General features: G+C 33.8%; 2 protein-coding genes and 1 long non-coding RNA gene across 3 annotated transcripts; all 3 read left to right on the top strand.

Moving 5' to 3' along the window:
- The first annotated feature begins 35,459 nt into the window (after positions 1 to 35,459).
- Positions 35,460 to 36,518, top strand: LOC139900041 (uncharacterized). The gene is made up of 3 exons (XM_071882852.1): positions 35,460 to 35,470; positions 35,564 to 35,658; positions 35,743 to 36,518. The coding sequence occupies exons 1-3, from the start codon at positions 35,460 to 35,462 to the stop codon at positions 36,516 to 36,518; spliced, it is 882 nt and encodes a 293-aa protein (XP_071738953.1).
- Positions 36,519 to 37,559: 1,041 nt separating this feature from the next.
- Positions 37,560 to 42,308, top strand: LOC139896229 (uncharacterized). The gene is made up of 15 exons (XM_071878821.1): positions 37,560 to 37,837; positions 38,555 to 38,649; positions 38,756 to 38,869; positions 38,954 to 39,058; positions 39,143 to 39,214; positions 39,315 to 39,427; positions 39,999 to 40,133; positions 40,285 to 40,353; positions 40,451 to 40,541; positions 40,629 to 40,700; positions 40,988 to 41,088; positions 41,228 to 41,345; positions 41,426 to 41,485; positions 41,702 to 41,812; positions 41,917 to 42,308. The coding sequence occupies exons 1-15, from the start codon at positions 37,732 to 37,734 to the stop codon at positions 42,025 to 42,027; spliced, it is 1,473 nt and encodes a 490-aa protein (XP_071734922.1). The 5' UTR covers positions 37,560 to 37,731; the 3' UTR covers positions 42,028 to 42,308.
- Positions 42,309 to 43,253: 945 nt separating this feature from the next.
- LOC139896228 (uncharacterized) lies at positions 43,254 to 47,031 on the top strand. The gene is made up of 5 exons (XR_011776166.1): positions 43,254 to 43,457; positions 45,318 to 45,980; positions 46,075 to 46,153; positions 46,285 to 46,443; positions 46,598 to 47,031. It is a non-coding gene; the product is annotated as an uncharacterized lncRNA (long non-coding RNA).
- Positions 47,032 to 72,089: the final 25,058 nt, after the last annotated feature.

The following is a 72,089-nucleotide window of genomic DNA, read 5'->3' as shown; positions in this document are numbered from 1 at the left end:
ATCATAACTTAAGTTCCGGGAATCGAAATAACAGGAATCCAGAGTCTAAAATCAATGTCTTGATGAGAGGAACTCATCTAAACACATTAATTTAACAAAAACATCAGTTTAGTGTACTGAAATGGTCAATTAGTCTGCTGTCCACAATCAATCAAACCGAAAACATGTAATAACGAGTAATTCTATGCATACAATCATTAATCCAACAATCCACAAGTACTATAATATCATAATAATCATCAAAAATAGAAAAATTAAATAAAGTCAAAAATCTAGGGTTAGGGTTTATACCCTAATCAATAATCAAGTGATATGAACGCGTAGAGGAGAACGAGAGCAATCCGATTATGTGTAAAGCCCTATGATCCAAGCAAGAATTTTAATTGATAATGATGTTGGTGGTAAGTGAAGGCTCAAAAAAAAGAAAAAGGGAGGATGAGAGAAAAGAAGACTTATTTGATTTAGGTTTAGAGTAGAATGGGAAATAAAATGAAAAGAAAAATTGAAAAAAAATGAATATGGGACAAGGGGGTGGTTTTGGCCGAATTTTTGAGAGTTGTGGGCCCCTCATGGCCCACTTTGTCAAATGGAAGAATACTTGTGGCCCGATCGCCCGAACAAAGCCCGAAACGTGAAAACGCTACTACGCGATTAATTATTCGGAAAGATAACATATATGCGACAAATAAAATATATAAACACTATATATAATCATATGACATCATAATATCATATTTAAAATAAATTGGATTTAAAAATCCCAAAAGTCTGACCGTTGGTTTGAAAACCGAAAAGATTCGCCGGATAGAAATCCGCGACACGTAGAAACGTATAACTTAAAATATGAATACAATTATTCATTTAGCACATAATATTTAATATATTATTACAAAATTAATAATATAGGTCATAGAAATGACGTGGCATGAATAACAGTTAACGGTCATTAAATAATTAACGGTAAAAGATAACGGAAAAAGTAGGGTCGTTACAACATCGGAGCAAGATATTCTCCAAAGATTTTATCGGATATAGAATTATCTGCATTCTTGGAATACAGGGTTTGGTCCTTGTATTTGTCCTTGGTCTCCTTCATGGTTAGCTCAATCTATTTTTCAATACCAAATTTTCTATCGAGCGTTCCCAACATTCCATTCTTTATTGTCAAACTTTTGACCATTTAGACCATCTACAATTTTGCTGTTTCCTCTATATTTAATGCTACCATATCTGAATCATCGGTTATCAATTCGAGAGGTTTCAAGAAAATTGTTATTTTAGATGATTAAACGCTGATTGTAATTGTCAAGATACAAAGGATGTTTAAGATGAAATCAAGTGGCAAACTTGAGGAATTATTTAATTGTAGCAGGTGTAACTTATTAACGATATTTTAAGTCAAAATGTTATAATTAACATTTCCTACCCTTTTAACACTTTTTAGTTGTCCAAGATTAATAGTCCAATGTTAGTAGTCCAAGATTAGTATAGGTTTAAAGTTTTACGTAGTTAATTAATTGGTTACTAATCTGTTTTATTTTGTCCATTATTTTCTTCATTATGCCACTTGTCAAATCTTGAATTGGATTCTGATCGGTCAAAATCTGAATATGAAATTGAATTTGAATGAAAATGGTTATTCTACGGTGAACGGATACGTATATCTGTGGTTGTATCTAGAATAGTAAATGACTGTTGAATCAGAATTGAAGAATGTACAGGGTAACATGTTAATGTGATTTCTAAATATTTCTAGGGTGTTACCTACCCGTTAAAATATTCTCATCATTAATAATTTGTACAGAAGAATTTTTAATTACGATCTTTATGAAAATATACTTACATATATATCTTCTTCAGATGTAATCATGGATTTAATGACTCAATAAAATATTAATCTTATTTGATTTACCGTTAGAACGAGAATATATAATCTTTAAGACTTTAGAGATTACATAATAGCCATGCAGAACGAAGATAATCGATGTAGGTTGATATGTAGAATAAGGATAAAGTAGAGAGATCGATAGGTAGAACAAAGATTATGCTCGCGGTACAGATGGTGATGTCGAGGTTGGCGATGTGGATGTTGCTGAAGCTGGTAAGTTTCGCACCATATTTTCAAAAGCAACAACTCGAGCGTGAAGCTCGTTGATTTCTGCTATTACTCCGGGATAATTGTCGGTAGGAACGAGCGAGTGAATAAGGTTTTGAATTTGAGATAGTATATAATCATGGCGAGATATTCGGGAAATGAGGGTGAAAATGGTGTTTCGGGCTGGTTCGCCGGTAAGTGCTTCAGGTTCTTCGCCAAGAGGTGAATTAGGTTGGTGGAAAGGATCACCTTCTTCACGTCTCCATTGATTAAGTCAACTACGAACTCAGCCCCAATTCATCCAGAATTAATGATGGCTGATTGGTTGATTCATTCTGGTGACGCTGCTTCCGGAGTTTAGGTGAACATCCATGTTGGAGTAGCTGTCGAAATCCGAGGAATTCGAACTGGTTGAGGGATTCATCTCGTACGATCAGATGAAGAATTTTCGATAAGAAATAGATTATAGGATGTAGATTAGTACCCTGCAATACATAATTTACATATGCATATATAATACTAAAATCTCATAAGTTACGGAGGAATCTACGGAAGCTGTCAGGCAAAGGTAACAATAACAGATACGCTAATATATGAATTTATCTATACACTGTCTATGCAACAGAGGCAGTAAGACGTATCTAGACTTTAAGGATGATAAGCAAATAATTTTCGACACTAAATGATAAGCAAAACTTTTGACATGCAGATACGGTCGTAGTCCAGACCCACTAATGCATCTAAACAACTATCAGTCAGACACACTAATGCAAGACCTGGTTCGCTAAGACCACCGCTCTGATACCAACTGAAAGGACCCGTTCATATAGATTATAAACGATTCTCAATAGTTGATTACATCGCGAGGTACTTGACCTCTATATGATACATTTTACAAGCATTGCATTCGTTTTTAAAAGACAAACTTTCATTACATCGAAAGTTGACGGCATGCATACCATTTCATAATATATCCAACTATAATTGACTTAATAATAATCTTGATGAACTCAACGACTCGAATGCAATGTCTTTTGAAATATGTGTAATGACCCGTCCTAATCCACCTGGACGAAGTCATCAACATTTGATCCCATTGCGATGATCGACTCCAATTAATGTCCTTAAAACGAGCAAATGCACAGCGGAAGACTTAATTCGTACCTGAGAATAAACATGCTTTAAAGTGTCAACCAAAAGGTTGGTGAGTTCATAGGTTTATCATAACAATCTTTTTAATATATTAATAGCCCACAAGATTTCATAATCATAAACATAATACACTCGCAAGTGTATGTAAAGCATTCTAAGTGGTTGAGCACTTGGTAACCATACTTAACTATTAATCAACGTCACATATTCCCTTTATTATGAAATTTCACTACACCGTACCAAGTGTAGTCACCGAAACGAAGTACTGTGCAACCGTTGAATACTGGTCGTCCAGTCCGGTTGGGGTTGTCAGGCCCGATAGATCTATCAACAGGATTCGCGTTTACAATACCCATGTAAATAGTAGTTACCAAGCTACAGGGAAATATGCCAGTGGTACAACTCAACGTAGAATATATTTTTAAGTACTTGTGTCTATTTTGTAAACATTTATAAAAGCAGCGCATGTATTCTCAGCCCAAAAATATATATTGCAAAAGCAATTAAAAAGGGAGCAAATGAAACTCACCTAATGTATTTTGTAGTAAAAATACATAGAACGACATTGAACAAGTATAGGGTTGGCCTTAGATTCACGAACCTATATCAGTTATTTATCAAGTAGTATTAACACATATAATAACAATTAAACAAGTTTTATATATTAATATTAATATACTTTATAATTTGTATGTTATATTAATAAATAGTTTTAATTATACTTACTTTATTTATTATATATAATTATATATTATATATATGATTATATTAAAGGTATTTATCTATTATATATAACTTAGTTAATATTTTATAGTAATAACACTTTATTTAATCAATATGTAATATTAATATAGTTAGGATATATGTAAAAATATCTTCTTTTTTTTATAAATACCATTTGTTTATTATAATATTACTAAAACAATGATAATAATAATAATAATAATAATAATAATAATAATAATAATAATAATAATAATAATAATAATAATAATAATAATAATAATGATGATGATAAAATAATGATAATTCTAATAAAAATGATAAACTTAATAAAATGATAATTTTAATAATAATACTAGCTTTAATAATAATAAAAATGATAATTTTAAATATCAATGTTACTTTTAATAAAAATAATAATTTTTCTAATAATGATATACCTAATAATAATAATAATAATAATAATAATAATAATAATAATAATAATAATAATTATAATGATAATCGAAAAGAGAATAAAAGTGTATACCCTTCTAAATTGTTTTTCTAAAAAGAAATGCTCCAAACGGGACTTGAACCCGCGACCTCTCGCTTAACAACCACACCTCTAAACCATTGCTCTATCGATTACTTTTTGTTATAATTCACGAATTAAAACTTTATAACCAATTTATCGTATCCTAATAACCATCATCATAATTCTCGTTCATAAACAATATCATCATCAAAATCATTATCATAACCTAACCATAATCCTATTCATATAATCATACAATCATCACAGTACCCATAATCATCATCATTCTTCTTTGTGATCATCTTCGTGATTCTATGTTCCATCATCATTTTCTTTGTTTCTTCATCAACTTATAACCGTAATCATATCATTATCATCATGCAACAATTATGATCATCATCGAAACATAATTATCCTCCTTCATTATCGAATCTATCATCTACCATACACGTTACCACATCAATATCTAACTCGTCTCTATTTCTATAATCCGGCCCAAATAATATATCCCAACCCACTAAATAATATAAGCCCAACAGAGGAAAAGAAAAACTCGGTCCATTTAACATAGATAAGAAAAAAAATCTCGATCAGATGATATACAGCTGGTTTCCATCGAGTAGCTGTCATTATCATAACATCACTTTTGTTTCTTCACGTTCTAAATTCTTCAAAACTTTCTTGTGGCTGCGTGAATGAAACCCAATTGGATTTACTGTACTCCATTTCTTTCTCATATCTACTCTCATGTTCATCGTAACAGTAGCAATTAAAGGAGCAGCAGCTGCAGTTTTGTAAGTTTTATAAAATTGATGGTTGTGGTGAGGTGGTGGCGACGGTTGAATATAAACAAAAAGTGCAGCTGTAGCAATCGATTAGTAAACAGAAACAGAAACGACAGAAGAGTGCAGCTGTTGTAATGGGTTGTGTGGTGATGGTTTCGAAAACAGAAAGAAAACCAAAAGTAGGAATAGCACTTGCAGGTCCATCGTGAACAATCTGCAATAGTAGCATAAACAAGATGGTGGCGTTGTTGTGGCTGTTTCGAACCAAGATCAAAAAGAGGTCGAAAGCTGAGTGTTCTAGGGATGAGTCAAAATAAAAATATATAGTATGCAACACAGTAACAAGTTTGTTGATCGAAGAAGACACAGAAATAGATGGTTTGTGAGGTTTTCGAAAAATAAAGTGACAAGAAAAAGGTAGGTGGTGGTTTATGGTTGTTGATTTTGGTGTGGTTGTTGTGAGTCGAAGTCAGAAACATTGATCGATGGTATTATGTGGGTCGGTCACAAGTTGTTGATGATGAATTGATAGTGGTTTTTCGAAGGTGTTTGTAGGGTGATCATGGATTTGGTCTTGGGTTTACGAAAAGAAAAGAAAATAAGAAAGAAGGAAGAGAGATAGATGGTGGCCGAAAGGTGTTGTAGGGTGTTAAGGTGGTGGCTTGGAGGCGATTGTCGATCAAGAGTGGTTTGAGTGGTGGTCTTGGTTAAGAGGTGGTGATGGTAACGACAACAAAGGCTCGAAAGTAATGGCGGTTGTGATCATGTATGTGTGTGTATGGTTTTGAATTTAGTTGAAACAGAAACATTAGTCTAACAGTTTAGGATGATGATTGTAGATGTGGTTTTGTGTGTTCATGGTGATCCGGTATTGTTTAGATTAATAGAGTCAGAATATTATGAAACTGAAAGATAAAGAATGTTGTGTGTTAATTTGTGTTGGTGGGTTGAATAAACAAGAATGGCAACAGAAAGATGGGGGTGGTCATATATCTCATTCGTAGTTGTAAATTATATAAGCAAAATTAAAGTAATATTATAATTATAAATAATATAATATATAATTCATGAAGATTGAAAGATTGAAAACGTGCAGTGGAAACAGGATAGCAGCCGGTGTTTTAATTTATCCTACCGACACTTTTCCCCCGAAGTATTATATCGTGCTCTATTGCTAAACAGTTAACGTATAAAAGTACTCCTAAAAATCCCAAATTTTTAGATTAAATATATTTAATTATTTCACTCATTAACTGTTTGAAACCTGATCAAAAAGGTTCGTTAATTATTTATTTTATGTTCCAGACTTTATGTATGGAGTACTAAAATTTAAACTAAAAAGACAAAAATATTTTTAACAAATATAGAATCTTCGTAATCAATTTACACTCCAATTTTTATTTTAATCTTTCATAAACATGTATTATATCTATATTAAAACTATCGAAACGTCAATCGAGTGTCACTGACGTTTACTAATTAGGCTCGAAATCATTTATTTTCCATATACCATATGTATATATAAATACATTTTAATATCAGGTTTTATTATATAACTGAATATATATATATTTTCAAATAAATATATTTACAATTAACATTCATGTATATACACATATGTATCTATTTACAAATAGTTGTTCGTGAATCGTCGAGAACAGTCGAAGGTCAATGAATACATGAACACAGTTCACAGTTTTTGAGACTCAACCTTACAGACTTTTCTTATCGCATCAAAAATATAATATCGTATCGAGAGTTTGGTTCAAAATTAGTCGGAATTTTCCGGGTCGTGACAGTACCTACCCGTTAAAGAAATTTCGTCCCGAAATTTGAGTGTGGTCGTCATGGCTAACAATAAAATTGTTTTTATGACGAATATGAGTTGATAAAAAGAGTTTTATCAACATTGAGTAATATTGATTAAATAATTCAATTACTCGAAAAGTATGAGTGAAGCTATCGTAAAAGAGTGAAATGAAGTGATTAGAGGTTTGTCTTAACTTCTGACATAGTCAAGGTTGATTTTCAGAATTCAAGGAATTTAAAGAAATCTTCTAATCAGAAAGAAAATGTAATCGCACGATTTATTAGTAGATTGTTGGAGTTACGGAAGAACAAAAATATCAAGGAAATATTTTCTGGATATGTTTAGAGGTTAAATAGAATGAAAGAGTTGTGTAACATGGCACATAATGATGGTACTGTGAATCATCACATTCCATTAGAAACTCTGCATGACTTACTGTAATATAATCACGTTGATCAAGTGTCATTATATTATACTACCTCATGCATCAGTTCCCAACATTACTTCAATAACATTCATATTTTAAGCTCGAAAGTTTACAGAATATAGAATCTAACAGTTTCTATATAATGTAACACCGATAGCACGAAGAGATTAATGAGTTCAAATAAGAATAGTTATGAAAATATTTTCAGAAATATGGAGGATATTTATAATGAAAGATACGATGATATCTTGGAATTTCTAATATTGAAGGATGGTGAAGAAAATTTGTCCTCAAGAGTTTGGAGTCAGAAGCAAGGTATTCACTAAAGACTTCATCAGGCTTTGAATTATTTGGATTCTTTGAAGTCAAACTTATTCTTTGTGATTTGTCCACGGCTTCCTTCATAGTTTCGCATAATCCGCTTTTCGATACTAAATTTTCTATTGAGTGTTTCTAACTTTCCGTTCTTTATCATCAAACTCTTGGCCATCAAGACCATCTAAAACATGCTACTTCGTTAGCATTTTCAAAGTTAATGGATCTGGTTCATCGGTTATCAATTCGAGGTGTTTTCAGGTGTATTGTGTTTTGAGATGATTAAACACTGATGGTAGTATGGTGGAATATAAAAGGGTTCTCTGGTAATAAATGAGCACGCAGATATATCAAGATTTTGATAAGGTTGTTTCGAACGAAAAGTCAAAGTTGACTTGCTGGAGCTGTGACAAATTGGCTACTTTGAAAAGGGATCGCAAAGTTATTTTTGCTAATAAATGCCAAAGGATCTGACGCGGCTACGTGTTAAACTTTTACTCAGTTGCCAAGAGTTTCTCAGATGCATAACTATATGCATAAATCTTTCCTTTTGTAGATGAAGTGCGGTTGATTCATCCTCTCGATTGAGGTGTTTTCAAGCATCATGAAAGGTTTTGAACGCAGATTGTAATCGTCAAGATACAAATGAGGTTTAAGATAAAATCAAGTGGCAAACTTGAAGAATTGTTTAGTTTCATATGTTATAATCAATATTTTAATTCATTTTAATTGTCCAATGTTTGTAATCCACAATTGATAGTCCACAGTTAGCAGTTCAATAATTCATATATAGTTTAATATATAATATTCGAATTAATTAATACGTATCGTGACCCGTGTACCGGTCTCAGTATTGATCACAACTCAAACTATATATATATTTTGGAATCAACCTCAACCCTGTATAGCTAACTCCGTCATTTGCATATAGAGTGTCTACGGTTGTTCCAAGATAAATATATAGATGGGTCAATATGATATGTCGAAACCTTGTATACGTGTCCCGTTATTTAAAGTGAAAAATAAATACAGAAATTAAATGACGATAAATAAAATTGCGAGAATGTAAATTGCGATAATTAAATTGCGGTAAATAAAATGTAAACAGTTAGCTAGGAACAGTTAGCGTGGATTCTTAACAATATTTCAATTAGTTAATTCGTTTGTTTCTAACAAATTTTATTTTTGTCCAATGTTTTCTTCATTATGCCACTTGTTGAATTTTGATAGGTCAAAATCCGAATATGAAATTGAATGAAAATGGTTATTCTGTGGTGAACGGATCTGTATATCGATGAATGTAAGTAGGATAGTAAATGACTGTTGAATCAGATTCGAAGAATGTACAGTGTAACTTATTAATGTGAAACTCCAATATTCTTCGGGTATTACCTACCCGTTAAAATATTTTCATCATTAACAGTTGGTACAAAAGAATTTTAATTACAATCTTTATGAAAATATACTTACATATATATTTTATTCAGATGTAATCATGGATTTAATGAGTCAATAAGATATTAAACTCATTTGATTTATAGTTAATACTAGATTACATAATCTCTAAAACATTAGAAATTACATAATCGCCATGTCGAGCGAAGATAATCGATGTAGAATGATATGTAGAACGAAGATAAAGTAGATAGAACGATACGTATAACGATGATTAGGCTCGAGGTACAGAATGAGATGTTGAGGCATGTGATGTTGAAACTTGGGTTGTTGGTGGTACTGTTGGTACCGGTAATGTTGCTGAAGCTGGTACGTTTTGCACCATATTTTTTTCAAGACTACAATTCGGGTGCGAAGCTCGTTGACATATTACTCCGGGATGATTGTCGGTAGGAACGAGCGAGTGAATAAGGTTTTGAATTTAAGACAGTATATAATCATGGCGAGATATTCGAGAAATGAGGGTGAAAATGGTGTTTCGGACTGGTTCGCCGGTATGTGCTTCAGGTTCTTTACCAAGAGGTGAATTCGGTTGGTGGAAGGGATCGCCTTCTTCGCGTCTCCATTGGTTAAGTCGACTACGAACCCATCAGATGAATTGGGGATGGCTGATTGATTGATTCATTCTGGTGACGCTGCTTCTGGAGCTGGAGTGAGACTCCATATCGGAATCCGAGGGGCTTGAACTAGTGATGAGTTCCATTTTGCACGGTTAGATAAAGAGTTTTTGGTATGAAATGAATTTCGGATATCGGATGATATCCTAATTACATAGAATATCTATATATATAGTACAGAAGATCCCGTAGATTACGAAGGGATTTAAAGAAACGTGTCAGATAAAGTCTACGGTAACATATACACTAAGATATGAATTAGCAGATACGCTAAGATATGAATTTATCTGTACACTATCTATCAAATAAGTGCAGGAAGTCGTGTCTAGACTTAGGAATGATAAGCAGGTAACTTTCCACTAGGAATGATAAACAATTCTTATAATATGCAGCTAAGGTCAAAGTCCAGACTCACTAATGCATCCTAACAACTATCAGTTAGACACACTAATGCAAGACCTGGTTCGCTAGGACCAACGCTCTGATACCACCTGTAACGACCCGTCCTAATCCACCTGAACGAAGTCATCAACATTTGGTCCCATTGCGATGATCGACTCTAATTAATGTCCTTAAAACGAGCAAATGCACAGCGGAAGACTTAATTCGTACCTGAGAATAAACATGCTTAAAAGTGTCAACCAAAAGGTTGGTGAGTTCATAGGTTTATCATAACAATCTTTTTAATATATTAATAGACCACAAGATTTCATAATCATAAACATAATACACTCGCAAGTGTATGTAAAGCATTCTAAGTGGTTGAGCACTTGGTAACCATACTTAACTATTAATCAACGTCGCATATTCCCTTTATTATGAAATTTCACTACACCGTACCAAGTGTAGTCACCGAAACGAAGTACTGTGTAACCGTTGAATACTGGTCGTCCAGTCCGGTTGGGGTTGTCAGGCCCGATAGATCTATCAACAGGATTCGCGTTTACAATACCCATGTAAATAGTAGTTACCAAGCTACAGGGAAATATGTCAGTGGTACAACTCAACGTAGAATATATTTTTAAGTACTTGTGTCTATTTTGTAAACATTTATAAAAGCAGCGCATGTATTCTCAGCCCAAAAATATATATTGCAAAAGCAATTAAAAAGGGAGCAAATGAAACTCACCTAATGTATTTTGTAGTAAAAATACATAGAACGACATTGAACAAGTATAGGGTTGGCCTTAGATTCACGAACCTATATCAGTTATTTATCAAGTAGTATTAACACATATAATAACAATTAAACAAGTTTTATATATTAATATTAATATACTTTATAATTTGTATGTTATATTAATAAATAGTTTTAATTATACTTATTTTATTTATTATATATAATTATATATATGATTATATTAAAGGTATTTATCTATTATATATAACTTAGTTAATATTTTATAGTAATAACACTTTATTTAATCAATATGTAATATTAATATAGTTAGGATATATGTAAAAATATCTTTCTTTTTTTTATAAATACCATTTGTTTATTATAATATTACTAAAACAATGATAATAATAATAATAATAATAATAATAATAATAATAATAATAATAATAATAATAATAATAATAATAATAATAATAATAATAATAATAATAATAATAAAAATAATAATAATAATAATAATAATGATAAAATAATGATAATTCTAATAAAAATGATAAACTTAATAAAATGATAATTTTAATAATAATGCTAGCTTTAATAATAATAAAAATGATAATTTTAAATATCAATGTTACTTTTAATATAAATAATAATTTTTCTAATAATGATATACCTAATAATAATAATAATAATAATACTAATAATAATAATTATAATGATAATCGAAAAGAGAATAAAAGTGTATACCCTTCTAAATTGTTTTTCTAAAAAGAAATGCTCCAAACGGGTCTTGAACCCGCGACCTCTCGCTTAACAACCACGCCTCTAAACCATTGCTCTATCGATTACTTTTTGTTATAATTCACGAATTAAAACTTTATAACCAATTTATCGTATCCTAATAACCATCATCATAATTCTCGTTCATAAACAATATCATCATCAAAATCATTATCATAACCTAACCATAATCCTATTCATATAATCATACAATCATCACAGTACCCATAATCATCATCATCATTCTTCTTTGTGATCATCTTCGTGATTCTATGTTCCATCATCATTTTCTTTATTTCTTCATCAACTTATAACCGTAATCATATCATTATCATCATGCAACAATTATGATCATCATCGAAACATAATTATCCTCCTTCATTATCGAATCTATCATCTACCATTCACGTTACCACATCAATATCTAACTCGTCTCTATTTCTATAATCCAGCCCAAATCATATATCCTAACCCACTAAATAATATAAGCCCAACAGAGGAAAAGAAAAACTCGGTCCATTTAACATAGATAAGAAAAAAAATCTCGATCAGATGATATACAGCTGGTTTCCATCGAGTAGCTGTCATTATCATAACATCACTTTTGTTTCTTCACGTTCTAAATTCTTCAAAACTTTCTTGTGGCTGCGTGAATGAAACCCAATTGGATTTACTGTACTCCGTTTCTTTCTCATATCTACTCTCATGTTCATCGTAACAGTAGCAATTAAAGGAGCAGCAGCTGCAGTTTTGTAAGTTTTATAAAATTGATGGTTGTGGTGAGGTGGTGGCGACGGTTGAATATAAACAAAAAGTGCAGTTGTAGCAATCGATTAGTAAACAGAAACAGAAACGACAGAAGAGTGCAGCTGTTGTAATGGGTTGTGTGGTGATGGTTTCGAAAACAGAAAGAAAACCAAAAGTAGGAATAGCACTTGCAGGTCCATCGTGAACAATCTGCAATAGTAGCATAAACAAGATGGTGGCGTTGTTGTGGCTGTTTCGAACCAAGATCAAAAAGAGGTCGAAAGCTGAGTGTTCTAAGGATGAGTCAAAATAAAATATAGAGTATGCAACACAGTAACAAGTTTGTTGATCGAAGAAGACACAGAAATAGATGGTTTGTTTGGTTTTCGAAAAATAAAGTGACAAGAAAAAGGTGGGTGGTGGTTTATGGTTGTTGATTTTGGTATTGTGGTTGTTGTAAGTCGAAGTCAGAAACATTGATCGATGGTATTATGTGGGTCGGTCACAAGTTGTTGATGATGAATTGATAGTGGTTTTTCGAAGGTGTTTGTAGGGTGATCATGGATTTGGTCTTGGGTTTACGAAAAGAAAAGAAAATAAGAAAGAAGGAAGAGAGATAGATGGTGGCCGAAAGGTGTTGTAGGGTGTTAAGGTGGTGGCTTGGAGGCGATTGTCGATCAAGAGTGGTTTGAGTGGTGGTCTTGGTTAAGAGGTGGTGATGGTAACGACAACAAAGGCTCGAAAGTAATGGCGGTTGTGATCATGTATGTGTGTGTATGGTTTTGAATTTAGTTGAAACAGAAACATTAGTCTAACAGTTTAGGATGATGATTGTAGATGTGGTTTTGTGTGTTCATGGTGATCCGGTATTGTTTAGATTAATAGAGTCAGAATATTATGAAACTGAAAGATAAAGAATGTTGTGTGTTAATTTGTGTTGGTGGGTTGAATAAACAAGAATGGCAACAGAAAGATGGGGGTGGTCATATATCTCATTCGTAGTTGTAAATTATATAAGCAAAATTAAAGTAATATTATAATTATAAATAATATAATATATAATTCATGAAGATTGAAAGATTGAAAACGTGCAGTGGAAACAGGATAGCAGCCGGTGTTTTAATTTATCCTACCGACACTTTTCCCCCGAAGTATTATATCGTGCTCTATTGCTAAACAGTTAACGTATAAAAGTGCTTCTAAAAATCCTAAATTTTTAGATTAAATATATTTAATTATTTCACTCATTAACTGTTTGAAACCTGATCAAAAAGGTTCGTTAATTATTTATTTTATGTTCCAGACTTTATGTATGGAGTACTAAAATTTAAACTAAAAAGACAAAAATATTTTTAACAAATCTAGAATCTTCGTAATCAATTTACACTCCAATTTTTATTTTAATCTTTCATAAACATGTATTATATCTATATTAAAACTATCGAAACGTCAACCGAGTGTCACTGACGTTTACTAATTAGGCTCGAATTCATTTATTTTCCATATACCATATGTATATATAAATACATTTTAATATCAGGTTTTATTATATAACTGAATATATATATATATTTTCAAATAAATATATTTACAATTAACATTCATGTATATACACATATGTATCTATTTACAAATAGTTGTTCGTGAATCGTCGAGAACAGTCGAAGGTCAATGAATACATGAACACAGTTCACAGTTTTTGAGACTCAACCTTACAGACTTTTCTCGCATCAAAATTATAATATCGTATCGAGAGTTTGGTTCAAAATTAGTCGGAATTTTCCGGGTCGTGACAATATGTCATGAAGGACTCCAAGTAATATCTCTAAAATGAGCAAATGCACAGCGGAAGATTTCTTTCATACCTGAGAATAAACATACTTTAAAGTGTCAACCAAAAGGTTGGTGAGTTCATTAGTTTATCATAAACATTCATTTTCATCATTTTAATAAACCACAAGAATTTCATTTCCAGTTCTCATAAATATACGTCCCATGCATAGAGACAAAAATCATTCATATGGTGAACACCTGGTAAGCGACCTTAACAAATTGCATATAGAATATCCTCATCATTCCGGGACAACTTCGGACATGATAAATTTGCCATCATTCCGGGAAAACTTCGGACATGATAAATTCTCCATCATTCTGGGAAAACTTCGGACATGATAAATTCTTCATCATTCCGGGAAAACTTCGGACATGATAAATTCGCCATCATTCCGGGAAAACATCGAACATGATAAATTCACCATCATTCAGGGAAAACATCAGACATGATAAATTCGCCATCATTCCGGGAAAACATCGGACATGATAAATTCGCCATCATTTCGGGAAAACATCGGACATGATAAAAAGGGCACATTCGATTTCGATAATTCAACCATAGAATGTAGTTTTGATTACTTGTGTCTATTTCGTAAAACAGTTGTAAAAGTATTTTATGTATTCGCAGTTCAAAATATATTTCAAAAGCATTTAACAAAACAGTTATAAAACAGTGCATGTATTCTCAGTCCCAAATATGTAAAGAGTAAAAGGGAATCAAATGAACTCACCATACTGTATTTTGTAGGAAAAATACATATGATGACATTGAACAATGCAGGGTTGGCCTCAGATTCACGAACCTATATCATTTATATATTTATTAAAACATATTACAGAAATCTCATAATTTTATTTATTAATTATATAAATTCTTATATATTTGTAGTTATATAGAATTTTATACTAAATTCTATTTAAATATATACTTTATTTATATATATTATATCTTATGTTATATCTGTATATTTTGTATATATATTTAATTTGATTATTATCCATACATGTAGTTATATGTAAATATTTATATAAGAATATTAATAGGTTTGATATATCGTTATATGAAATATAATTATAGTATATATAATAAGTATAATTTTTGTACAAAATATTTATTTGGAAAAAAAATGATTGTTTTGATAATAATGATTTACTATAATAATAATAATAATTTTAATAATGATAATATTAATTATAATGATATTAATTTTAATAATTATACTAATACACTCCTTTAATAATAATAATAATAGTTATATGTTAGTATTGAAAATAATGATTTTTGTAACCTTAATGATAATGATAATGATAATAGTAATAATAACAATTAAGTAACTACCTCGCTACCCCAACACCCACTCTAACCGTCCCTCTATCCTTTCTTTTCTGTTTTAATACCATATACATATATATGTAACCCATATGTACATTCTGTTCCTTCATAAACATAACCCATTTAATTCACGTCTTCATCATCATCTTGTCATCGATCATTATCACAGCTCTTCATCATCATTTCATTAACTTCATCATCGTTATCATCATAACTATAATCATACATCATCATCCCAATATATCAGGATCACAAATATGATCATCGAATCCATCATCATATCTCATTATCATCGATATCACTATTATCACCATCACATTCTTATCTTCATTAAATTCTTGTTATCATAATCATCGTCCTAGTCACAATTTTAACCACATCTTCATCATCATTTCGGTTGCAGCTCGAGACAGGAAGAGAAACCGAAAAAAAATGTATTGCACCAGTAGTAGGGTTTGGGCCTCCATTAAACAGCAAACAATTAAAGTTTTGGGGACGGCCCAGCAACAAAACGAAAGCATCCCAACTGCAAATCCCATTAAAGTCTGATGGCCCGTCAACTAACTTGTTTAAGTTTAAACTTGCTGATAATTAGGTTGACATTTGGGTAATGTTTATTATATAAAAAGAAAGTGCAAGTGGTTGTATTTGTTTAATGTGTCTGACGGCCATCCAACAAAAGGGATTCCACGACCCAACCAAAAATTCATCATTTAATTTCAAAGTTTTCGTACGTAACCTGATTTGGAGGGTCATTATCTTGTTGTGACCCCATTTATCATTATTATTAATATACCAAAACTTAGTGGAAGAATAAAGAAATCCATCCGTGGTTACTTGGCCGAATAAGAGAGCAGAAACCAAGAAAACGTTAATTAGAAATCATTAATGATTTAATGGTGGAACGGTTTATGGACAAAAAATCAAAAAGGGAAAACAAGTGGGTAGTTTAAATATTAATCAGGTTCATGACAATAAATAAAGGTTAGGATTTGAATAAGGCATACTTTATCTTTTCTCATTCATAATATCATATCATGTTCTTCTCTTTGCATCTTTGTTATTTGTTTCAGTCGAGTAGTGAAGAAACGAGGCAAAGACAGCAGTTTTGTTTGGGTGTCGAGCAAGAATAAAAGAAAACAGAAAAATATATGATGGTGCAGTTGTAGTTTGAAGATGGTTACATGTGATGGTATTCGTGGGTTTGATCAAACAAAAGTTTTAGAGAGAGAGAGGTGGTAATCGTTGTGTTGGCTAGTTGGTGATATTAAGGTGACGAGGGTTGGAGGTTCACGATGGTGGTGGTTGTACAGTAGCAGAACAGGAAAACAGGAAGTAACATTAAGTGGTTGTTTGTGAAATTGATGAAGATGATATTGGTTGTAGTGATCAATTGAAGGTGATCAAATGAAGAAAGTGGTGAGGTGATACGAGTTTTAATATTTGTGTAAGTAATCTTATTATTTCTCTTTTTCCATTCTCAATTTCAGTAATGTATATAAATATAATGTGCTAATTAATTACTACATAGTTAAGATTCGATTGTAATTTATTTTATAGCTAAGATTGGGTCGACAGGTGATATTCGAGCCAGAAGGAAACAAACAAAGAAAAAGAAAAGGATTTGATAAAGCTGATGCGATTGCTAACAGAATTCAATTATCTGACTGTGTGATTATAGTGATAAATTTTGTTTGCATTGTGAAGGGATTTGGACGTGTAACAAGAATCAGACAGGAAGTACATGATTTATTTGATCAGAGAAAATAATATAAAGCTTGATCACGACGGTTAACAGATTGAAATCAAATGCAGTTGTTTCGTAGTGAATGTAGTGATCAACAGTTTCAATCAGTTTCAATCAGGAGCAGAGAAAACGAATCAAAGAAGAGAAGAAAGATAAAATCTGAGAAATCGATGGCTAACAAAATTTTGGATTTGTTCTTGTGATTAGACACTGATTTGTACTAAGTATGAGAAAGAAGAACAAATTATCTACAGTTTGAAAGTGGTTGAAAACATAATACGTTCCTTGCTGTAATTATATAAGTATATACGGTGTTCATATATTTATATATCTATATATGTAATTATATAGGAATATATCTGTAAATCATTTTATATGTATATCTGTTTATATATATATATATATATATATATATATATATATATATATATATATATATATATATATATATATATATATATATATATATATATATATATATATATATATATATATATATATATATATATATATATATATATATATAAACAGAAATTTCATGTATGTATTTGTATCTGATTATATTCTGTATTAATAATATATACATATTTAATAATAATATTACTACTAGTAATAATTGTAATAATAAAATTACTTATACTGATAATAATATCAATAATAATAATAATAATAATAAAAATATCAATAATAGTAATAATGATAAAAAAATGATAATTTTAATAACTTTAATAATAATCATAATAAGAATGATAACAATAATATTATTAATAATGATATTAATAACACTACTTAATATTGTTAATGTTAATAGTAATAATAACAATAATCAAATTTCATTTTATATAATAATACTAATAATACAAATTTTAATATTAATATTATCATTAATAATATTAATAATGAAAGTAATGATATTTATATTCAAACTTGTAACTAAATTTAATATATTACAATTTATTACTACTTACCATTTATATAATATATTGAATCTTTAATATTTATTATTAATGATATATATATATATATATATATATATATATATATATATATATATATATATATATATATATATATATATATATATATTACAGCATAATATTACAAATTATAATTCCAATTTCCATGTGTATATATATATATACACATATCTATTTACAATTAATGGTTCGTGAATCGTCGGGAACAGTCGTTGGTCAATTGAATATATGAAACAGTTTAAAAATTTTGAGATTCTACATTACAGACTTTGCTTGTCGTATCGAAATTTTATAAAGATCAAGTTTAAATTTGGTCAAAAATTTTCGGGTCGTCACACTAGTGACCATTGACTTAGGTTGACGACCTTTCGGACCGACTTACTACCTACATACGTTTCATATTGTGACAACCCGGAAATTTCCGACCAAATTTAAACTTAATCTTTATATGTTTCCGACACGATAAGCAAAGTCTGTAATATTGATTCTCAAACTTTTTGAACTAATATTATATATTCAGTTAACCTTTGACTATTGACCAACGATTCACGAACATCTATTTTTCGAGCGGGAAAGAGCTAAGAAAATTATGAGTTATAGCTAAGGAGGTGATGGGTATTATTTGAGCGTATTGCTCGTGAGTCAAACTAGTGTTTATCATCTTCGTTGCGTCTACGTACTTTCCTACAATATTGAATCACATTATTGATACGTGAGCATTTATATCTTATCTTTTATATATTAATAGTGTATCCATGTCTAGTGCATGAGTATATATGTTTATGCATGCTTGTATGCTTTAATTTTGTCGTTAGATAGTTTATGATGAATCACGAATTTGATACATATGCTACTAATATAAAGTGAATGATATGCATGTTTTTGGAAAGCTGGCGAAAAATTATTAACTTTTCAGTTAGAAATCGCGTGATTTTGATGAACGGATTAAAAGATATGGTCAACTGAATTATGTTTGACGTTAATTGAAATTGTGTTTGAAACTGTAAATTAATATTTAAACAACTTGTCTATGAGATTGATAAATTGGATTTTTAGATATTACTAATCGAGTAAATGAATTTCTATATAAGGCACGTCTCGTTTTGTTGATCACAATTGTCAAAGTTGACTGTCTTATCATGTTTTAAAGCTTTATAAACACTATAATCTGATTTTACAAGTATTGGAAATCTATATGAAATAATAATATATTTTCGATTGCCATAATAATTCAAATATAATATAGTTCCTGAAATAAATAATATTTTGAGTTTGATAAATTATAAATTCGTTCAATTATCAAGACTTATACTATGATAATAAACATGTATAGATTTAAAGATCATATTGGATCAGGTTGACTTTTGAGATGACTTTTGTTAACTTTTGCATGTCGGTCTCGAGCATTAGGATTGTGATACACTATGACCCGACCTAGCTTGTTAGACATGTATTGACCAACATATGTTCTCTAGGTTGAGATCTACGATTATGTTGCATTTCGAGTTTCGGTCACATTTCGATGAATGACCTTATGTGCTGCTAAGGTGAGTTTCATTTGCTCCCTTTTTAATTGCTTTTGCAATCTATATATTTGGGCTGAGAATACATGCACTTTATTTTAAACGCAATGGATACAAGTACATACTAAATTCTACACCGAGTTTGAACCGAAAATTCCTTAGCTTTGGTAACTAGTAACTACCGGTTATAAGAACTGGTAGGTGCGAGTAGTTATATATGGATCCATAGGGCTTGACATCCCTGTCTGTTCCAGGTATAGAAACCCTAGCCTGAACTATAAAACAGACGTATGCTATTTGAGGTTAGTACACGTTGGATTGTGTGTATTGTACATGTTGGTTGCATGTATGTTAAAACAGGGGTACTTATTATAACGTTAAAGCTTAGTTACCAGGGTGCTCAATCTTGTAGAATGTTTTGATAAACGTTTCTGGATGAAACAACTGAAATCTTGTGATCCACCTTTATGTACAGATTATGCAAAACATTAAAACTATGAACTCACCAACCTTTGTGTTGACACTTGTTAGCATGTTTATTCTCAGGTTCCCTAGAAGTCTTCCGCTGTTTGCTTATATGTTATACAAGATATGTGCATGGAGTCATACATGCTTTATTCGAGAAAACGTTGCATTCACAAATTATCACCATCTATCTTATTTTGACTGCATTGTCAACGGAAGTACTATTGTAAACTATTATTTACGATGATTGTCTATATGTAGAAATCATCAAATGTCGAAAACCTTTGATTTAAATATTCATTTATGGTGTGCCTTTTCAAAAGAATGCAATGTTTATTATAACCAACATGTACAATACAGGGGTACTTATTATAACGTTAAAGCTTAGTTACCAGGGTGCTCAATCTTGTAGAATATTTTGATAAACGTTTCTGGATGAAACAGCTGAAATCTTGTGATCCACCTTTATATACGGATTGTGCGCAACATTAAAACTATGAACTCACCAACCTTTGTGTTGACACTTGAAAGCATGTTTATTCTCAGGTTCCTAGAAGTCTTCTGCTGTTTGCTTATCTGTTATACAAGCTATGTGCATGGAGTCATACATGCTTTATTCGAGAAAACGTTGCATTCACAAAATTATCACCATGTATCTTATTTTGACTGCATTATCAATGGATGTAGTACTGTAAACTATTAATTAAAGTGATTGTCTATATGTAGAAATCATCAAACATCAAAAACCTTGGAATTTGATATTCAATTATGGTGTGCCTTTTTCAAAAGAATGCAATGTTTACAAAACGTATCATGTAGAGGTCAGTACCTCACTGTAAAATCGATGAATGATATGTTCGTCCAAAGGGATTTGGATGGATCATCACACATATCGACTTTTACTGCTTATTCACTGTGATTTATTGTAACGACCCGACTTTTTTGACTCGCTTTTGTGCCTTGTGTTTTAGCGAAACTGCGTATTTGTGCGTACTATGCTACTTTATACTCTGAAACCTTTTTATACATGGTTTACTTTCATTTATATGTTAAAACGTGCCTTAGAGTACGTAGGATACTTAACTTGATCATCGGATGCTTTATGACCGTTAGTGTCGCTTAACGTTTCGAATTAAACCGCGAACTGCGCGCACGTTTAACTTTTGTTGTAATCGGAATATTATGACTATGGAATATTAATTATTATTTTATAATAATAATTACTTGGGTTTATGGATGCTTAATTATGCATAGTAATTTAATTATGCTTACTAGTTAGTCTTGTTGGACTTTCTACCTTGTTGGACTTAAGCCCACCCTACTCTAGCTAGTAGCCCATTTATTTAGCCCACTTATTAATTACTAGTGACCCAATAATATGTAAGACAAATTCCCATTTATTAGAGGGAACATGCTAGCATTTATGTCAAGTATTATCCCTAATGTTGCATGGGATTCCAACATAAGTACCTACTTTAGACAACCATTAACCAAAAAGTAAATCTTTTCTCCCCCTTCCCCCTACCAAAACCCACGGCCACAAGGCCTCCCCCCACCCTCATTTCACTATAAATACAAGCCTCATTCATCCCATTTAACACTTGCTTTCATTTCTATTTCACACACACTTATTCTCCTATCTTCTCTCTAGTCTTTCTCACTCTAAAACTTGTAAGTTTTTTATTTTTCTTCTTCTTCTTCTCCTTTCTTTTTCGTATACATCATCATCAATGGAGGGTCTAGCTTTTTAGTTTTGATCTTGATTACATCTTGTAGATTCAAACTTAGATTTGAATCCTTCAAGAACATGGAAGATTCAAGCTTTCTAGCTTTGAATCTTCACCAACTTTGTAGATCTAAAACTTTTTAACTTTAATCTTGTTATTTTGTATTAAAGATTCAAACTTGTGTTTGTAATCTTAATGTAACTTAAAGATCCAAGCTTTATGCTTCAAGATCTTCAAGAACAATCAAGATGCAAGCTTTCTAGCTTGGATCTTCATATCTTTTGTTGGATCTAAGTTTTCTAACTTATGATCTCATTAATCTGTTATAAAGATCAAAACTTGTGTTTATGGTCTTCATGTAACTTAAAGATCTAAGCTTTATGCTTCAAGATCTTCAAGAACACTAAAGGTTCAAGCTTTCTAGCTTTGTAACCTTGCAACTTGTGTGAAAAGGATCCAAGCTCTCTAGCTTAGGGTTCCATCACCTCATTTGACTTATATCATGTTCATACTTGTTTGATTGATGTAAAGTTTGTAACTTTGTTTGTAAATAGGACTTGTATTTGTGTTAAGACTAAGGATATGATGTAACCTTGGTTCATCATCCATCTAACCTCTTAAATGAGTTGTGTTATTACCTGGTCTTAACATATTGTGTATTGATGGTAGAATCTTGGTCAAAAGTGATGCTAAACCATCAACGAGTTGTACACTTGAAGCTACAAGCATCAAGGATGAGAACCGTGATGTGCATCAAGCACCAAGAACCCCACCGGAGCACTTGTTCACTGTTTTTCTGGATTTGATCAGTAACCTGGGCTACTAGAAAGTTTATTTTCAGTTATTTCGGTTCTAGTAGATGATTTTCTGTTTAGACCTCGTCTTAATCCGAGTTACGATTTAGGATTTATGGCCTTCTAAAAGTCGTTACACCCTATTAACGTTGTGCTGAAATTTCTGACCTACTCGCACTTAAACCGTTGCCACAGTCAAACTAAGACGAGTTTGGTTCTGAAAATTGGTTATAAACTAGGGGACTCACATACGGAGCTATAGCCACTAATTACGCGTCTTTTCAATTTATGTAGAGGTTGTAACAGCTGACCGAAGTCAGCCTATTGTTTTGATCTCTATTCTTGTCTAACTTACTTAGCTTTTATGATGATGAATGATGATGATGATGACACTTAAACTTATTTTATGCACTATTAGAACTTATAAAGACAACCTACTGACCTAGTAACCTTTGATTTAGGTTGACGACCTTTCGAACCAATTTACTACTTGCATACTTTCATTACCGACTTTATCGCTTTTATCACTGTGAGTTATAGTATCCCTTTTTACTTTAACTATTTTTGGGACAGAGAATACATGCGCTTTTTATGTTTTACTTACTTGACACGAGTACTTAAACTTTACATATGTGTGGGTTATACAACGGCATAAAGATTCCCCTTAGCACGGTAACGTTTAACTATTGGTTTTTGAACCGGTAGACGCGAATATTAGATATGGATCCATAGGGTTTGACATCCCCACTCGGGCTAGTCGCGCTAGCATTTAATGGGTGTTTAGTACTTCGAGGACATACGCACTCGCCAGGTGTACTTTTAGGGGGTGATATTTATATTTACGTTAAGTCTAGTTACCATGTGCCCACGGTTATACATATGCTTTTCATACTGTTTTGAAACATTGAAATCTCGTGGTCAATCTTATGTTACTATTACAATTTAAACTATAGCTCACCAACATTATTGTTGACGTTTTTAAGCATGTTTTCTCAGGTGCTTAGAGGTTTGTTGCTTTCGCTGTTAGACTTGTTGTCATGCTGTTTAGTCTTGCTATTAAGGACCTGCTGTGTTAGATATCCGCTGCATAACTTAGAGATGTCTCAATCATGAAACTTTTATTTTGCAACTTATGTTATTTGAATAATGGCTTTGTAATGACCTCTGTGTCACGTTATCTTTTATAAACACTATGTTTTTATGAATGCAAACTGGTTTTCAAACAGCATGTAGTATTCAACCGTGTAAAGATCCTGTTGTTGACAAATCGTACGCGATGGTTTTGTACGGGGCGTCACATTTGGTTTCAGAGCATTGGTTGTAGGGAATTATGTTGCATTAGTGAGTCTAGACCGGACCAAGTAGGAATCACTAATAGGACTAATCTACAACTTGCTAGTTTACTTGTTTCTGCGAAACTTACTGCATGCTACTGATTACTTTTACTGCTATGTGATATTACTGCATGCTATTGCTTATCTTTACTGCCATGCGAACTTGTTGTATGCTTATTTCCACTATTGCATGATTACTATCTGCTTTCACACGTTATTTCTATTTAGCGTTGTTATTATTGCCATGCTATATACTGTTTTAGACAACCTAGGATTGCTATAGTGCCTAATACGTGCTTGCTTTATGACTTGCTGACACGAAAAAAGTTATTTTTCCTTGTTCAGATGTCGGATATCCCGCCCGTTTTCATTTTGGAGAGCGACTCAGACTCACCCTCCACCTCGCCTGCCATTGTTGCCGATTCGCAGATCCCATCGTCGACACACTCCAGTAACTCTGGCGCTTCGTCCTCTGGAGCCAGTGGCCATGCACCCGACCCAGTGATCATCTCAGACGGACATGAGGATCCACCGGAGATTCCAGCTCCACTCATCCCAGTACCTCCGGAGCCACAGCCCCATCCCGGTGGTGCTATGATTCCCGAGGAATACGGGGACGTCCCGTTCCGTAATGAGCATAACCATTAGTGCCGACGCCTTCCTGATGGACGTGTCATACCGATCCCACCTTTCAGATACCGGATTATGACTACCGGCTGCCGAGCGCCGCCACCTCCAGCTGTTTACGACGACTCATTATCCGACGACTCATCCTCCGACGATTCCAGTGACGATGATTCCGACGAGGACCCTGAAGAGGCACCCGTGCAGCCACCCTCTACCCCGACGAAGAAGCGGTATCGTTTCGATGGTACCGTTATTCCAGGGGTTAACGGAGGTCGACCATTTGTTAGCGCACATGGACTGAGGACTAGGGTCACCGCCCGTAAGCGGGTTGTGCCTTACCCTGCTGATCCATTTGTGCGTAAGTCTTACCGCTATGCAATATCTACTTCTGGCGCTGGACCATCTGCACCACCTGCACCACCTGTACCGACTGCACCGCCTGCCCCACCATCTCCCTTCGTCGAGGAACTGATGAGGGAAGTGGAGATCCTCCATGCTCGGGTAACTGAGCTCGAGGACCAGATGTCCCACGTAATGGACATCCTTTACCCACCGTCACCATAAGGCATTGTAGTAGATTTCATTATGTAATCTCGTTGTAGTTTCATGTTTTACTCATGTATTGTACGAACTTATGCGGATGTATGCAACTTATTATTAATGAATGGAACTTAGTGTTGTTTACTTTTGTACGGTGTTCTATATTACGTTACTGTATGTTGTTTCTGTTGTATCTACATCTGGTTGCATTGCTGTAACACCCTAGGCAAATCCCACATCGCTCACGAACATGAGTGATCATGGGATTATAAGGTAATACTCACTCTTAAATGACACAACGCGTTTTGGGATCACAGGCTGAGTAAAAGTGCGAGTACGTTGTGGTTAAGCGTGCTCGGGCGAGAGCACTACCAGGATGGGTGACCTCCTGGGAAAGTGCTTCTCGTGTGTGGTTGCCAAGAAAAAGCCGTGCGCCTGCGGGCAAAGCGGACAATATTGTGGTCATGTTAAGCTGGGGTGTTACAGAATGGTATCAGAGCCACTCATGTGCCGTTGGGGGTGGTGGGGCAAACCTCATCGAGGACGATGAGTCCCTAAGGGGGGGGTGAATGTAACACCCTAGGCAAATTCCACATCGCCCACGAACATGAGTGATCATGGGATTATAAGGTAATACTCACGCTTAAATGACACAACGCGTTTTGGGATCACAGGCTGAGTAGAAGTGCGAGTACATTGTGGTTAAGCGTGCTCAGGCGAGAGCACTACCAGGATGGGTGACCTCCTGGGAAAGTGCTTCTCGTGTGTGGTTGCCAAGAAAAAGCCGTGCGCCTGCGGGCAAAGCGGACAATATTGTGGTCATGTTAAGCTGGGGTGTTACAATTGCTTAGTTAACATGTGTTGCGTTGGTTCCATGTTGGTTGCTATATACTATATTACTATTTATTAAATGCTGGATTTTGACTTAAGTCAAAATTTCTGTTTAGAAGAGCAATGGCAAACGGACGAGCAGCACCCACAGCAGCACAGATTGAGGAAATGATCGCTGATAGAGTAGCCGCAGCTATTGCGGAAATCAACCCACAAGCTCCACCAGTTAACCAGCCCATTCGTAACGGGTGCACATACAAAGAGTTTCAAAGCTGCAAGCCCCACAACTTTAGCAGTACTGAGGGGCCAGTTGGATTGACTAGGTGGTTTGAGAAATTAGAAGCTGTGTTCCATGTAAGCAACTGCTCAGAGGAGAACAAAACCAAGTATGCTTCGTGTACGCTGCCAGATGCGCCCTAACCTGGTGGAACACACTGGCTCAAGCTAAGGGTATTGACGAGGCTTATGCCACTCCGTGGGAAGAATTTAAAGGAGCCCTGATCGAAGAGTACTGCCCCAGAGCAGAGATACAGAAAATGGAGGCTGAGTTCTGGGAATTGAAGGTTGTGGGAAACGATCTTGATGGTTACAACCGTAGGTATCTGGAATTAGCGCTGATGTGTCCCACGATGGTTACCCCGGAATTTAAGAGAATGGAGCGATACTTGTGGGGACTTCCCAAGTCCATTCAAGGAAATGTCACCTCTTCTAATCCGCCCAACGTCTCGGCAGCTATGCGCATGGCACAAACCCTTATGAACCAAATTATCAGCAAGGAATCGGAAAAGGCAAAATCCGAATCGGGAGCCAGTGGTGATAAGCGTAAGTGGGACAACAACAAGGGGAGAGTCTATGATCAAACCCCCGCTAAGAGGCATAATGATGGAAGGAACCCCAACCCGACCCCTAGCTCGAACCCCAACTACAAGGGTACTCTACCGCAGTGCAAGAGGTGATACAAGCACCATACCGGGTACTGTAATGTGGTCTGTGAAAAGTGCAAAAGGACCGGGCATATTGGTAAGGACTGCAAGATTCCCATCCCAGCTGTGAGGACCAACCCCAATGGACCAAGAAAGTGTTATAAGTGTGCACAACAGGGCCACTTCAGGAATGAGTGTCCCAACAAGCGAAAGGACGGCGGACCCTCGCGTGGAAGAGCTTTCAATGTAAACGCAAGGGATGCCCGTGAGAACCCCGACTTGGTTACAGGTATATTCACTATCAACAATCTATTAGCTTCTGTCCTATTTGATACTGGTGCCGATAGGAGCTATGTTTGTAGACACTTTTTCTCTAAGATAGAATGGTCGTTAGTGCCTTTAGAGGAGAGTATGCTAGTTGAGGTAGCCAATGGGAAACTTGAGAAAGTTGACCAAATTGGCCGAGGAGCTATTATCAACATAGCTGGTGTGGATTTCGCAATTGACTTGATACCTATCAAATTGGGAAGCTTTGACGTAATTGTCGGCATGGACTGGTTGACCAAAGTGAGGGCCGACATTATCTGTAGAGATAAAGCTCTTCGTATACACCACGGAGATGGAGAGCCACTGATTATTTACGGAGAGAGATGTAGTTCGAAGCTGAACCTCATTAGTTGTATGAAAGTGCAGAAGATCATGAAGAAAGGACGTCTTGCTGTTTTAGCACACGTGAAGGCTTTAGAAACAGAAGAGAAGAGCGTGAATGATGTGCTAATCGTGAATGAATTCCCCGACGTTTTTTTGGAAGAACTGCCTGGATTACCGCCACCGAGAGTCGTGGAATTCCAGATCGATCTAGTGCCGGGAGCTGCACCCGTAGCTCGCCCACCTTATCGACTAGCACCTTCCAAACTGAAAGAGTTGCAGAGTCAACTGCAGGAATTGCTCGACCGAGGGTTTATCCAACCGAGCTCGTCGCCTTGGGGCACACCTGTTTTATTCGTGAAGAAGAAGGACGGATCCTTCCGCATGTGTATCGACTACCGAGAACTCAACAAATTGACGATCAAGAACCGGTATCCTCTTCCTCAAATTGACAATCTTTTTGATCAGCTGCAAGGATTAAGTGTTTACTCTAAGATCGATTTGCGATCCGGTTATCACCAGTTGAGGGTGAAGGAGAGTGATGTGATGAAGACTGCGTTCAGAACCCGCTATGGTCATTATGAATTTCTCGTGATGCCATTCGATTTAACCAACGCACCCGCTATATTCATGGACCTCATGAATCGTGTATGCAAGCCATACCTGGATAAGTTCGTTATCGTCTTCATAGATGATATCCTCATCTACTCCAAGAGCGAAGAATAACATGAGCAACTTCTCCGACTAGTACTTGAACTCTTGAGACAAGAGCAACTTTATGCCAAATTCTCCAAGTGTGAATTTTGGTTGAAGGAAGTCCAATTTCTGGGTCATATTGTGAGTGATCAAGGTATCAAAGTTGATCCCGCAAAGATCGAGGCTATCAGCAAGTGGGAGACACCCACTACTCCGACTCACATCCGCTAATTTCTAGGCCTTGCCGGTTATTACCAGAGGTTTATTGAAGGTTTTTCGTTGATTGCGCGTCCTTTGACCGCACTGAATCACAAAGGGAAGAAGTTCGTTTAGGAGAAAGAACACGAATCAGCATTTCAAGACTTGAAGTAGAGGTTAACCACCGCACCTATCTTGTCGCTTCCTGAAGGCAGTGACGACTTCGTTGTGTACTGCGATGCTTCGAAAAATGGTTTTAGTTGCGTATTGATGTAAAGAACGAAGGTCATTGCTTATGCTTCTCGTCAACTGAAGATACATGAGCAAAACTACACTACCCATGATCTCGAACTTGGAGCCGTTGTCTTCGTTTTGAAGTTGTGGATACACTATCTTTATGGGACAAAGAGTACCATATTTACCGATCACAAAAGCCTCCAGCACATCTTTGATCAGAAACAGCTGAATATGAGACAACATCAATGGATCGAGACACTGAACGACTATGATTATCAACTTCGTTACCATCCTGGAAAGGCAAATGTTGTAGCCGATGCCCTGAGCCGAAAGGAGAGGACGGTACCTCTTCGTGTTCAGGCTCTGAACATCATCATTCATTCAAATCTCAATAGCCAGATCCGAGTAGCTCAAGAAGAGGCTCTCAAAGAGGAGAATATTTCTCAAGAACACTTGAACATTCTCGTTTCACGATTCGAGGTTAAGGAGACTGGACTCCGATGCTTTGCCGGAAGGATTTGGGTACCTAGTTGTGGAGATCTACGGAGCCTTATACTTGATGAAGCCCACAAGTCGAGATATTTAATTCATCCAGGAGCCGGTAAAATGTACCACGATCTTCAGGAACAGTATTGGTGGCCAAATCTTAAGAAGGATGTTGCAACTTATGTTGGGAGGTGTTTGACTTGCTCGAAGGTTAAGGCTGAACATCAGAGGCCATCTGGATTACTTCAACAATCGGAAATCCCACAATGGAAATGGGAAGCAATTACGATGGACTTCATCATGAAGCTACCAAAGACGGTGGGTGGATACGATACAATTTGGGTTATCGTTGACCGTCTTACCAAATCTGCTCATTTCCTAGCGATGAAGGAAACAGATACAATGGAGAGACTTGCTCAAATGCACATCAAAGAAGTTGTGTCTCGTCATGGTATACCCCTATCAATTATCTCAGATCGCGATCCCCGTTTTGCTTCCAGATTCTGGCGTTCTTTGCAAGAAGCTTTGGGAACTCGTCTCGACATGAGCACTGCATATCACCCGCAGACCGACGGTCAGAGCGAACGAAAAATTTAGACTTTAGAGGACATGTTGCGTGCCTGTGTTATTGACTTCGGAAAGTCTTGGGAAAGGCACTTGCCGTTAGCCGAATTCTCTTACAACAACAGTTATCACTCGAGTATTAATGCCGCACCTTTTGAAGCGTTGTATGGTCGTAAGTTCCGTTCTCCTATTTGTTGGCCGAGTTAGGCGAAGTGCAAATCACCGAACCCGAGATAGTCTATGAAACGACAGAGAAAATTGCCCAGATTCAAGCGAGGCTTAAGACGGCCCGTAATCGCCAAAAGAGTTATGCTGATCTTAAATGTAAGGACTTCGAATTTAACGTGGGTGACCGTGTGATGTTGAAAGTCGCACCTTGGAAAGGTGTAATCCGCTTTGGAAAGCGTGGAAAGTTAAACCCGCGATACATTGGTCCGTTTGAAATCTTGGAGCGTGTTGGACCCATTGCTTACCGTCTGGATCTTCCAACTCAGTTGAGTGCTGTTCATCCTACCTTCCACGTATCAAATTTGAAGAAGTGTCTTGCTCCACTGGAACTTATCATACCCCTGGAGGAACTTACGATTGATGACAAACTCCACTTCGTGGAAGAGCCTGTCGAAATTATGGACCGTGAGGTCAAAACTTTGAAACGCAACAAGATTCCGATCGTCCGAGTTCGATGGAATGCCAAACGTGGACCTGAGTTTACTTGGGAACGAGAGGATCAAATGATGCAGAAGTATCCTCACCTTTTCCCGACTCCAACACCTGCCTCAGCTTAAATTTTGGGACGAAATTTCCATTAACAGGTGGGTAATGTAACGACCCGACTTTTTCGACTCGCTTTTGTGCCTTGTGTTTTAGCGAAACTGTGTATTTGTGCATACTGTGCTACTTTATACTCTGGAACCTTTTTATACATGGTTTACTTTCATTTATATGTTAAAACGTGCCTTAGAGTACGTAGGATACTTAACTTGATCATCGGATGCTTTATGACCGTTAGTGTCGCTTAACGTTTCGAATTAAACCGCGAACTGCGCGCACGTTTAACTTTTGTCATAATCAGAATATTATGACTACGGAATATTAATTATTATTTTATAATAATAATTACTTGGGTTTATGGATGCTTAATTATGCGTAGTAATTTAATTATGCTTACTAGTTAGTCTTGTTGGACTTTCTACCTTGTTGGACTTAAGCCCACCCTACTCTAGCTAGTAGCCCATTTATTTAGCCCACTTATTAATTACTAGTAACCCAATAATATGTAAGATAAATGCCCATTTATTAGAGGGAACATGCTAGCATTTATGTCAAGTATTATCCCTAATGTTGCATGGGATTCCAACATAAGTACCTACTTTAGACAACCATTAACCAAAAAGTAAATCTTGTCTCCCCCTCCCCCCTACCAAAACCCGCAGCCACAAGGCCTCCCCCACCCTCATTTCACTATAAATACAAGCCTCATTCATCCCATTTAACACTTGCTTTCATTTCTATTTCACACACACTTATTCTCCTATCTTCTCTCTAGTCTTTCTCACTCTAAAACTTGTAAGTTTTTTATTTTTCTTCTTCTTCTTCTCCTTTCTTTTTCTTGTACATCATCATCAATGGAGGGTCTAGCTTTTTAGCTTTGATCTTGATTACATCTTGTAGATTCAAACTTTGATTTGAATCCTTCAAGAACATGGAAGATTCAAGCTTTCTAGCTTTGAATCTTCACCAACTTTGTAGATCTAAAACTTTTTAACTTTAATCTTGTTATATTGTATTAAAGATTCAAACTTGTGTTTGTAATCTTCATGTAACTTATAGATCCAAGCTTTATGCTTCAAGATCTTCAAGAACAATCAAGATGCAAGCTTTCTAGCTTGGATCTTCATATCTTTTGTTGAATCTAAGTTTTCTAACTTATGATCTCATTAATCTGTTATAAAGATCAAAACTTGTGTTTATGGTCTTCATGTAACTTAAAGACCTAAGCTTTATGCTTCAAGATCTTCAAGAACACTAAAGGTTCAAGCTTTCTAGCTTTGTAACCTTGCAACTTGTGTGAAAAGGATCCAAGCTCTCTAGCTTAGGGTTCCATCACCTCATTTGACTTAGATCATGTTCATACTTGTTTGATTGATGTAAAGTTTGTAACTTTGTTTGTAAATAGGACTTGTATTTGTGTTAAGACCAAGGATATGATGTAACCTTGGTTCATCATCCATCTAACCTCTTAAATGAGTTGTGTTATTACCTGGTCTTAACATATTGTGTATTGATGGTAGAATTTTGGTCAAAAGTGATGCTAAACTATCAACGAGTTGTACACTTGAAGCTACAAGCATCAAGGATGAGAACCGTGATGTGCATCAAGCACCAAGAACCCACCGGAGCACTTGTTCACTGTTTTTCGGGATCTGATCAGTAACCTGGGCTACTGGAAAGTTGATTTTCAGTTATTTCGGTTCTAGTATATGATTTTCCGTTTAGACCTCGTCTTAATCCGAGTTACGGTTTAGGATTTATGGCCTTCCGAAAGTCGTTACACCCTATTAACGTTGTGCTGAAATTTCTGACCTACTCGCACTTAAACCGTCACCACGGTCAAACGAAGAAGAGTTTGGTTCTTAAAATTGGTCAGCAACTAGGGGACTCATATACGGAGCCATATCCACTGATTACGCATCTTTTCGATTTACGTAGAGGTTGTAACAGCTGACCGAAGTCAGCCTATTGTTTCGATCTCTATTCTTGTCTAACTTACTTAGCTTTTATGATGATAAATGATGATGATGATGACACTTAAACTTATTTTATGCACTATTAGAACTTATAAAGACAACCTACTGACCGAGTAACCTTTGATTTAGGTTGACGACCTTTCGGACCAACTTACTACTTGCATACTTTCATTACCGACTTTACCGCTTTTATCACTGTGAGTTATAGCATCCCTTTTTACTTTAACTATTTTTAGGACTGAGAATACATGCGCTTTTTATGTTTTACTTACTTGACACGAGTACTTAAACTTTACATATGTGTGGTTTATACAACGGCATAAAGATTCCCCTTAGCACGGTAACGTTTAACTATTGGTTTTTGAACCGGTAGACGCGAATATTAAATATGGATCCATAGGGTTTGACATCCCCACTCGGGCTAGTCGCGCTAGCATTTAACGGGTGTTTAGTACTTCGAGGACATACACACTCGCCAGGTGTACTTTTAGGGGGTGATATTTATATTTACGTTAGGTCTAGTTACCATGTGCCCACGGTTATACATATGTTTTTCATACTGTTTTGAAACATTGAAATCTTGTGGTCAATCTTATGTTACTATTACAATTTAAACTATAGCTCACCAACATTATTGTTGACGTTGTTAAGCATGTTTTCTCAGGTACTTAGAGGTTTGTTGCTTCCGCTGTTAGACTTGCTGTCATGCTGTTTAGTCTTGCTGTTAAGGACCTGCTGTGTTAGATATTCGCTGAATAACTTAGAGATGTCTCAATCATGAAACTTTTAATTTGCAACTTATGTTATTTGAATAATGGCTTTGTAATGACCTCTGTGTCACGTTATCTTTTGTAAACACTATGTTTTTATGAATGCAAACTGGTTTTCAAACAGCATGTAGTATTCAACCGTGTAAAGATCCTGTTGTTGACGAATCGTACACGATGGTTTTGTACGGGGCGTCACAGTTATAGCATCCCTTTACTACTTTTTACTATTTTTGGGACTGAGAATACATGCGCTTTTATGTTTTACTTACTTTACATGAGTACTTAAACTTTACATATGTGTGGGTTATATAACGGCATAAACTTTCCCCTTAGCATGGTAATGTTTATTCATTGGTTTTTGAACCGGTGAACGGATATTAGATATGGATCCATAGGGTTTGACATCCCCACTCGGGCTAGTCGTGCTAGCATTTAACGGGTGTTTGATACTTCGAGGACATACGCACTCGCCAAGTGTACTTTTATGGGGTATTAATATTACGTTAAGTTAGTTACCGGGTGCCCACGGATAAGCATATACTTTTCATACTGTTTTGAATACGATAACTCGTGGTCTACATTACTTTACTGATTACAAACTATAGCTCACCAACATTCGTGTTGACTTTTAAGCGTGTATTTCTCAGGTGCTTAGACGATGTTGCTTCTGCTGTTAGACTTGCTATCTTGGTGTTATAGACTTGCTGTTATGGGCCTGCTGTGTTAGATTTCCGCTGCATTACTTAGAGATGTCTCAATCATGGAACTTTTATCTTGCATTCGTAACTTATGTTATTTTCAAATAATGACTTTGTAACGACCTTTGTGTCACGTTATCTTTTGTAAACGCTATCTTTTTATGAATGCAAAACTGGTTTTCAAACAGCATGTAATAGTTGACCGTGTAAAGATCCTGTTGTTGACGAATCGTACACGATGGTTTTGTATGGGGCGTTACAAAACGTGACCCAAAAATGTGCGTCGAAAACGCTCCCTGAAAACGTGCGCCGAATAGCTTCCTGAAAACGTGTCTCGAAAATGAGCGCCAAAAAGGCGCTCTAGAGTCTCGACCCAAAAAATTCAATGTTGAAAGGAATTCAAATCCATCAACATCTTGAAGGAATGAACATTCCATAGATGAAGGAATCTCAAGATTCCAAAGAATATAATTCCTTCCAAATTATGTCAACCAAACGGAGCGGTCTAAGGAATTCAATTCAAATTCCATCAAATTTCTTTGGAATTCCGCGAGCCAAATGGGTGCTAAGATTTGATTTTATAACCAACAAAAAATAACACAAATTTTTGCACAATTTATTCCTTAACGATAACCTTTAAGGTTGTCATTAGATTTTTATAAAAGAATCCAGATGTCATTGTTATTATTAAAGTATGAGTGACTATTTTTCTTATTAAATGTACGTGGACTAATTTAAAAAACTTATATAACCGTTTTCGACGTTTTCATTAGTCCTACAAAATATGCAATCATTAAGTTAGAGATTTATTTAAAATAACTGGATACATATAAAACTTGTTTTTGGGTCCACGCGTTAATGCGGTTTTTGACAAACTTTTTCAATACTTCATTGATTAAAAAAGATAGTTTGGACACATTCTATTACATATGTATAGAGCTTAGTTATACAAATGGATGTTGTCACAACATAAATAAAACACGAATGATTATTGAGGAGTATTTATTGAAAAATAACAAGTGTTGACATACTCACCAAACTCATATTTGGCTCTTCTCTAAAACTTTCTTATACAACTTCATAACTACACATTTAGCTTTAAACTTAATCCACCAAAACCCTCAACTTTCGATGTAAGTTATTGAGTTTTGTTCATAAAATTATTTTGTTTTTAAGGTAATTTTTGTGACACCTAGTCTAAGGCCAACATGATGGAAAATGTTTTTTGGGTTAGTGAGAAAAATAGAAATGAATGGTGTGCACTTTTAGTCCTTAAAGTTTTTATTGTAGTTCTTAATGTTTTGAGTATTAATTGCTCTTAGCCCCCCTAAATTTTCTAGTATAGGCCTTGAAGTTTTTATTGCTAATTACTTTTTGGGTTTTGAATTGGATCCATTGACACATGTGAAGAAGTCTAGTTAGCTATTGACTTACATGATTTATAAAAATATATATATATAATATAATATAATATAGGAGTGACTGTTTGCTCTCGAAAAAGAAAAATTTGTAACAATCGCGAATAGGCTAAACAGCAGTGACGGCACAAATGTGGAACTTTGGAATTGGGGCAGACCGCCTCGTGGCAGGGCTGCTTCTGAACTCAACAATCTCGCAACGCTAATCTCACCTATTGTTCTAAAAGATAACCCTGATTCATGGAAATGGAACCTCGACACTAGCGGGTGTTTCAAGACTAAAACACTCGCCCTCCTGATCGATAAAGCTAAACACGCTCCCCCAACCCCACACATAAAAACTGAAACCAACTCAACCTTGCCCATGAATATCGCTATTTTTATTTGGAGAGCCAAACTCGGGAGACTACTGACTCGTACGGAACTTGAAAAGCACGACATCGACCTTGACTCGACTCTATGCCCGCTTTGCCAAACACACGAAGAATCTGCAGCCCACATTCTCATTTCTTGTCCACTAGTTGCACAGATTTGGCAACTTGTATTGGATTGGTGGAATAAAAGCTCACTTTCTATTGGTAGTCTGGATGATGCTTTCGCCGAATGCCAAACCTTCGCTAACTCCGCAACAGGCAAAATAATATGGAAAGCTACAAAATGGGCCTGCGGCTACACCATTTGGAAGTACCGAAACTTGAAAGTTTTCCATAATAAGACTTGGACACCGGCTCTAATCATCTCCGAAATTCAAGCTCAAAGCTTCAAGTGGATATCGAAAAGACAGAAAAAAGCACAACTATCTTGGCATCAATGGTTAATTAACCCGGAAAGCTTTGTTACTAGAACGGGAGTTGGTTAATTTTCACACTCCATCGCATACTCGTGGCTGCAACTTATGATCATATTTGGGTCTGATTCACAAGGCAATCGAGTTATCTGTAACGTTGCTTTGTCGCTGCCCGATCAGTACTGCTCGTTCCTCCTAACTCACCTTGATTTTCAAGTGAACCCCTTGTGTACAATTCTCAACTATGGTAGAACTGCGGTCAATAACTTCGCCTACCGTGTCTTTTACTTTGCACTACATTCATAAGGACATTGTATAGTCATGGTAGTGTAGCTTCTGTTTTTATATTTCAGTTGTCTTCATCCTTGTACACTCGATTATAAATATATATACATAACTTCTTGCTTTTCAAAAAAAAAAAAAAGAAAAAAAAAAAGAGTAAAATCCTATTTTATTTAGAGTAGATTTGTTAACAACATAGTTGAGCTACAAAATTGAGTAGGAATTCAAACCATAGAGATCACATATTCAACACAAACACGTTTACTATTTTTTTTCGTCATAAATATGAATAACTTTTATAATCAATGAAAGCTCATCAAATAGATGAAACCTCCTTAAACGTACAAACATACAAATCATCGAACTAAACTAACCAAGAAACCTTACCAAAGCTCACGACAATACAACATAATCAAGACCAACATCAAAAAAGAGTGAAAAAAACACAAGATCATGCATCCTTAATAAATTTCGAAAAGGAAGCAGCCTCTTAATTTTTTCTTTTAACTTTAGCCATAATCTTGTGAGGATCGTTTGAGTTAACAAAGAGTCCGAACCAATGGTCTTTTTTACCCGCCTCCTCAATCATTGGTTTTTTTTCCAGTGACATTTTCAAATTTATTTGCAACCGAAACGAAATCAACATTATTTTTTGGGTCACGAGTAAATGGTAGAAATAATTAATGTGAATATTTAAAGGAAGAAATCAAGGTAACATCTGGCCGTTAGTTTGACCACCATTGACTAATATTTTCGTTATTTCACCGTTTATCGGAATATAACTCCAAACACGTTGTCTTTCTCGCACATATTCTCAATTTCTCTGATCCTTTTAAAACCCCTTTCCTGTAGCAGATAGATATAATTGAGCTTCGCATACATGATTCACAATTCAACAACAATAACAGCAACTTAAATATTCGATTAATTTTTTGTGCTCGTGTTTCAATCTTCTTCGGTTTATCCTTATTTTTTTTTTTTTTAATTTTCATTATAAATTAAAATGGGGAGCGCTAGCAACACTAAGAAAGAAGTGATTCGATTGGAGCGTGAAGCAGTGATTCCAGTTTTGAAACCTAGACTCGTTATGGCTTTAGCAAATCTTATCGGTAAAGGCAACATATTTAACGTATTTACTTTGTATCTGTGAACAGTTAATTTTTAGTATTGTTACTTATTTTTAGTTATGATATTGCTGTTTTTGCTTCTATGTTGCTCAATTTGGCTGATTAGGGCATTAGTTATGAAAATTATGGCAAATATGTATGTAGTGTTAGGAGACCAGTGTATTAGGGCAATTTAGATTATTAAGAGTACCTATTTTGTAATCTGCCTCTGTATTTTTTTTATTTTTTAAAGCATTTAGGTTTTCAGTTCAGTACTTCCTAAGCTTAAGAAGTTTAATCTTGGCTCTTTGAATGTCCAATGCTGATCTGATTATGATATTATTATTTATGGCAATTTTTATATGCGGTTATACTTGTAGTCTACTTTAAGTAGAAGAGATGATTTTTGAAACTTAACGAAATATGAAAGGGATCGAGGTTATGTGTTATCGAGTGAAACTTTGAGAATGGATTATGGGCATTTTTATGTGTGATATTGTGCTCTGTATAGGGATCTATTGTTGTTTTTTTTTTTTTAATTCATTTTATATATTATTTGTCTCATTTTTTCATTTGAGAGTCTCCTAAAATCCTTGTTTACTGCGGCATAACTGTCCGCCTAAGTGTTTTGAAAGGTAGTAATTGCAAATTAATTTGAATGTTTATACTTATATACATTGTAAGGTTTCAATTTATCAAACAAGTTTTGGTATCACGCAGAACACAGTAATGACAGGGCAGAGTTCTTGAAGCTCTGCAAGAGAGTTGAGTACACCATTCGAGCATGGTATCTTCTTCAGTTCGAAGATCTCATGGTATTATATACTTCTATTAACTTATACTATAAACCAATTCCTGTAATTCAAATTTTCATAAGTATAATTTATCTTTGTTTCGATGTTTGCGCTTTCCTACTTGCAGCAATTGTATTCGCTCTTTGATCCTGTCTCCGGGACTAAGAAATTGGAACAGCAAAACTTATCTTCAAAAGAAATTGATGTTCTTGAACAGAATTTCCTTACATACATGTTCAAGGTATAAGCTTTTAGGGCAATATCTTCAAATTATGTCCTGATTAAAGTATTCAATAACTTAAAAGTACACTGGTTATTGCTGCAGGTAATGGAGAAGAGTAATTTCAAGATTTGTTCCAATGAGGAGATTGATGTTGCACATTCAGGGCAGTATCTTTTAAATCTTCCTATTTCAGTGGACGAATCAAAGGTTGTGTTCCATGACTATGTTAGGTTCTATTATTCCCGTTTTTTATGTTTACTAACAGTTTTTTTCTTTCCCTTTGACATATAGATTGATAAGAATCTTTTGAAAAAGTACTTTGAAGAACATCATTATGATGACCTTCCTGAATTTGCTGATAAGGTACTGCTTCAAATTTAGTTGATACATGAATGATATAGTTTCTGCATACTATTTTCAGTACTTCATATTATAGTCATACTGTTTACTGTATTTATTTCAGTATATAATCTTTCGACGAGGCATTGGACTTGATAAGACTACTGACTACTTCATAATGGAGAAAGTGGACATGATCATTTCACGTCTATGGGCGTGGATTATGAGAGTAACGAGGCAAGTTTTCTTGCAAATTTTGCTTATTAGCTTGAGATTCTTGACTTATGATGATGGAAATTGGCAAAGGCGATAAAATGGATGGGGCGGGTAAAAGGTCAAAAATCTAAACAACTTTGGGTTTAGATGAGCAAGTTTTCGAGGGTTCAATGTCAGTTGGGCTGGGTTGACCCAAATCACTTTTTGTTAAAAGATGTTTAGCTTCTTCCTTTTTCTTTTATCATTTTTTATACTAAGTGTGTTGGGTATAAATGCTACTCCGTATATCTTATAAGTTGTAATATATTTTTACATTTCTCTATATACTAAAAGTGTAACATGTTAATAGACCTTGTGCTTCAACAATATACTTGGTTACCTTGGTTACCTGACCCCTTCATGTTAAAGCAGCTCATAAAAATTTACTCATTTGACCTGTAAGGAATAAATATATACTAGTATAGACCTACTCAATCTTTCATAATAATATTGGTTCAAATTTGCCACATTTACGAATTCATGATGAATTTTTGTTGTTGTAGATGTTTATTCGAAGAGTTTGTTAATGTTCTATTACTAATTATGCTTGCAGGCTAGCAAAGCTGTTTTCAAAAAAGTCTGTTGCACGAGTCAAGAGTGATCCAAAGAAAAACGATGAAATTACAAATGAAGAATTTCCGGATGATTTATATGTCGAGCGGGTCCGGATTGAGAACTTGCAGCTCAGGTTGTTCACAAAGTCTAATTTATAATTATTGGTTACAGTTATTTCTTATTTCTTATGGATATAATTTTAATGCTATTTAATCAACAAAATAGTCATTTTATATGTGAATAGTGATTGCTAACTTACCACACTCTTATTTCCATTACACCAGTTTAAAGAATTTGACAAGCAAAATCACAATCCAAGAACCAACATTTGATAGGATAATTGTTGTCTACAGGTATGACTTTTTTTATTTTTTTATTTTTTAATTATACATGCATCAATATAAAATATAAAACCCATAAGCATGTGATGATTTATAATTTTATATCTAGGCGAGCAAGCACCAAGAAAGGAGAACAGGACCGGGGAATCCATGTGAAGCATTTCAAAAACATTCCAATGGCAGATATGGAATTAGTCCTAGTACGTGTTTATATTGTATATGCGTTTAACCTTTTTTATTGCCTAATGAATGTACTTTAATTTGTATATCTTATATCTTATTGACAGCCAGAGAAGAAAAATCCAAGTTTGACCCCCATGGACTGGGTGAAATTTCTTATTTCTGCTGTAGTTGGGCTGGTTAGTTGCAAATATTTCATGCTGTTTTATTATAGGTGGCAAGATGGGCGGGTTGGGTAAACACACACTTTTTGTCAGAAATCAGTTATTATTCCAACATAATATACTTAGTCATATAATCTACATTTTTGAATAAAATGGTGTACGAGGTTGTTTACATTACAACAAGATTTGGGTGGTTTTCAACTCGCTCGACACATTCCCATTTTACTTTATATTTTATCATTTGGCCTGTTTGAAAAAAATAATCCAAGTTGAGGTATTAATAAGTAAATGGTGGTTTTCAGGTAGCTGTTGTAGGCTCGATTGAGACGCCTCAAGCTGATTTTTGGGTCATGTTTGCCATTCTGTCTGCTGTTCTTGGTTACTGTGCTAAAATCTACTTCACGTGAGTTTAATTGTTACTGTTATGTGGTTATTTATTGGTTAATATTATTTCGACAGTTGTATGAACAATGTTATGTGCGCACTTGACACACATTGATGTATGAGGTTACATTAATGATATGTTTATATGATTGTTATAGGTTTCAGGCAAATATGGTTGCATATCAAAGCTTAATTACACAATCCATGTATGACAAACAATTGGATAGTGGAAAAGGCACTCTTCTTCATTTGTGTGATGATGTGATTCAACAAGAAGTAAGTACTGTTCAGATTTTTATTTTATTTTATATTTATGTTTTTATCAGAAAATGTTTTTAATTTGGTGACATTTTCAGGTAAAAGAGGTGATAATTTCTTTCTTTATATTGATGGAACAAGGCAAAGCAACTCTTGAGGTATTGCTATTATGTATACTTGGAACTTTCATTTGAGTGTGTTTGTATTTTATATGCTTTTCAGAAAGGTATACTGAGTTGTGGATTTGTTATTTATATATTATTATTAATATTAATTATTAATTATTAATTATTAATTATTAATTATTAATTATTAATTATTAATTATTAATTATTAATTATTAATTATTAATTATTAATTATTAATTATTATAGGATCTTGATCTACAATGCGAGGAACTCATTAAAGAGGAGTTTGGTGCAACCTGCAACTTTGATGTGGACGATGCAGTTCACAAGCTTGAAAAAATGGGCATCGTTGCTAGGGTAAGATGGCGTTTTCTTGTTATTTATAGAGTAAAATACAGTATTACTTTTGTAATCATACTACTAAAATATAATGCATTTATTCATTATTAAATTGAATGTAGGATTCAATCGGAAGGTATTATTGTGTTGGACTTAAACGTGCTAATGAGATCATTGGAACCACTACTGAAGAGCTTGTACTCAAGGCAAGCCAGGAACATGGTGGTTCATGATGTTGCGTGTTAAATTTTAAGACATTCTAGCCTGATGGCTAGATGGTAAATTCTACAAGGATGTGGTGTGCAATTTGTTATTGTTTAAAACCGTTTGGTTTGTACCAATTATATCTCTATTAGCATTTGATTACATATGAATTTTTCAAGTTATATTGATTTTCCTTTGTTTTTCTCTGCTGGTTGCGGTCGATTTCAATGGTTTTTTGTGTACATTGTAGTTTGATATGTACAATAAACAATTGAACAAAGAAGAGTGATTGTTTGAATACTTGTTTTAGTTGGGTATGATTTTGTTTAAACATCTTATTATATTATGTTTTTTCACTGCATTTTTTAGATAATTCCTTTTCATTATAAGTAACAAGCAATTCCAAATAAAATACATATAAGACCACATCATTTTTGACAACTACATAAGCGTCACTTTAGCACCAAGATTGAATGGTCGAACTCTTGAACCCGTCTGTCGTGACACAAACAAACATACACTTAGACACACATCACAAACACACGCATATACACAAAACACATAATGTCTTAATCAGGAAGGAAGGCACGAAGGAGTGCAAGATGGAAACGTGCATGGCGACAACAAGACGGACTTCATAAGAGTGTATGTGTCTATTTTTCGTTGTCCATTTCAAGGTCGAAAATGGACCTTGAAATTGATTAAAGTGGGGCGTGTCCTTGGTTCAAAGTTTTGATAAGAAAAAAAAAATGATGTGGACCAATAAGAAAATAGAATAATTGAAAATAAAATATAGTTAAAACCACCGTCGGTGGAGGGACGATGGACAACGCCGAGATAGACTAAGAGCGACGGTGGGGCGGTATCCATTTCAAGAGTTGCGTCGAATTGGACGCCGGATCCGACGACGGGCAACGAGAGCTCTAAGGTGTGTTCTCGAGGTTAACATCTACTGTCATACTCGGTAAGTTATCAGCCTAATCACTAACGTGACATTAATATATAGCTTTAAAATAAATGGTAGTGATATTTATGCTTATTGTATTTTGACAAATCCACTGTTATGCTTAAGATACTTATATTGTTATATGGAGTATATATTTAAGCATGCTAAAAGTGTATTTATCATAATCACACCGTGAAAATATCTTACCACCCATAGATAAACTACGGAGCAGTTAATTACAGTAAATAGTTCACACAAATTTGAAATACTTTCAATATTAGACACGTCTTCAAATCCCGCACACAGCAGTCCACACCAAACCCTAAATCAGACATAGTGAGTCGACCCCAAACCCTAAATCAGACATCGTGAATCATTCTCTCGCGCTCACTGATTTTTTTTTGCCAGCAATCCCTCTTTCTATATCGGGACTCATCATGCTTGATAACATATAGATATAGAAGCTTTATATATCGCGACGACGGTTTCTCATTTGCTATTTCGTTGTTAACGGTGAGTTCTGAGATCTACACTCTGTATTGTGTTTTTGTTATTTTATGGAGTATTATTATTTTTGTACATCTGTATCCATTTATATTATATATGCATATAGACATAGAAGCTTTACTTTAGCAGTTTTACTTAATTGCAAGTAAATAGCAGATTAATACCTGATCGACGTTTCATCAAAATCGATTTCTTTGTTACCTAGATATGATTTTATGCTTATTATTGACTATTATTTGCGTAATCACGATTTTTATGATTCATTTTTTGTGAAGTTTATCTGTTTATGTTAGTTTTATGTTAATTAATAATAAATTTCTTTAAGCTGCATTTTAACTAAGCTAAAATTTGATGAATGACTTTTCGTAATCATAAATGGTCCGTAAGTCGTGTGCTCACTTGTCTTCGTGTTGTAATGATATTGAATTACCTTTTATTTGAGTTGACGAAGTCATTTTACGCGAAGAAAGAGATATGTATTGGTATGCTTTCTCCCTGGTAAAACAACAAATTTCTACAGGCTCAAATTGGGTAAAATTATTACAACCATGCCTACTATTGCCATTGGTATGATTCGGTGCTGTCAACAAAACTACTGTAATCAATTACGTGTTGCTCTTTTTCTTTTTGCATTTTGCCATACCTAACATAGTGGTTACAGTAGTAAAATTATTTATGATAATTTGCAGAACCATAGATAAGAGCAGGTTTCCATGAGTTTTTCATGACTTCATTAGAGTGCTAACAAGGAAAATCTGATATTTAAAAGAAAAAAAGTTAAGAAGCTGATGTGTCAGCATAATATTGATCTAAATGAATAATCAACTCAGTTGTTTCATATGGTGTTTAAATGTGTGGTGAAATTCATGATTTCAACTTAAAACCATTGTTATTTGTTTGGATTTAGCTTATGTTGAATGTTGTCAGTTCATTTCTGGTGAAGTTAATCAGATACATAGATTGATTTAGTCCTGCAAGGGTGCTGCAAGAAACTGAATAATTAGATTCAAGCAACTGCTTTTCGGTAATCAGATTCTGATTCTTGGAGTTACTAGTAAAAACTCACTCGAAGACCCTGTTTCTGCACTTGTATAATTGCATAGTATAGTTTAAAAATATGATATGTAGTGGGTACGTTGTCAATTATGTAGCCTATAGTGCATATCATGGTATGAAATCTTGGATCCATCACTTTGTACAAGTAGATGTAGCAGCTTAATGTATTCAACGTTCTTTATCATTGCCGGAGTTATGAATGTAATGCATTTAACATGTATAGATCTTTAAGTTGAGTACTTCTTTACTCTGCTATAGTCTAGACATGTATATAATAGCTAATGTCACATTTACTGTTTTGCATATTGTATATGTGTACAAAGTAAAGGTTATAGGAGTAATATGAAACCATTTACTGTGTTGCATATTGTATGAGTGAAGATTTTGCTTACTGGAAATTTATCAAAGGCCGTATGATATCCACATTTTGTGAGGGTAATGAACAATTCTAATATATAAAATTTTACATAACTATACTTTTATTCCTAAAACATCAGTTCATCATGTTTAGTAAAGATGGCAAATGCAGTGTTTTAAAGGGTGAATGGATCTATATGGGTTATCATTCTTCAAAGACTTAACAGAATAAGTGTCTAAGGCAGAAAAAAATAGGATGTTTGCAACCATATAAGGATTTTTTTGTTCCCTTGATTCTTATGTGTATTTGTGTGTTAGTTACCCATATCATCAAGACTTCAAATCATTTAAGGTGTTTCTATATGTGTATTTGTTGATTATATACCAAGCAACAAAGGTGTTTCTATATGTGTATGAAATGAAACTCAGTTTATCTTGAAATGTTTTTTGCAGCATTATCTAATATTTTAATCACAAGATTGATTACATAATATGAAATCTTTGGACCGAATTAGTAACCTTCCTCCACACATAATAGACACCATCCTATCTCTTTTACCAATCAAGGATGCAATCGGGACAAGTATCCTTTCAAGCAAATGGAGGTACAATTGGACCAAAATTCCTGTACTCCGTTTTGACTTGTATAAGTTTGAGGGATCAGCGACTGGTAAGGATCAACTATCAATTCTGGAGCAAAGATTTGACTTTCCACGTCTAGCAGAATTGATGATCAACAAGTGTAAGTTTCTTAATGCTATAAAGGAAACTTTGTTATTACATGAGGGCCCACTACTCAAGTTCTCCCTTAGCGCAAGTGTAGACGAGATATGCGTTGAACTTGACATTATCATAAGGCACTTGTCACGGAGGAATTGTGTCAAAGTATTTAAACTCTACTTGTTTGCGGGCAATAAGTATAGGTTACCATCATCCATATTCTCATTGCATCATTTAACAAAGCTATGTCTTCGTACTTGTTCTATATACTGTCTACCACCCTTATTTAAAGGATTTAGAAGCTTGACAACCTTACATTTGCAAGATGTCAAAATATCTACAAAAGATCTTCTTCATCTTCTATCCACTTGTCCATTAATCAAGAGCTTCCTACTGGTAAGTAAATAAGTTGTTCAGATTATTAGTATTACTTATATGCATTATAATGAATTTTCGTGACATGTTTAATAAATTCTTCGAGTTGTTGCAGTATCAATTTGAAGATGATATTCTCGTTAATGACGAACCCCCCATCATTGAACTAATTGCGCACCTGCCTCTTATTGAATGTATGATTATTGATGATTGTATTTTTCATGTTAGTTAGTTTTATTCACATGACATACATATAGTTTATTTATGTACTTGTAAAATGAAGTCTGTCTAATTAATTATTCTTTGTTTTGGCATGTGGTTCAAGTGTTTTTCCGTAAACTCGCTTCCACGAGAGCTTCAAATCTCTTTAGTCCACCTTAAAGACTTACATCTAGAGTGCATGCCTTTTCTTCATTCTGGCGGGTTACCTACGTTTTTCCTTTTAATCCGATGCTCACCGAATTTGGAAAAACTCTTTGTACAAGTAACTTAAGTCCATCTTGTATCCTCATATGCTTTCAGATTCATGTCAAAATCTACTGACAAATCAAATACTTATATATATATATATATATATATATATATATATATATATATATATATATATATATATATATATATATATATATTTTTGGTAGGTGGATGATGAAGGTATTGAGGATGATCCAGAAGTTGTTGGGAATTTTAAAAAAGACCCGATCACACTTGAGAGTTATTCAAATATCTCGTTGAAGAACCTGAATGACGTAAGAATTGATGGAATCTTCGCCTTTAAGCTTCTTTTGGAGTTTGTGCAACTAATATTGGCCAAATCCCCCATGCTGAAGAAATTAACCATACTGTTTTCTCTTCATGTTACTCATGATGAAGAGTCAAATATATCAAGAATTCTGCTAAACTCCCCACGAGCATCAGCAACGGCTGAAATAATTTTTATGTCTTCTATCTAATTATCTTGCTTGTAATATCTTGATATATGTGTGTGAGAATTGGTTTTAGATTTTAGTCAAGGAATTTTAATGACATATCATATATGGCCTTGTACCACCCACGCACCCAGCTTTGTGTATTGTTACCCAATCTTTGATGAGATTTATGCTCTGTTCCCAAGTTAATATTCGTGTCATTTCTTTCCAATTCATTCCTTTTCTTCCCAAACTCCATGAATTTAATAAAAACTATAGTAAATTGAGATGATTACTTAAAAATTCAATTGCTCATGTTGTAATAGGCACAAACACTAAAACACCCCGTCTCGAGCCGTTGCGATGCCCGTTGCGACGGTTTGGTGACTAGTCCGTCCCGTCTCGAAGAAAACCGTGTAATATGACAGTCAATGGTCAAAATTTGGGTTAAAATTTAAAAAAAATCAGGTCAAAGCCTCAAAAAATTCGGAAAAGCCAAAAAGTCGGTAAAATCGGTCAATTTGTCATATTTTAGTTTGAATTTTCTGTATTATATCAACGGTGATAGCGACTATGGGTACAAATTAGTCAATTAAAGTTTTTGACTTTAAAATATGTACACATATATACATTTATATACATATTTAAAAGTCACTTTAGTTAACCTCCGTCTCGACCCCCGTCTCACGTCTTTTGCAACCTTGGGCACAAACTTGCTAGAATGATATGTTAAAAAATAGTTAGAAGCATACAATGATCTCAGTGTAACAATATCAATTACAACCATGATTGTCGTCAAGCTCGTTTCTTTGTCGAAAATTTGATGGAATTCAGTTGCCCATAACTCATCGCATATCTTCTTTCACTAAAAACCTCGACACATCCAATTATTAAGTGGATGTACAGGTACTCTTCCATACCTTCGGTTGTGAAGCTGTTACCAAGTTGTGGATCAATAATACTAGAAATAGTGCCGGCTTCTTGACATTTTTGCACATTCAGGACAAAAAAAACGAAATCAGATTTATATAAACCAAGGTTGAAAAAATTCGCTACTCGGGACTTTTCAGGGAGCAATCGGATGTTGACCAACTTTAACTTCGACTAATTTAGACCAATTTTCCGAGTAATCCCAAGTATTGGCCGACTAATCCCGAGTTTTGACCGAGTAATCCTGATTGAACGATTTTTTACCGAGTTTGAACCGAGTACTCTGCCCGAACTTCTAACCGGGTACTTGCTGACTAGTCGGCGAGTTTTTCCGAGTTCAGCAACAGTGATATTATATCAAAGATACAGGACTAGTAATGAATAAGCTAAATAAGATGAAAGTGGACATGATCATTTCAAGTCTTAGTATTTTATTTTGCCAGCTGGATGTATTTTAAATTTCTGTATCTTAATATCTTACTGACAGCCAGAAAAGAAAAATCCAAGTTTGACCCCCATGGACTGGGTGAAATTCCTCATTTCTGCTGTAGTTGGGCTGGTTAGTTTCAAATACTTATGCTGTTTTATTACAGGTGGCAAAATGGGCAGGTCGGGTAAACAAACACTTTTTGTCCTAAAACTTAAAACATTTGTATTACACTATTACTCATGCTCAGTTATGACTACAATACAATCTAGTTACAGTAATAATCTACATATTTTGAATAAAATGGTGTAGGAGGTTGTTTACATGACAACGATAATTGGGTGACTTTCGACTCGCTCGACACTTTCCCATTCAATCTTTTTTTTTTTTTTCATTTGTGGTAAAGGCACTCTTCCTCATTTGTGTGATGATGTCATTCAACAAGAAGTATTACTTTATTTATGTTTTAATCATAAAATTTCTTGTAGCCATTTGAGTGTTTAAGTGGGAGCTTAATTCGGTGACATTTTCAGGTAAAAGAGGTGATAATTTCTTTCTTTATATTGATGGAACAAGGCAAAGCAACACTTGAGGTATTGCTATTATGTATACTTGGAACTTTCATTTGCGTGTGTTTGTATTTTATATGTTTTCTAAAAGGTATACTGAGTTGTGGATTTGTTATTATATATTATTATTATTATTATAGGATCTTGATCTACAATGCGAGAAACTCATTAAAGAGGAGTTTGGTGCAACCTGCAACTTTGATGTGGATGATGCAGTTCACAAGCTTGAAAAAAATGGGCATTGTTGCAAGGGTAACATTACTTTTGTAATCATTAATAAATCACCTATACAATTATCTTGTTAATTTTAGAGTAATAGAATTTTTCTAACGACAACTCTATGTTGTTAGTGTGTTTAAATGGGATGAACATAGCGGTTACATTTGACTTTTATGTGACGGTTATTATATTTTACGAGTTTTTTGTGCACGCTAACAACATCCCATAATATTACTTCTGTAGTCATACTACTAAAATGTAATGCATTTAATCATTATTGAATGTAGTATTCGATTGGAAGGTATTACAGTGTTGGTCTGAAACGTGCTAACGAGATCATTGGAACCACTACAGAGGAGCTTGTACTCAAGGCAACCCAAGAGCAGTGGCGGATCCAGGAAATTTTTTTACCTTGGGCAAACTTTTTTGTGTGTGGTAAAATATGGATGTTTTGGGGCAATATATATAGTTTTTTTGAACATAATTTGGAGGTTTTAACACCGAAGGGGTAGCTTGGTGATAAGTTGCTTGGAAAGTTTCAAAGGGACCTATGTTCAATCTTCACTTACTACACTCTGGGGCTTGCCTTTAAAAAATAAAATAAAAATTTTTGGAGGTTTATGGGCAAAATACGAAGATTTTGAGCAAAAAAAAAAAAAAAACCACCGGAGGAAAAATTAAAAAAAAAAACCAAAATATTTTTCACTAAAAATTGAAAATCCACTGTGGGCGGGTGCCCCACTCTGCCCCTTCTTTGGTCCGCCCCTGCCCAAGAGCATGGTGGTTCATGATGATGCATGTCTAATCTTAAGGCATCTTAGTTTGAGGGCTAGATGGTAAATTCTCCGCAACTTCAATTAAGTGATTAATCTTAATAACAGTCGTTCTTAGCCAAACAATATATGAAATAATAAGATCTAATCGTTAATTCATAAAGGTATCAATCCTTCACCTTAGTTCAATTATCTAAGTAGATACAACTAATTTAGCTACTCATATTAAAGCAAAGAACACAAAAGAATGAAAGATAAACAATTGAATTCATTAAATTAAATGTAAATAAAAGTAATAGCAAGATTAACACTAACCAAAATTGTTGCAATAATGTAAAGACAATGAAAAGTAGATAGAAAAGCTATAAAATTCGTAACCTAGGTGCTGGAGCACCAAAATTCGTAATTAAAAACTGATTACCCTAAAAAGGGTTAAAAGTAGTAAACCAAAAAACTGAAGTCGGCTACAAATCTCGCGATCACATCACAGCAAATCGCGATCGCGAGTCTTCATAGATATCGCGACCGCAATAAATGGAATCGCGACCGCGAGGTCACCTGTTCTCTGTTTCCGAAGTTCTGTTAACGTAATGCGAACGCGAGATTTAAATCACGAGCAAAACCCAAAATCGCAACCACATTGATGTACATCGCTGCCACGAGATTCACATTTTCGAACAATATTTTTCTGTTTCAATTTATACTTTGACTCTTTGCTTCGACTTTCGATTATCTTCTACAAAACAGCGAAACTTTCATCCGAATATCTTCCAAATTATAATAACTCTTCAAATCACCACATATGAACGTAAAAACTCAAACTTCAATAATTTCTTCGCCATTTACTCAATTTATAACCAAAAACCAAATAGAAACGAACCGATATTGCGAGTAAAAATATGCATAAACGAATCACTCCTAACGTGTATGTATGATCGAGAATGTGTCTAAGTATCCTCTCGGTGATGCCGATATCGCCGTTTGAAAAAAAAAATCAATGCATTAAGCTTTCAGATCAAGCACTCTTGTCATATTGTGACACTAATAATTGAACTTCTTAGTACATTACTCCCTAATATGTATATACTTCCGCAAAATATTTTTATTTTGGTGAGTTGTAGATTGAAAAACATATAAATTAACAAATTAACCCTTGTAAAAAGTACAAAATGACAAAAAAAAAAAAAAAAAAAAAAAAAAAAATACAAAACAACAATTTGTCAAAACAAAAAGTTTGTCTGGTCCTTTGCTACTAGGAGCTAAAAATTCTGACATGAAAATAACAAAATAGAAATAAGACTTGATATTGTTGGAAATGCCTAAAAATAATACCTTCGTAAAGCATAATAATAGATGCACATTTGCACTCCTATGAACGTAGAAAATATGCTGAATTAGTTTAATATTCTTGTTTCGGAGATGACATTAAATCAATGCTCATATTAAAAAATAGAGTGATAAGGATAACTAACTTGAATGTTGTTCACGTCTAGAAGCTGATATTTTCCTCTATGTAAATCATGATGTGGATGTTAGTGACGCAATAATAACATATGTACCCAGTACCCGTCGTCTTTGTGGTCTAGTACGTGGTACACTTGACAGTTAACACCTTGTGTGTTAGATGGAGAGGAGATGTCTCAAGTTCGAGTCTTCTCTCTTAAAATATTCAAGGGTATTTACCAGATTTATAGAGTGACCCTCGAGAGGTTTTACTGACCCATATTCCATGATTTCGGCCCGCTTCGCCTGCCCCTCGTATGGTTTAAGGATCGGGTCCTTGTAAAGGGTCGTCCCGTTAATTTTGTGGGTCCTGTTCGAAAAATAAAAGTGGGCATTTTGTATACAAAAAATTTCTTATATAACATAATACTAAGCTTCGACAATTAAGTATTGGAGCATGAACGTGGAGTATTGGAGCATAATATTATATTACGGAGTATTCGACATTGATTATGTATCTTATTTTTCGATTTTTCGATTTGTTTATTAACAAATGGATCAAAATATGTAAAAATGAGCCTATATATGTAATGTTAGGATATTTTTTAGGGGCCCTTATAGATGTTGGGCCCCGTGTGGCCGCACGGCTTGCACGCCTCAATATCCGGCACTGCTTGTAATGCGGTTCGGGTTTCTCCCTGAAAGCGAGTGTGTACGTGGAAAATGATCGGTTATGTGAGTTATTCTCCCGTGAGTGATTCCAAATATTTGCCTTTCGAAACTATAATTAAAAAAACATATAAAACACGACTAATCTCACTGAAACTCTAGTACTAAAGTTCGTGTTTCAAATTTAATAAATTGGATGCATCATATTTTATTACAAGTTTTATAATAAATGTATAATAAGTTACATATATATGAAGACATGACAACTTCGGATCCTTTCTTAGAAGGTATCGAGTTTTCATTGTTTGGCATGCAATCAGTAGATGTCGACCTTTTTAAGGTCAAGTTAATACAAAAAACTATCTTTTAATTTAGCAAAAGACAATGACCAAAAGTTCCTAACTAACAAAGTAAATATTTTGTATCACGAAAGCTTAACTAAACTTTATGGAGTCTAATTTAAATATTATGTTATGCTATTATATCGTAATATCGTATCATATAACCAATAGCAAATATAGAATATATGATTGCTATTTGTAGAATCAATACAACTATTTATATATTTTTATGAAGTTTTTTATTTCAGTTCAATGCTTTATTTATATTTATATTTATATTTATATTTATATTTATATTTATATTTATATTTATATAAGTTTAGTTTTGTTTTATTAAAATGTCTTCGTATATACAATTAGAAGGCGACAACATCTTCCTACCCGTACTTGACACATGATTAGATGGGCGTTTGGAATGGGCTAATGTCAAGTATGCATCATTAGGTGGGTCATTGTGTATATTTTCAAATAATGGGTTTACATTAGAAGATGCACGGTTAAAAATAGTTTTAAGAAAAGTAAGAAATAAAGTTAAATAAAATTTATAGATATAAGTGTTTAAAATGTTCTAATATAATATGGAGTATATATTTCCCTAAAAAATGTATTTTTTACATTGTTCGTTTGCACGAACTCCCCCAGAATGTATTTTTATATTAAAAACGTGTATTGTTATAAAAAACTTAAAAGGTATATCTATATCAATTTTCTTTTATTTATACTATTTTTTGTAGTAAATGAATTAATTGAATTGTATAAGATTTTACTAGACATGATTGTTCTTCAAGTCCATTCATTTTTTTTTTCGAACGTCGATATCGACATCATTCAGAGAGGATTAACCACCTTCGTAATCATACACGACGATATCAGTTCATTTTAATTAGAATCGACTTTCAACGCTACTAATCTTTCATCTACGTTTTCATAAGCAAACATCATCAACCGAATGATACAAATAAACCGAAAGAGACTTGTACCTAGAAACGAACAATTAGCTCTAACTATCTATAACAAACCTCCACATATACTGAAATGTCCCGTTCATATCGATTATAAACGTTCCATATTAATTGATTTCGTTGCGAGGTTTTGACCTCTATATGAGACGTTTTTCAAAGACTGCATTCGGTTTTTAAAACAAACCATAACCTTTAAAATATTACGACGATTATCAAATAATGATAATCTAAAATATAGCTTTTTCACACGACCATTACATAATGGTTTACAATAATATTACACAACAATATATATGTCTTCGAATGCAGTTTTTAAACAATATTATACAAGCATGCTGACTCCAACTCTTGTCCATAAATTAGCATGCAACAGCGGAAGCTCTTAATAATCACCTGAGAATAAACATGCTTTAAACGTCAACAAAAAATGTTGGTGAGTTATAGGTTTAACCTATATATCAAATTGTAATAATAGAGCACAAGATTTCATTTTTCAATAACATGCAATCAGCATAAAAATCATTCATATGGTTGAACACCTGGTAACCGACATTAACAAATGCATCTAGAATATCCCCATATATAAATATCAAAGTACTAAAGCAGTTCAAATTCTCTGACTGGGGCGTGTCAAAGCCCATAGATCTATCTTTAGGATTCGCGTCAATTGGTGGCAATTATAATAAACACCAATTCTTAGGCTACCAAGTTCAACAAGGGCGATATCCGGTATAATGATTCAACATAGAATGTAGTTTCAATACTTGTGTCTATTTTGTAAATCATTTTCAAAACTGCATGTATTCTCATCCCAAAAATATTAGATAGTAAAAATGGGACTATAACTCACATTCACAGATTTTCACTTCGTCGGAAAATAAGACTTGGCCACGGGTCGATTCACGAACCTATAACAAATATGTACATATATATCAAAGTATGTTCAAAATATATTTACAACATTTTAAATACGTTTTAACATTTTAAGTTTATTAAGTCAGCTGTCCTCGTTAGTAACCTACAACTAGTTGTCCACAGTTAGATGTACAAAAATAAATCGATATATATTATCTTGAATCAATCCACGACCCAGTGTATACACGTCTCAGTCTAGATCACAACTCAAAGTATATATATTTTTGGAATCAACCTCAACCCTGTATAGCTAACTCAAACATTACTGCATATAAAGTGTCTATGGTTGTTCCAAATAATATATATACATGGGTCGATATGATACGTCAAAACATTTGCATACGTGTCTATGATATCCCAAGATTACATATTATATTAGAATACATGTATAATACAATATAAGTTAGCTAGGATAAGATTTGTAAAGATTTGTTACAAATTTCACGTAGCTACAACAAGCAAAATTATCCAATCTTGTTTTACCCATAACTTCTTTGTTTTAAAATTCGTTTTGAGTGATTCAAGTTGCTATGGTTTCATATTGAACTTAAGTTTATGAATCTAAACAGAAAAGTATAAGTTTATAGTCGGAAATACAGGTTACAAGTCGTTTTTGTAAAGGTAGTCATTTCAGTCGAAAGAACGACGTCTAGATGACCATTTTGGAAAACATACTTCCACTTTGAGTTTAACCATGATTTTTGGATATAGTTTCATGTTCATAAGAAAAATCATTTTCCCAGAAGAACAACTTTTAAGTCAATGTTTATCATAGTTTTTAATTAACTAACCCAAAACAGCCCGCGGTGTTACTACGACCGCGTATATCCGGTTTTACGGTGTTTTTCGTGTTTTCAGGTTTTAAATCATTAAGTTAGCATATCATATATATATATAGAACATGTATTTAGTTGATTTTAAAAGTCAAGTTAGAAGGATTAACTTTTGTTTGCGAACAAGTTTAGAATTAACTAAACTATGTTCTAGTGATTACAAGTTTAAACCTTCGAATAAGGTAGTTTTATATATATGAATCGAATGATGTTAAGAACATCATTACTACCTCAGGTTTTGTGGATAAACCTACTAGAAATGAGAAAAATAGATCTAGCTTCAAAGGATCCTTGGATGGCTTGAAAGTTCTTGAAGTAGAATCATGACACGAAAACAAGTTCAAGTAAGATTTTCACTCGAAATAAGATTGTTATAGTTATAGAAATTGAATCAAAGTTTGAATATGAGTATTACCTTGTATTAGAAAGATATCTTATTATAAATAAGAAGGATTTCTTTAGGTTGGATGATCACTCAAAATGGATTTGCAAGATTGGAAGTAAGCTAGCAAACTTGGAAGTGTTATTGGTGTGTTCTTGAGTAGTTGTTTTATAACTTGGTATATGTATGGATTTATGAACTAGATTGAGCTAGATTTTGATGAAGATGATGAAGAACACTTAGAATAATGGAAGATCACTTGAGAGAGATGAGTTTGATTCAAGAAAAATTGAAAATGAAAGTGTTTGTGTGTGTACTCCTTCACGTGAATATGGGGTGTTCATAAAGGCTCCATTAGTTTGTAATTTTGTGTAATCATTCATGCTAGTTGCCAAATGATGGTTCCCACATGGTTAGGTGACTCACATGGGCTACTAATAGCTGATCATTGGAGTGTATATACCAATAGTAAATACGTTTAGAAGCTGTGTATTATACGAGTACAAATACGAGTGCATACGAGTAGAATTGTTGGTGAAAATGAATGAGGATGTAATTGTAAGCATTTTTGTTAAGTAGAAGTACTTTGATAAGTGTCTTGAAGTCTTTAAAAATTGTATGAATACATATTAAAACACTACATGTATATACATTTTAACTGAGTCGTTAAGTCATCGTTAGTCGTTACATGTAAATGTTGTTTTGAAACCTTTAAGTTAACGATCTTGTTAAATGTTGTTAACCCATTGTTTATTATATCTAATGATATGTTAAATTATTATATTATCATAATAATATGATGAATTAATATATCTTAATATGATATATATATATATATATATATATATATATATATATATATATATATATATATATATATATATATATATATATATATATATATATATATATTTAAATGTCTTTACAACGATAATCGTTACATATATGTCTCGTTTCGAAACCCTTAAGTTAGTAGTCTTGTTTTTACATATGTAGTTCATTGTTAATATACTTAATGATATGTTTACTTATCATTTATCATGATTAAACATAGTGTATCAATATCTTAATATGATTCATATGTATTTAGTAAGACGTTGTTATAATGATAATCGTTATATATATCGTTTTCGAGTTTCTTAATTCAATAGTCTCATTTTTGTGTATATAACTCATTGTTAAAATACCTAATGAGATACATACTTATCATAATATCATGTTAACTATATATATATCCATATATATGTCATCATATAGCTTTTACAGGTTTTAACGTTCGTGAATCACCGGTCAACTTGGGTGGTCAATTGTCTATATGAAACCTATTTCAATTAATCAAGTCTTAACAAGTTTGATTGCTTAACATGTTGGAAACACTTAATCATGTAAATAACAATTTCATTTAATATATATAAACATGGAAAAGTTCGGGTCACTACAGTACCTACCCGTTAAATAAATTACGAAATTTTTAAGCAGTTGGAGGTGTTGACGTATCTTCTGGAAATAAGTGCGGGTATTTCTTCTTCATCTGATCTTCTCGTTCCCAGGTGAACTCGGGTCCTCTATGAGCATTCCATCGAACCTTAACAATTGGTATCTTGTTTTGCTTAAGTCTTTTAACCTTACGATCCATTATTTCGACGGGTTCTTCGATGAATTGAAGTTTTTCGTTGATTTGGATTTCGTCTAACGGAATAGTGAGATCTTCTTTAGCAAAACATTTCTTCAAATTCGAGAAGTGAAAAGTGTTATGTACAGCCGCGAGTTGTTGAGGTAACTCAAGTCAGTAAGCTACTGGTCCGACACGATCAATAATCTTGAATGATCCAATATACCTTAGATTTAATTTCCCTCATTTACCAAATCGAACAACGCCTTTCCAAGGTGCAACTTTAAGCATGACCATCTCTTCAATTTCAAATTCTATATCTTTTCTTTTAATGTCAGCGTAGCTCTTTTGTCGACTTTGAGCGGTTTTCAACCGTTGTTGAATTTGGATGATCTTCTCGATAGTTTCTTGTATTATCTCCGGGCCCGTAATCTGTCTATCCCCCACTTCACTCCAACAAATCGGAGACCTGCACTTTCTACTATAAAGTGCTTCAAACGGCACCATCTCAATGCTTGAATGGTAGCTATTGTTGTAGGAAAATTCTGCTAACGGAAGGTGTCGATCCCAACTGTTTCCGAAATCAATAACACATGCTCGTAGCATATCTTCAAGCGTTTGTATCGTCCTTTCGCTCTGCCCATCAGTTTGTGGATGATAGGCAGTACTCATGTCTAGACGAGTTCCTAATGCTTGCTGTAATTTCTGCCAGAATCTTGAAATAAATCTGTCATCCCTATCAGAGATAATAGAGATTGGTATTCCATGTCTGTAGATGACTTCCTTCAAATACAGTCGTGCTAACTTCTCTATCTTGTTATCTTCTCTTATTGGCAGGAAGTGTGCTGATTTGGTGAGACGATCAACTATTACCCAAATAGTATCAAAACCACTTGCAGTCCTTGGCAATTTAGTGATGAAATCTATCGTAATGTTTTCCCACTTCCATTCCGGGATTTCGGGTTGTTGAAGTAGACCTGATGGTTTCTGATGCTCCGCTTTGACCTTAGAACACGTCAAACATTCCCCTACGTATTTAGCAACATCAGCTTTCATACCCGGCCACCAAAAATGTTTCTTGAGATCCTTGTACATCTTCCCCGTTCCAGGATGTATTGAGTATCTGGTTTTATGAGCTTCTCTAAGTACCATTTCTCTCATATCTCCAAATTTTGGTACCCAAATCCTTTTAGCCCTATACCGGGTTCCGTCTTCCCGAATATTAAGATGCTTCTCCGATCCTTTGGGTATTTCATCCTTTAAATTTTCCTGATGGTTTGAAACAGTACCTTTATTTATGAACGGATTTGAGTTGTTTTGTTACACGAATTGATTTATTGTATATATGGTATTTTAATGAATTTAGGTTGGTTTCAAACATATATAGGCAACTAGTCCTATCCGTGTAGTTTAGTTTGTTGGTAAATCCGGTTCGTTCCACAGGGAGACAGTGTTCAAATAATTTTTTTTTTTTTAATAGTCTTTGAGGTTAAACTTATTTAAAGGGGGTTTTGGATTAGGATTTTATAATACTACATAATAATAATAAAATATAACTTAATCCTAATTTAATTAAACTACTTATTAATTTATACGAATACATTATTTATAATTATTTAATCTTAAAAGTGAATTAATTGAAATTATACTAATAAGTTTATTACTAAATGATAATTAATAAAATAATAACTTTTAATAAAACTAATTGATTAGAATTTTGTTTTGAGCAATTATAATATAAATTTATTTAAATTAACTAAATAACATATTTAAATTAAATTAATATAAATTAATAGGAATTATAATAATTAACTAATTATAAACTAATTACTAATTATAAATTATTATCTTAAATACTAGTTATAAATTAATAACTTAAATATAATAATAAAATATTTAAAACCCTAGATTTTAACCTAATTGCTACAGTACTCGTATTAATACTTACGCGTTTTGCGTAATGATATACGCGTTCCGCGTGTGTTTTAAAACGTACGCGTATCGTGTGATGTATACACAATCCGCGTATGATGTAATCGATGTGACAAAGCAATAATGTTTAAACTGAATTATAATGTTGTATAATTTTTTAGTTTTACTGAATAAATAAACGTAAATAATAATAATAATAATTAGCTATATATAAATGGGAGTGTTTACTTAAATGTGTCACCTCTAGATCCATGGATTGTTTTTGAGTTTAAACCCTATTTAAAATGTTTTAGTAATAAACTTTATATTTTTCTTTCGAATAAATATAAAGTTATGACTAACTAAATTAAATCTAATTTTCATCAGATTCTATTTAGATAGTTACTAGTCTTTAAATATTTAAATTGAGACCCAACCCAGTTTTGACTTTCGCCAAAATCCAAATCATAATGGTTTCCCTTTTTACAATTTCACTATTATATGACTAGTGATGTTACCCAAACCACCGAACCTTACTTCTAATTTAGTGTTAGTAAATTAGTCATAAGTTCGTCTAGATCAATTTTAATGTTGAAGCTTAATTTATATAAATAAAAATAACTTTCGTTATTTAAATCAAATAAATTAAGTGACAAGGGTTAAATATCCAAATACATAATAATGGTTCTTTTAATTAAGCTCAATGTTAAAAATACTAAAGTTACATTTTAATTATTACAAATGATAACAATCTATTTCACTAGGGGCTCTACATCTAAGCAAACACTAGGGAAATTAGCTACTCATTATACTAAGGTAAACATGAAAATATAAATGTACAAACATAATAATAACGATAGAAATTGATAACGATAATTTTAATGGAATATACTTACGAAAGTCTTCACTCTCATTTACTCTAAACGGTAGAAAATTACAATAACACCCTTAATCACGAGCAATACACCCTTAAAACTATCCTAAATATTGAATCTTGAAAGTGAAAATAATACTAATACAGAGTACTTGATAAAATCAAAAGATTAATAAGTTGAAGTAATATTTCTCTTATTTTCTGCTGCGTGCTTCTAAAACTGTATATGTGTATTTGTGTTGTGTTGTAAATTGTGTACCCTCTCAAAATATGTGTACCTCTGTATATATCCCCCATCCTTCACAATATATCCTGTATTTTATTTAAAGAGTAGTAGGTATACTTGAATATACACCACTTATAATTCTGTACAGCTGAAAAGTTGATGAAGTTGTAATATTAAACTGAAAAAGCGACCGTCCCATTTGCATTTGGAATCTGGATCTGGACAGGATATTACGCATTTCGCGTAGACACCCACACGATACGCGTAGGGCAAAAATACTACGCGTTTCGTGTGGAAAACCACACGATCCGCGTAAGTGTACCCGACAGTTTTCTTATTTTTATTTTTTTATTTTGTTCTCTGTTGATCCCGTGTTTACGTATATCGACTTGAAACTTTTCATTTGAACTCTTCTCTTCGATCATCTTGAACTTGCATTCGGGTAAACATTATCTTGATACATATTTGGTTTAAATCCGTCGTTTTATCGTTGTTTTATCAAACTTCAAGCTCGTGTTTACTTTTGTCGTTTTTCTCGTGAATTATACATTTGAATGTCTTCGTTTCGGTAAAAGCTGATGAAATATAAATGATATTGCGTCGAAATATATGTATGTTTAAAGCAATATCAAAATACCCCACACTTGAATGTTGCTTGTCCTCAAGCAATTACATCTTCTAAATAGAATCGGAACATTACATATTTTTCCATATCGAACATTAAATCACACAACACACACTACACGAAATGAAACACACGCTATATGGAATAAGTTGAAAACACTACACAATTTTCATTGGATCACACGCACACTACACGAAATGAAATTCTGACAACAGAAACAAAGTAGAAATCTCGTGATTAAGGTTTAAAAATTTGGATCCTTAGGGAAAATTGGACCTTATGAAAACATTTTAAGATTTTATAAAATGGCATGCTAGTTTTTACACTAGACACGTTTTCCGGTTTTAACCTCAAATTCCGGTCGAGGGTAACTGAAAACCGTAGTCTCAGTCGGCGATTAGCAAGCTATCCGCCCCCATAATTGAAGTATTATGGAACTTGAAACCGAATGTTCTAAAAATGTTTTTACACAATATAATTCATAAAATAGCATAAGTTTTAGAATAAAATTATATCGTGTCCAAATATCATCGGTGAACCATGAGTTTGCACACCTCAATTTGTTATGGCATATGTATGTTGACCGCGGTCAAACATAGATGCGGTTGATCTTTACGGAGATCATCCATCTGGGGATTAGATTCATTAGACTTAAAAGCTAATTTGCAATGTGCCCCCCCCATTGTACGAGGCAGATCCATCTCATGGTTAGGATAAGTCTGACCACCAAAAACCCTGTTTGATGCTGAGGTGAGGTGGATTTCCAGCCGATGATAGAGATGACTTTTCAAGATTTTTCGTCAACCTACAGCTGTTCTGGACTACATCTTCTAACATAGGTTAGCAAGTGTGTCATTTTGGAAGACTTTACTTCCTTAATGGGATATTCAGGTTTATACATTCCAAAGCGATGATATCTGCATTAAACTTCATAGAAACATGTGATAAATGGTTCTAAACATATGAGTTTATAAATTCCTTTATACTTGGTTGTCTTTTATATATTTTAATCAAATAAACTTATGTATTTTTATTGTATGGAGACAATAATTTCAGTTTTTGACACCTAATCTTTAATTGCTCGTAATTACCTTAAAAATTGATTAGTTATATTTGTTTAAAAATTGTAAAAATTTTCATAAAAACCACTAGATTATAAGTTCTCGAGAATTTATAAACTCCCACCCCACACTTAAGATTATGTAATGCCCTCATTACATAAAATCAGATTAAACGTATAAATTTGAGAGGACAAAAAGTGTAAAGTGTTTAGAACTTCCTTTGTTAAGCAATCGGAGATTGTAAAATGCTTATTGTATGAACATATCCAATCTTTTTTTTATCACAATAATTCTTTCGTGTTTCGCTATGTCGAATCTCATCATCATAAGTACATGTCAACAAATATGTCAATCACAAACGAGATGGGGTTGTACTTTAGTAGTACAAAAGTTTTACCCCACACTAAAAGTTTTTGTAAATATAAAATATATAAAAGTAAATTAACACACCATAAAAATCATTTTATACAAACAAATACAAAAAAAAAAATTTGTTCTAAACTAAAAAGAAAACTAGAAAAATGACCACGCAGGGCCTCCCTGATCTTCCTGTTCCCGCTGCTGTTGCCGCCGTTGTTCATTTAGGCGTTGTTCCTCGTAAAAACGCCTATAGGCTTCCTGACTTGCAGCTAGGGCAGCGTTGGGGTCATAAGGTGGAGGTAGAGGGTCACCGTGTGCTTGCCATTGGGGGTATGAAGGAAAGATTGAGGGTGTGTAAGCCTGTGGGTTAGCTGCGTATAAATATGCCTGATGATGCGCCCACTCTAACTGTGCTCCCTGGCCCCTCTGATCATAGTGGATGTTTTCTAGAATATTATTCTGATCTAATTGGGTTGCTCTTACATCCCCTAACTGTTGAGATAAACTAGTGTATTGGTTTTCTGATCTCTGTCCCCATGTTTCATATGAGTTTCTTACATCTAAACTCAATGAATCAAACGAATTTTGTAGCATGTCGAAATCAGAAATACCTGCACTAGACGAACTAGCCTGATCTGGCTGTCTGCGTCTCCTCCTAGTTTCCCTCGCGGGTTCCTCATCCTCCTCCATAGGAGCGGAAGCAATGACTTCTTATCGTCTTAAACTAATTACCCCGCCCCTCACGTGTATAGCCTTTGTCGTCCTATATACATCCAATCCTAAAGTTTTAACAGCCTGATCTACCGGTTGGATTGGAGGTTCTGATTCACTCAGGTCGAGTCCGAACCAGTTTCCTTGACACGTGATGTAGTGACCCCCCGACATGTCACTCGTTCCTCTAGCCCCTTTACCAACATGGGCCAAAAAGTAAGCAACTCCATAGGGTATACTAATAAATGTATCCCTATCTCTGATCGCATCTAAGTACCAAAGGTCAATATAATTAATTTTATCTGTATTAGTAAATGACCTTTGGTTTATTGTGTTCGCTATAAACTTATGAATTTTTCTAAAGCGAACATCAGTGATTTTTAGGTATGATTCTTGGCCTGGCTCATATGTATTTCTATTAGTGAAAGATTGCCAGACTCTCGAAGAATCATAATTTCCTGTATATCTAGCCCCTGTAAAAATATACTCCCTAAAATCGGGAGCCAACATCTCCTCAACGGTGTAAATCCCTAATGCGTCAGTCACATTGCTTAGGGACATACTTCTATCTACCCCACCCAGTCGAAATTGTAGAAAATTAGGGTCATTGATAGTTTCTGGGTGTAAACTTATTCTAACGGTAGAATAGAACTCTAAACACCATTCTCTATATACAGGGCTATTTAAATTAAACAACCTCTCAAAATCATTAAAAACCAAAGTCATTCCAAATTCGTTTGTAAAACTTTGGTTTAAAATTCCCCTTATTTGTTCATCTAAGTTCACTGGGTGTCCTAAAGGAGCCCAATCTACAATGTATACTGGAGAGATGTTTCTATTGACCAGAGAAAGTAAGTCCTTAACCTTTTGTAATCGGTTAGGTAAATCATAAGGAAATCTCAGGTTCGGGTGCAGATTCTGAAGTTGTTGTTCCATTTCCGGTGTTACTTGTTCTTCCCCTTGCTGTTGGTTAACAGCTCTCATTCTAAATAATCTCTGCATAACATTTTAAAACAAGAGAATCGTCCCAATTGGGTATGTTAATGTTAGCAAAGAATTCATCCTTGACATACAAGCTTGTTTCAACACCGCAGGAATCAATATTTCAACAACAGTTTACTTCTAAAAATTAAAACAAACAACAATAAAACAAAAATTCATAATCATAAATCAAGTTTCAAAAACAAAGTTTAATTCACAAGTGGAAACACGCAATGAGCTAAGCATATATAATCCAATTCAATCACATTGCGTATATTCCAGCTCCTAATCATCATTATAATCCATACTTGGTTCATGACAATTACAAAAAATTATCAAATTTAGACGAAAATTAAAATTACAAAATCGAACAATCAAACTTATATTCAAAGCTTCTACTACTATCAAAACATCTAAAAAAAAAATATCCAAAATAATCACAATTCAATAGCAATTCCTCAATTTCCCCAATTTACATAAACCCTAACTTTTCAATAATCAATTAAACATCAAATTCTTATGCTAATCGGGTTTAACATCACACTAACAACATAGATATAGCATTAATCAAGCAAAATTCAACAATATCATGCATTAATTCGGATTAAAGCCATAAAAATAATAAATGAAAAAGTTGAAAAACAAGTGGTAAAAACGAGTTTAGGACCCTTACCAATCTCGGCATGTTGAAAGGTAGATGAATTGGAGGAGATTGATAGTGTTAATTTAGTGTTTGGGTGTGATTTTTGGGGTTTTTGTGTCTTCCTCTCGTCCACAAAATAAAAATAAAAAATAAAGTGTGATGAGGAAGCTGCTGGTCGACCTGATATCTATCTGATTTTGACCTTACGCGTTTCGCGTAGGGCTACGAGTTTCGCGTGGTTTATGATTGTACGCGTTTCACGTGGTTTACCACACGGTACGCGTAAGTGTTCTGTCTCTTTTTTTTTCCAACTTTATAATACTTTTAAAATTTCTTTTATAAATTTATATTCGTTGCTACGGAAATTTCGGTTGTTATACCTAGTCTTTATCCGTTTATAAATTTTAAAAATCAATTTATAAAATTTAATAATTTAAAAGTTAAAGTTTTTAATATTTTACGAAAATAAAAATAAAACAAAAACATTCTATTTTTTTTTATATATATATATTTTTTTCTTTTCAACTTTATAAGTACTTAAATTTCAAAATATCAATTTTAAATTTATATTTGATGTAACGAAAATTTCAGTTGGTATACCTAGTCTTTATCCGTTTATAAATTTTAATTTCAATTTATAAAATTTAATACTTTAAAAGTTAAAGTTTTTAATATTTTTCAAAAACAACTTAAAAACACTCTATATTTTTCTTTTTAAAATTTTAAATTAAAAGAAAATTAATGTTTTAAAATTAAAAACATGTACATGAAAAATAAAAATTAAATGAATTAGAATACACTATATTTTTTTATATTTTAATATATACTTTCAAACCAACTAATTTTCAAACTTAAAACTTTGTTTCCTATCAGCTAGGTAGAGACAATCTCGGTTGTTATGTAGTGACCCGAACTTTTCCATGTTTGTATTTATTAATTGAGAGTGATATTTACATGATTAAATGTTTCCAACATGTTAAGCAATAGACTTGTTAAGACTTGATTAATTGAAATAGGTTTCATATAGACAATTGACCACCCAAGTTGACCGGTGATTCACGAACGTTAAAACTTGTAAAAACTATATGATGACATATATATGGTTATATATATAGTTAACATTATATTATGATAATTAAACATATCATTAAGTATATTAACAATGAACTACATATGTAAAAACAAGACTACTAACTTAATGATTTTGAAACGAGACATATATGTAACGATTATTGTTGTAACGACATTTAATGTATATATATCATATTAAGAGATATTCGTACATCATAATATCATGATAATATAATAATTTAAAATCTCTTTTGATATTATAAACATTGGGTTAACAACATTTAACAAGATCGTTAACCTAAAGGTTTCAAAACAACATTTACATGTAACGACTAACGATGACTTAACGACTCAGTTAAAATGTATATACATGTAGTGTTTTAATATGTATTTATACACTTTTGAAAGACTTCAATACACTTATCAAAATACTTCTACTTAACAAAAATGCTTACAATTACATCCTCGTTCAGTTTCATCAACAATTCTACTCGTATGCACCCGTATTCGTACTCGTACAATACACAGCTTTTAGATGTATGTACTATTGGTATATACACTCCAATGATCAGCTCTTAGCAGCCCATGTGAGTCACCTAACACATGTGGGAACCATCATTTGGCAACTAGCATGAAATATCTCATAAAATTACAAAAATATGAGTAATCATTCATGACTTATTTACATGAAAACAAAATTACATATCCTTTATATCTAATCCATACACCAACGACCAAAAACACCTACAAACACTTTCATTCTTCAATTTTCTTCATCTAATTGATCTCTCTCAAGTTCTATCTTCAAGTTCTAAGTGTTCTTCATAAATTCCAAAAGTTCTAGTTTCATAAAATCAAGAATACTTTCAAGTTTGCTAGCTCACTTCCAATCTTGTAAGGTGATCATCCAACCTCAAGAAATCTTTGTTTCTTACAGTAGGTTATCATTCTAATACAAGGTAATAATCATATTCAAACTTTGGTTCAATTTCTATAACTATAACAATCTTATTTCAAGTGATGATCTTACTTGAACTTGTTTTCGTGTCATGATTCTGCTTCAAGAACTTCGAGCCATCCAAGGATCCATTGAAGCTAGATCCATTTTTCACTTTTCCAGTAGGTTTATCCAAGGAAATTAAGGTAGTAATGATGTTCATAACATCATTCGATTCATACATATAAAGCTATCTTATTCGAAGGTTTAAACTTGTAATCACTAGAACATAGTTTAGTTAATTCTAAACTTGTTCGCAAACAAAAGTTAATCCTTCTAACTTGACTTTTAAAATCAACTAAACACATGTTCTATATCTATATGATATGCTAACTTAATGATTTAAAACCTGGAAACACGAAAAACACCGTAAAACCGGATTTACGCCGTCGTAGTAACACCGCGGGCTGTTTTGGGTTAGTTAATTAAAAACTATGATAAACTTTGATTTTAAAGTTGTTATTCTGAGAAAATGATTTTTATTATGAACATGAAACTATATCCAAAAATTATGATTAAACTCAAAGTGGAAGTATGTTTTCTAAAATGGTCATCTAGACGTCGTTCTTTCGACTGAAATGACTACCTTTACAAAAACGACTTGTAACTTATTTTTCCGACTATAAAACTATACTTTTCTGTTTAGATTCAAAAAATAGAGTTCAATATGAAACCATAGCAATTTGATTCACTCAAAACGGATTTAAAATGAAGAAGTTATGGGTAAAACAAGATTGGATAATTTTTCTCATTTTAGCTACGTGAAAATTGGTAACAAATCTATTCCAACCATAACTTAATCAACTTGTATTGTATATTATGTAATCTTGAGATACCATAGACACGTATACAATGTTTCGACCTATCATGTCGACACATCTATATATATTTCGGAACAACCATAGACACTCTATATGTGAATGTTGGAGTTAGCTATACAGGGTTGAGGTTGATTCCAAAATATATATAGTTTGAGTTGTGATCAATACTGAGATACGTATACACTGGGTCGTGGATTGATTCAAGATAATATTTATCGATTTATTTCTGTACATCTAACTGTGGACAACTAGTTGTAGGTTATTAACGAGGACAGCTGACTTAATAAACTTAAAACATCAAAATATATTAAAAGTGTTTTAAATATATTTTGAACATACTTTGATATATATGTATATATTGTTATAGGTTCGTGAATCAACCAGTGGCCAAGTCTTACTTCCCGACGAAGTAAAAATCTGTGAAAGTGAGTTATAGTCCCACTTTTAAAATCTAATATTTTTGGGATGAGAATACATGCAGGTTTTATAAATGATTTACAAAATAGACACAAGTACGTGAAACTACATTCTATGGTTGAATTATCGAAATCGAATATGCCCCTTTTTATTAAGTCTGGTAATCTAAGAATTAGGGAACAGACACCCTAATTGACGCGAATCCTAAAGATAGATCTATCGGGCCCAACGAGCCCCATCCAAAGTACCGGATGCTTTAGTACTTCGAAATTTATATCATATCCGAAGGGTGTCCCGGAATGATGGGGATATTCTTAAATATGCATCTTGTTAATGTCGGTTACCAGGTGTTCACCATATGAATGATTTTTATCTCTATGTATGGGATGTGTATTGAAATATGAAATCTTGTGGTCTATTATTATGATTTGATATATATAGGTTAAACCTATAACTCACCAACATTTTTGTTGACGTTTTAAGCATGTTTATTCTCAGGTGATTATTAAGAGCTTCCGCTGTCGCATACTTAAATAAGGACGAGATTTGGAGTCCATGCTTGTATGATATTGTGTAAAAACTGCATTCAAGAAACTTATTTTGTTGTAACATATTTGTATTGTAAACCATTATGTAATGGTCGTGTGTAAACAGGATATTTTAGATTATCATTATTTGATAATCTACGTAAAGCTTTTTAAAACCTTTATCTATGAAATAAAGGTTATAGTTTGTTTTAAAAATGAATGCAGTCTTTGAAAAACGTCTCATATAGAGGTCAAAACCTCGCAACGAAATCAATTAATATGGAACGTTTTTAATCAATAAGAACGGGACATTTCAGTTGGTATCCGAGCGTTGGTCTTAGAGAACCAGAAAATTTGCATTAGTGTGTCTTATCGAGTTTGTTAGGATGCATTAGTGAGTCTGGACTTCGACCGTGTTTTCTTTAAAAATGATTGCTTAACATTTTTGTTGGAAACTATATATTTTTAACATATGAATATTATGTGATATATTAATCTCTTAACGTGTTTGATATTATGTGATAGATGTCTACCTCTAGAACAAGTCCCATTGACTCACCTAATAATAATGAAGAGTCAAATGTAAATTGGAATGATTCGTGGACTGATTCACAAGTTCCCGAAGAGGAACCGGAAGAAGAGTCGGAACCGGAAGAAGAATCGGAACCGGAAGAAGAATCGGAACCGGATGAAGAAATAGAACCGGTGGGGGAAATAATAAAACGGTTAAGTAAAAGAAAATCCTCAACCAACCGACCAAGGTTAATTATGGTCAATGGTGTTTCCGCCAAGGAAGCAAAATATTGGGAGGATTACCAATTCTCCGATGAATCGGATTCCGACGAGAATTCCGATGATGTTATAGAAATTACCCCAACTGAATTTAAAAAGGCAAAAGAAAATAATAAGGGAAAGGGCATAAAAATAGAGAAATCTAATTCCAACCCCGATGAACTTTATATGTATCGTCAACGCCCGAAGTCCTTAAGTTGTAACAATGACCCGGGAACCTCTAAACCACCAGGTTTTTCTAAACCAATGTGGACAACGACGGCTCGTATTAGGGGAACATCATATATCCCTAGAAACTTGGCAAAACGAACCAAAACTGAAGAAGAAGAAACGAGCGAGTCGGAATAAGATAGTTGTATTCGTGTGGTGTAATATATGTAATATAGTGTTCTTATGCTTTATGATATATGTAAAAATTGCTTGTATTAATAAGTATTTTTTTTATGAATCTAACTCTTGTCTATTTTACAGTTTAAAAACACAAAATGGATAGACAACCCAATATTTTAAGAGACCTACCCGGAGACATGATTGATGAAATCTTGTCTAGAGTCGGCCAGAATTCCTCGGCACAACTATTTAAGGCGAGATCAGTTTGTAAGACATTCGAAGAACGTTCCAAGAATGTCTTGGTTTATAAGAGACTTTCATTTGAAAGATGGGGGATATCACATTGGGAAACCCATAAGTTACGATGTGTTTACTTTGACGCCTATATTGCGGGGAACCCAAATGCTATTTTACGCAACGGGTTAAGAAATTATTTTGACTCAATATATCCGAATATTGGACTTCGTGATTTAGAAAAAGCGGCTAACATGCAACATAAAGAAGCATGTTATGCTTACGGATTAGTAATGTTCGCTTCTCACCAAAGCGAGAACAAGAACATCGGGCTACAACTATTAAACAAAACGTTTCCACAAGTGACGGAGTCGGTAATTGGGGTAAGAAATGAGGTTTTTAGATTATTACGGGACTGTTGGACATTACGTAACCCTCGTCCCTTTGACGACGTTACAACACGCTGTCTTATCAACGGCCATAACGGTTATGTTGCACAAGACCAAGGATGGGAAGTAGTCCTAGTAAAACCAGAATGCATGACTTGTTTCTGGACGTATGAATTACGTGTCTTTATTGCCTTTGCTGAACGACTTGTGTATTAGCTAGAATTATCTTCACAACTATCTTGTATCAAAGTTATTGTGTGCTATATTTCATGCTTTATGTAAAATAAGCGGTATTGTAAGTTTGTAAAATATTGTATAAAAGTTTGAACGCGAAATATTATTATAATCAGTTTTTCATATAGAATTGTAGTAGTTGAATTGTATATTAGCTACTAAGTATGAACTTAACGGGTAGGTACTACCCGAATTTAAACTTAAAAAACGCTAATTTGAAGAAAAAGCTTTTATAAATGAGTTCATATTATGCTACGAAATACTATTAACTACTCTTAATATTCTGTATGATTAACTTGTTCCATTTGACTATTTTGAAGGAAATGGCACCGACTACTCGACACACCGTGAATATGAATGAAGAGGAATTCCGTACTTTTCTAGCTTCAAACATAGCCGCAGTACAGGCTGCGCTACATACCAACAATAACCTTGGATCTAGCAGTACAGGAAATCGTGTAGGATGCACCTACAAAGAATTCACTGCCTGCAAACCTTTGGAATTTGATGGAACCGAAGGACCGATCGGATTGAAACGGTGGACCGAGAAGGTCGAATCGGTGTTTGCCATAAGTAAGTGTACTGAAGAGGACAAAGTGAAGTACGCTACACATACCTTCACAGGTTCTGCGTTAACATGGTGGAATACCTATCTAGAGCAAGTGGGACAAGACGATGCGTACGCACTACCGTGGTCAGCATTCAAGCACTTGATGAACGAGAAGTACCGTCCCAGAACCGAGGTCAATAAGCTCAAGACAGAACTTAGAGGGTTACGAACCCAAGGATTTGATATTACCACGTACGAAAGACGATTCACAGAATTGTGCCTATTGTGTCCGGGAGCATTCGAAGATGAGGAAGAGAAGATCGACGCGTTTGTGAAAGGATTACCGGAAAGAATCCAAGAAGATATAAGTTCACACGAGCCCGCCTCCATACAACAGGCATGTAGAATGGCTCACAAACTCGTGAACCAAATTGAAGAGAGAATTAAAGAACAGACTGCTGAAGAGGCCAATGTGAAGCAAGTCAAAAGAAAGTGGGAGGAAAACGGTGATAAGAATCACCAATACAACAACAACAGCAATTACAACAATAATCGCAACAATTATCCCAACAATCGCAACATCAATCGCAACTACAACAAACGGCCCAACAACAACAACAACAAGAACAACAGCAACTACAAAAATCATCCCAACAACAATAATAACCGCAACAACAACAACAATCAGAAGCAGCTATGCCAAAGGTGTGAAAAGAATCACTCGGGGTTCTGCACCAAATTTTGCAACAAGTGTAAAAGAAATGTTCATAGCGCGGCGAAGTGTGAGGTCTACGGACCAGGGGTTAATAGAACGAAAGGAACAAATGGTGTCGGAACGAGTAATGGCGGAGCAAGTAGTGTCGGAGCAAGTTATGCCAATGTAGTTTGTTATAAATGTGGAAAACCGGGCCACATTATTAGAAATTGCCCGAACCAGGAGAACACGAATGGACAAGGCCGTGGAAGAGTTTTCAATATTAATGCGGCAGAGGCACAGGAAGACCCGGAGCTTGTTACGGGTACGTTTCTTATTGACAATAAATCTGCTTACGTTTTATTTGATTCGGGTGCGGATAGAAGCTATATGAGTAGAGATTTTTGTGCTAAATTAAGTTGTCCATTGACGCCTTTGGATAGTAAATTTTTACTCGAATTAGCAAATGGTAAATTAATTTCAGCAGATAATATATGTCGGAATCGAGAAATTAAACTGGTTAGCGAAACATTTAAGATTGATTTGATACCAGTAGAGTTAGGGAGTTTTGATGTGATAATCGGTATGGACTGGTTGAAAGAAGTGAAAGCGGAGATCGTTTGTTACAAAAATGCAATTCGCATTATACGAGAAAAAGGAAAACCCTTAATGGTGTACGGAGAAAAGGGCAACACGAAGCTA

Source organism: Rutidosis leptorrhynchoides, chromosome 3 (genome assembly GCF_046630445.1).
Source record: "Rutidosis leptorrhynchoides isolate AG116_Rl617_1_P2 chromosome 3, CSIRO_AGI_Rlap_v1, whole genome shotgun sequence".
Taxonomy (NCBI): domain Eukaryota; kingdom Viridiplantae; phylum Streptophyta; class Magnoliopsida; order Asterales; family Asteraceae; genus Rutidosis; species Rutidosis leptorrhynchoides.
The sequence above is the reverse complement of the archived record's forward strand: the minus strand, read 5'-3'. Positions and strand labels throughout refer to the sequence as shown.

What these genes read in the sequence shown, in the direction of transcription:
- LOC139900041 (XM_071882852.1), top strand. An exon ending in GACACATGTGAAGAAGTCTA is followed by an intron (nt 35,659 to 35,742) that starts GTTAGCTATTGA and finishes CTCTCGAAAAAG; the next exon opens with AAAAATTTGTAACAATCGCG.
- LOC139896229 (XM_071878821.1), top strand. Translation starts at nt 37,732, where the DNA reads ATGGGGAGCGCTAGCAACACTAAGAAAGAAGTGATTCGATTGGAGCGT. An exon ending in TCCTTACATACATGTTCAAG is followed by an intron (nt 38,870 to 38,953) that starts GTATAAGCTTTT and finishes TTATTGCTGCAG; the next exon opens with GTAATGGAGAAGAGTAATTT. An exon ending in ATTGAGAACTTGCAGCTCAG is followed by an intron (nt 40,134 to 40,284) that starts GTTGTTCACAAA and finishes CCATTACACCAG; the next exon opens with TTTAAAGAATTTGACAAGCA.